This window comes from Peromyscus leucopus, chromosome 3 (genome assembly GCF_004664715.2).
Source record: "Peromyscus leucopus breed LL Stock chromosome 3, UCI_PerLeu_2.1, whole genome shotgun sequence".
In the NCBI taxonomy this organism is placed as follows: Eukaryota; Metazoa; Chordata; class Mammalia; order Rodentia; family Cricetidae; genus Peromyscus; species Peromyscus leucopus.
In genome coordinates this window covers 61332632-61394344 of record NC_051065.1, presented here as the reverse complement: position 1 = coordinate 61394344, position 61713 = coordinate 61332632, and the positions used below count along the sequence as shown (strand labels likewise).

Below are 61713 nucleotides of genomic sequence, written 5' to 3'. Positions count from 1 at the left end.
GTATCTTTCCCCCTCCCATCTCAATTTCCTGAAACCCCCACACCCCATGACTCAAATGGGGGACACAAAAGGGCAGGAAGCTGCCATCCAGGGCCTCCACCCCCAATCCTGTCATCAAGTGACGCATGTTTCCCTGGGTCAGCAGGTCAGTGGGGAGACCTAACCATCAGAGCAGAGGCAGATGGGCCATAGGGGAGAGTTGGGGGAGGGGGGCACTGGGTGTGGGCTAGGCAAACTACAATTCCCAGAATGCAAGGGAGACATATACCAGCACCTTTTGGGCATCTTAAGCAGAAATGCATGCTGGAGTTTGTAGTTCTGTGCTATCCGAGCACTGGAAGAAAACTAGGAGCTAGATACTTGGGCTTACAGGAGTGGGAGCCTTGTGAGTTTGAGACCTCAGAGGCCAAAAAAGAAACTATGAGAAAGAAACAAAACAGAAGCTTAGAGACAGGGAGAGGCAGAGACTGGGAGAGGCAGACAGGCAGACAAACAAACATGTGGGTTTGTGTTGGCTGGACTCTTGAAAAACAGAGGAGGATAAGATTGTGGGGGGCTGGCAGGATCGGCAGGAAGGAATGGGCTGTGCTGGTCTCTGGGGTCACCAAGAAGGTGGGACCCACCAATTTGGGGTGGGGCAGGTGGAGGTGAAGGGACCTCAGATAGGGAGAGGCCTGTCCCTGGATGTGAGTGCTCTGATCTCCCGGGGTGACTGGTGGGAGGTGGGAGCCGAGGATCCGCAGGCAGGCCCTACTCGTCCCAGCTTGCTTTCAGGTCCCTGGCCTTGAGGCCCCTGCCCATCCCTACTGACTTGCATCCTCAGAGAGGCAGGCAATGGAATCAGGCCCCTCCTCCTGGGTATTTCATCGTCTCATACTCTTGGCTAGACCTGACCCACCTGGCTCCTGTGTCCAGCTATGACTTTGACTCCTCGACAACCAAGAACTCTTCTTTTTGAGCGTCTGTTAAGGAAGACGCGACTGGCCTCAGTGTCAAGGTTATGACCACCATCACGAATGGACACCTTCCGGACTTCGTGCCTGTGCTGCTGGCCCTAGCCCTTGATACAGGTCTTCTGACCCCAGGTCTCCCATCCCATCTTTCCCACCACTGCCAGGTTCTTGTCGGGGTTGGCCTCATTCTTTGTCTTCACTTGAAACCTTCGACTGAACCTACAGCTACTCTAACATGCTGGCCCAGCCCATCTCCCAGTTTACTCTCCACGATCATTCTTGATAAGTTGGCTTTCTCGAACACTCCATGCTTTTGTGCCTTCAGGCCTCTGTTCATACCATCCCTCATTCTTGCTTTTCCTCTCAGACCGGAGAAAATCTTCCCAACTGCCCCGGGGCCAGCCTTGGACTTGGAGATGTCATCCCATCTTGCCTTGTAGAGAGGCAAGCAAGGAAAGTGGCTGACATCTTCTAGATGTGTTGATGTGGAGATCTGTCTGGTGCTCAGTCCAAGCTTCTGTGTTTTCCCAGAAGCTCCAGATAGTCCATCCGCCTGGGAAGGTATGTGGATTCATTCCTGCCCAACTAGTCCCCTGTGTGGCTGCCTTGATGCCAGGGTTCCCTGATGGGCAGGGTGAGATCCTCAGAACTCATTGTCTGATGCCCTTCTCAGCTGCTGTGACTTTTCTGTTCCCACATGTCACACTCGTATCTTATTTAGATCCTTCCCCTGGACCCTGTTGTTTCTTTTCCTGGTCTCTCTGAGGCATCATCCCCAGTAATTCTCCTAAACTTCCAGTGCCCTGAGATCTGCTTCCTAGAGGGTGCTATACAGTGCCAAGGGGCTCCTGGCTTCTCCAGCACTTCTCTTCTATATGCTCCAAAGCTCTTTGTCACCCTGACCCAGAGTCTGGGAACATCTCTTACTGCAGTTCCTTGGGGTTGTGATTTCTATTTTTTATCTATCTATCTATCTATCTATCTATCTATCTATCTATCTATCATCTATTTATCTACCTATCTGTCATCATTTATTTATATACTTTTATTTCATGTGTAAGAATGTTTGCCTACATTTATATGTATGTGCATCGTATATGTTCAGTACCTAGAAGGAGGCCAGAAGAAGGTATTGGGTCTCCTAGACCTGGTTGTGATCTACTCTGTAGGTGGCAGGACCTGATCCTGGGTTCTCTGAAGAGCAGCAAACTCTTTTAACTCCTGGGCCATCTCTCCAGCCCTTGGGTTGTGGAGTCTAAGCAGCCTGCTCTGTGTGAGAGTACCTTCTGCTCCTTGGGGTCCCCTGCTGGCTTTGGACCCTCTGCAGAGTAAGTGCCCCCTAAATTAGCTCTGCTGCAAATGTGCTTAGCCACCAGGCCCCAGGGCTGTGTTTTGGAGGCCGAGGGGAGAGGCTCTTAGGATGGGTGTGGCTGAGGTAACAGGGCTGGGTGAAGGGACAGGGTCAGGAGGGAGCCTTGTTCAGCCACAGGAGGAGATGTGGAGTAGATAGATATGTGGGGCAGAACGCACCAGGCTAGAGAAAAGGAAAATAAATCCCAGAAGAGTCAGAGGCAGAACCTCTCACGATAGGCGAGGAGGCACTTCTGGTCTGTCTGACTTCGCCACTGAGGCACTTTTGGTGGGATTGGTGTGGTGGCAGCAGGAGGAGAGAGGAGGAGAGGCTGGCCAAGATTCAGTGTTCTTTCCTGAGAATCCCTGACTTTCTGATGCACAGCAGGGGACTGTGGAGGTTGATAATGACAGTGTACCCCAAATGCCAACAACTCAAGTAGAAAGGGTTCCAAATGTTTTTGTTTGTTTGTTTACCATGAACGATGGCAAATGTTTGGGAAGCCCTGGCTGGTCTCAAACTGGCTATGCAGCCAAGAGCCTTGAGCTCCAGGGCTTTCTGCTTCTACTCTCCAAATGCTGGGATTACAGGCGTGTGCTCCTATGTCTGGCTCACCTGAATTTCAGCATGGCACAGGAGATATATATATATATATCTCCAAACATCACATAGCAGTATCTTGTATGTATGTGTATAGTTTTGCTTGTCAATTAAAAACCAAACCAAGGCTGGGTGCTGGGGTAGGTGTGGTGGTGCAGGCCCTTAATTACAGTACTAGGAAGGCAGGCAGAGCTCCGTGAGTTCGAGGCCAGCCTGGTCTACATAGAAAGTTCCAGACCAGCTAGAGCTACCCCGGGACACTGTCCTGAAACCAAAAAAACTCACACCAAGCCAAAGACCAGTGACTATGCCCCAGCCCTCACCAGCTGCTGACTCTTCCATTTCTAAGATGAGGTTCCTCCCTGTCTCCTAGGGCGTCAGAGGTTTGCTTCTGCTGTTTGCCGGCAGCCCTGCTGGACCTCACTAATGTTGTACATCTTAGTGACTGATTTCTCATACCGGCAACTCTATTGTATTTATTTAATAACTGCTTTTTAAAAAAGTTATAGCTGGGATTTTTTTTTAAAGTTTCAGGGGTGCATCTCCATTGAAAGGAAATCACAGATTTAGTGTAAGGTATCGAACTGGACGGGGCTTGGTTGATGGGCTGGTTAGGAGCCCAGCCCCTCCATCCCCGATGGTGGGCGGTGTTGCAGCTCGTGGGAAGGTTAACACAGACCTCAGTCATCACTGGTTGACAGGGTGACAGGCTCCCGTGGGTGAGGAGGGGCCCCTTCCTGGCAGGGCCAGCTCTCTGGTGCCTCCTGTACCCCCTGCACCCTCCTAGACCCCAATCTTGCCTTTTAGCTCAGACCAGAGGTCTGTGTAAGCCTGGGAGCGGAGTGATTGCTCTGATCTTGGGGTGCCTGTGTTGGGAAAAGAAGGCCCCAGGTCCGGGGTGTGCGTGGAGGGGCCCTCGGGGCTAAGAAGGTGGTGGGCGGCAGGAGCAGAAGGCCCTGGCTCCTCCTGGTCCAATCCTAAGTTGTTCAGTGTGAGCTGGAAGTGCCCCACCCTCCCCACTATGAGCAACTTCCTTCCCGCTTGCTGGCAAGGACTGGGTGGGGAACCGAGGGGAACGGAGGGAAGGGAGGAGGGTCTGCCAGCCTGGAGGCCTCCCTCGTACTCAGGATGTAACTCATGCTGTGTGTGGGGAGAGGTCTGCTGGGCTTCCAGGTTGCAAGATGGGGCTGGGTCTTTAGGAGGACTTTGGCTAAGAGCCAGGGAAGTGCAGGTGCCGCCCGCAGGCAAAGGAAGGGTTTTTGCTCGGCTCAAAAGGACTGCTTTGTTGGCCTTGGGCGCCCTCTAGCTGCTGTTGCGATTCCCGAGATAGCCACATGAGGGAAGCAGAGAGCCAGAGAGAAATGATCTGTGCTAACAAGTCTTGGGGTCAGACCCCAAACAGACAGCGACACACAGGGAACTAGCCAACTGTCTTGGGTTTCTGACTTAATGGTGTCTCCACAGTGGCCCTCTGGGGCCCCTAAAGCTCCCGATGGTGATTCCATCTGCAGCTCTTTCCCAGAGGAAGGAAGCCTTCTGGGAGTAAGCCTCTTTCTGCCCTCCTTTTTGCACAAACCCTCATAGGGCCTGCCAAGCCAGAAGCACAGGAGCGCTGTCTACCACATAGGAGAGTGAAGCATCAGACGTCATGACTCCTGTAAGAAGAGGCAGTTTCTGTATCCCAGGGAGCCAGGGAATGGACCGTTGGGGCTATTCCATGCTGCTGATGGGCTCCCTAGGGCAGGGCCTGTTGAATTTCCTGTTCTCACCCAATGATCTGGAACCACACCTGTCTACCGGCTTTCAGCCTCACGGGAAAGCCTTGTGGTACAGAGGCTTTTGGAAGCCTTCCTACTTGTTCTGGCAGGAACTACCAGCTTGGGGGCTCTTAGGTCTGTTTCATAGAGACAGTAATTATGCTCAGAAGGGCTCCCCCATCATGGCCCAATCACTGGCCAAAAAACCCACTTCCTTTTTGGGGGACAGAGTTTAATTTTGTAGCTACAGGTTAGCTGTAGCACAGGCTGGCCTTGGGCTTTTCTGCCTCAATTTCCTGACTGCCATGGTTACAGGTGTGTGCCACCAGTCCCAGCTAAGATTCTACCGCTAAGATTCCACAGTAGGAACCGGGATCTCAGAACAGAAATTTGGTTGTGGTGGTGGAGGATAAAAGTGTGTGTGTGTGTGTGTGTGTGTGTGTGTGTGTGTGTGTGTGTGAGAGAGAGAGAGAGAGAGAGAGAGAGAGAGAGAGAGATAGAGATATGCAAGCACATATATGTGCCTGTGACCACGTGACCAGTATGTCCTGGGGCACTCACACTGACCAATCTCATCATCTGGTTCTCGTGCTTCCGAAATTTATTTGGAACAAAAACATGGCTGTGGAGGTGAATGTGAATGTGTTAACATCCACCTGAAAATGCTCTTCATTCTTGGTATCTGGTGTGAGGATGAGTGTTTAGGGTCAGGCTGAGATCTCCTGAATGGTGATGGTCAGGATTTCTGTCTCAGGCCTTGGGGACCCTGCATGGAACTCTATCACTTATCAGTGCAAGGCTCTGGGATGAACCCAGACTTCAGATAGACAGCTGTCGGGGATCTGTCCAACAAACAGCCTCCCACTTCCTCCCCTCCCCTCTCGGCTCCAGTCCCTCAGGCTGGCCCAGTTTCCTGGTGTGGTTGCTGTGGTGCTGGGTCCCTTGGGAACCAGGGTTTAAGCATCAAGTATGCCAAGCATGGAAATTCCGTAGCAACCAGCCCCGGAGATCAGCTGGGAGGGTGTGCTTCCTTGGCCTCCTGGGTACCCCAGGGAGGGGCTGGACCCTCTCTCCACACAAGAAGGGAGGAGCAGCCCTTAGAGGCTCTGCAGATGTGGAGACAGGGGCATTGTGACACCTGAAGGAATTTGGATCACCGTGAAGTTGCTGTCTTTTAGTTTTTAGGAGAGAAGTCTGTTTTGGCACATGGTTTTGGAGGTTCCAGCCCACTATTAGTTGCCTTGTCGCTTTATGATAGTGACCAGCAGCAAGTCACAGATATGATGGAGCAAAGCTGCTCATTCATGTGGCTGGGAAACAAAGCACTGTGGGCTTTTCTTTCTGTCCTTCCAAGTAGACTCCCGGTTACCAGCCTAGGACCAACGAGTAAGGCAGCTCTGATGAATTTGCAGCTGATAGGCTGAGGTCGTCTTGGGATTCCCATTTTGAGTTCTGGTTTCCTAAACCCTAGCTTAGGCTGCTTCAGGTAATGCTGGCTCCTGTTCCCAGTGGAGTCTGAAATAAATGGGGTTGTGCCTCATAGATCCAGAAGGCGGAGTGCCCTGCCTGGGCCCTTTCTTTTTCAGGGTGGGAGGACTTAGTCCCCATCTGTGATGGGTTTCTACTGTCACCTTCCCATACTCACTGGCTGTGTTCGCTGGTGATTTCCAAAAGGAAAGGGATGGGGTCCTGACCCCAGCTCTCAGCCCCACCAGGTGGTTATACCTTCCCTCCCCTACTCCCCTACATGAAGCCGGAGCATCCATGGAAGGTATCGATTTTGGGGTTTTGAACGCAGGACTATGTAACTTCTCTTGTCAGATGGTATTTGTATTTGGCTCCTACAATATTGTCTTCATATAGCATCTTTTCTTCTTAATTGACTGCAACCCTTTGAGGTCAAGGGACAGACTTCAGACCTCGTGTTTCACTGGGTGACCTGCACAGTATGGCACACCCAGAAAGCTATGGGTGGCCCGGTGAGACGGCTCAGCAGGTGAAGGTGCTTGCTGCCAAGCCTGGTGACCTGAGCCTGATCCCTGGGACCCACATGCCAGTGCAAAGGACTCCTGCAGATTGTTTTCTAACCTGTATATGTGGGCTGTCACATGCAAGTCTACACACGTAAGTAAATAAGTGAATATAACAGTATTTGGGGAAGTGGTAGGTAATTGTGAGTAGGTCAGGGGATGACAGGGTCAGAGGTTATCAAATTGGATCTTAAATCTCTTCTGTGGTCCCTAGCATTTGCTACTTAGTGATATACGGAGAAGGCAAGGACCTAGAGCTAGGGGTGGGTTCCCATTCTCACTCTCATGATCCTCGCACCCCAAACTGACTCTGATTTCTGCCTGATTTCAGCCGCCTCTGACACGCCATCTCTGTAGTTCATATTCTCATTCCTGACCCCCATCTCCATCTTTCCTTCAATTCCGTGTTTTTCTAGCTCTTGATGTATGTGGTGTATGAGCCACAATCTGTCCTGTTATAGTGGTTAAGTCACTTGATTTAGGACCAGGAGACCCAGCTCCATTTCTAACTTGTATAATCTCCAGGAAGTCTTCGCTACTTTGTGTCCCTGTCACCTAGAATAAGAAAGTGTTTACTTCCTGCTTTGATGTTTCCTAAAGTGTCAGCCCTCACCCCCAGTGGAATCCAGAGAATTTCTCGTATAAAATCCAGGGCAGAGTCACAGTGTTCTGTAGTGTTGGTTGGGGAGGGTGAGAGAGGTAGAAAGCTCTGGGTACACATGAGACCCAGGTTTTCAGTGCCCACGGAAAACCAGGTCTCACTGTGTCAAATGCTGCTAGGTGGAGCCACTGCATAGTTCCAGGATTTTTATGGTTTGGGGAAGCTGCTTACTTCACAGTGTCCAGAAGAGGGCCCTCATCCTGGTCACCTGGGCTGCCCCTCTGGCTTCCTGCAGAGCCTGTCATGAAGGACTTTCAGCACCTTGGACAGAGGCAGAGTTCCCCTCCTGCTGAAGTTTCAGCCGCCAAGAAGGCTTGGAATCTTCTCTCCGGCAGTTTCCCTAGCAGGGCAGTTTGAGCATGGTGCATTCTTTAATATTTTTCAGTCTTTTAACGTCACTCCTGTATAAACCCCAAGTCAATGTCAGAGTAGCGCTTGTTTGCCAGACAAATTATTATTTAAATAATAACAAAAGCCAGGTGACTTGAGGCAGACCCATCATCCCAGCGCTTGGGAGGCTGTGGCAGGAGGCTAGCAATTTCAAGGCTAGTGTGGACTACACAGTGAGACCCGACACAGCAACCAGACCAAACCAAACCGAACCAAGCAACAAATATCTCAAATTACCAAACCAAAGCCGACAACAAAAACCAACCTGTTTTCTAAAACAGTGTAAGGTAGGCCTTAGATACTTTGTAAATATGATGTTACAGGAATGCATTCAAACGTAGTCTACAGGCTCCCTCCCTCCATCCTGAGAGCCCCCACCCACCCATGGACCAGTCGGTCACCCTCATGTGGTCATTCTAGCTTAGTTCTATAACTCACTGAGCTCCAGAGCCCTCTTGAAACCCCTTCTGTGTGTGGGAAACCCAGCCCCTAACTCAAAGGGACAGATGGCTGTCAGGTTCTCAGCCAGAAGAATCACACTAGCAGTTGGCTTCCTCATCTGGAACAAGGATAAACTGGTGAGAAGACCCACACCTGAGTCCCGGTGACATCTGGCTTTATGAAGCTGTCAGCCATCTTTCTATGTGCCTGGGAGAATCCTTACCAACTGGCAGGGCCCGGCTCTTCCAGGAAGCCCTCTCGGCTGCCCAACCATCCAGAGCAGCCCCTGCATTGAGCTTCTTCTCCTATAATATACCCAGAAGCACCAGATTCCTTCATGACATCTATGCCCCTGTCGGATGAGGGGCCATCTCCTAGGTTTACTTGTTACAGACCCCGCCGGGATACTCCCCTAGCAAGGTGGGGGACTGGTGCGTTTCAGAGGCTTCTTACCTCTCCTACCAGGTGTCCTCCTCCACTTCCTTTTAATCTGAAACAGTACTATAAACTGGCTCATGGTGCTGTCTGTGGAGTAGCCATTGACTTCAGGGGTGCTCAGGACAAGAGAGTGGAGGCAAGAGGTGCAGTGGGGGCGGTTACCAAGAGAAACGAAGGGCTGTTCGGGAGTGGGGATTGCAGGATGGCTGTGGGTCTAGAGCCATCCAGGGCTATAGGTTGTGTGGAACCAAGGAAGCACTCATGACCAGGGTTGGAAAGGGTCCCAGAGACCAGCTTGGTTAGTCTCATTTTACAGGTAAGGAAAGTGATATTTAGTGATGCTTCTAAAGGCACACAACAAATGGGCTCCTTGCCATCACTTCTGACCTGTGCCAAGTCTCTCCCTTGGGCTATTGTGTAGCTCCACTTGGCAGCCTATGTTTTTTTCCAAGGTGGTCACGCCAATATGTCTCATTGCACATGCCTTTCTTCCTACATGGCAGCGGTATGCTTTCATGGAGAATTGGGGTCTGTCCTCCTTCCCCCAATTTGATGGGCCATGCTGATGGCCGGAGTTGTTTGTGTGGCTTTCAAAACGTAGTCATTACAGTTCATTCAGCTCTGGCTGCTCCTTTCTTGAGAGATTTGTCCCTGTAACCTTGCAGCTATGCTGTGAGGAATCCAGTTAGCCATGTGGAAAGGCTTCATGGGATATCTGACCTCAGCCTGACCTGAGGTCCTGATGGCAGCCAGCTTCCAGCATCAAACATGGTCGCCTCTGGTCCCCTGTCTTAGGTGTGTGAAGCAGTCATTAGGTCCTGGCTGAGCCTGTAGGTCCCGAGCAAAACCAATGCTATCTTTGATTTGGGGCTGACCGTTAGGCAGCAGCAGGTAGTGGAATTTCCTTGTATCTACCTTAGTTTCTCCAAGCTGTTATACGTGCTTATTACTTCAACACACCTTTATTGGATACATAGAATGTGCATTTCAGCTGCTACTTTAGTTCCTTTAGTGCATACAGACTAAAGGGCAATCCCCGAGCTCTGCAAATGGTGCCAGCCCCCACATGGTTTTGTCCCTAGACCTGATCCCCATGATCCAAGTCTCTACATCTTGGTTCATGTCCCCTCCACCTGCAACTCTTCTTCCTTGCTCACATCAACCTTCAAGGACTTGCTCCAAAGCCTCTTCCCCTCCCCAGACCCTCCTCGTCTCCTCCAGGAGACATGAACTGGCACCTCCCTGTAATCCCACAGCACTCATTACAGACTACAGTTTTGTCTGCCCACCGCCTCTCTCAGACACCACTAGACTGTGAATCCCTGGAGGAGGGAGACTGGCTTAGTCCTCCTGTTCCCCAACCCCCCAGCATCTGGCACAAGGCCTAGAACATAGGAGGTCCCCAGGAAGCATTTGTTGACATGACTGGTAGCAGAAGTAGAATCGGAAGCTAGGTGTCCTGAATCCCAGCCTCCAGCACTTTGCTCATTTCCTATGCCACCAAATCAGGAACATGTGCCTGCAAAGGTAAGTTTCTGGTGGGTAGGGAAAGACCTTGGAATGGGCTGGGGCTTGGCAGATTTGCTTCATGTGGAACTGCAGGTGGCGGTGAGTCAGGGAGCCCTGGCTTCGGGTGTAGGGCTGAGGTGTGTCCCTCCTCTGTTGATTCAGCTCCCCTTTCCCCTCTCTCTCAGTAGGCCCTGAGCACCTGCTCCTGGGGGGAAGACATGCTGCCCCTTGCCTGTCTTCTGCAACTCCAGTTCACATCTGAAGAACACTGCTATTCCGAGAACCCAGCTGTACAGGAAAAGGTCCCGGTGCCCCCCAAAAGTCAAGTTTGCCCTTGATACCAGGGGATTGCTGTTGCTGCCCTCCCTCCCCTGGGGCTTCGAAAGAGTCCATCCCTGTCAGCTGTCTCTCTTATGTCTGCTCCACTGGAAATGCTTGTCAGTCCCCTGTGAGTGTCACTGTCTCTCCTGGCCTGGTCCTTGGGGGACTGCCAGCAAGGGCAGCTTCCATTTCCTTCTCCCTCAGGCTGAGCAGGAGCAGAGAGTGGGGTGGGTAGGATGTTTTCTGCAGACTTTTCTCCCTAAATTGTCTCTTTCTGGGAGCTGGGTGGAGCCTACATGTGTCTCTCTATAAATACAGCCTCTCCCTTCCCTCAGCCACAGGCAGGGTGGGGGAGAGCTCTTCCCATGAATGACCCTTGGGGCCTGTTGTGGGGGTGGGGCAGAGTGTAGATGCTCTGGGTATTAGGTTTGTCTGCGTCTGGAAGTGGGAGGTTGGTGCATGATAGACCAGAGGGACTTCTGTATGAAGTGGTCTCTTGATGCCTGGCACCAGCAACTCCAGAAATGATGCCTTGAGGAAAGCATGTCTAGCTCAGGGTTTCTCCATCCTCAACTTTATCCCTGACTGGGGGTGGCTCTGTGGCCTGCCTTAGGGAACCCCTGAGCTTCCTAGGAAGTTAGAAATCTGCCATTGGCTTTGACATATACCTTTCTCTGTATGTTGTTTGGTGGTGGTGGTGGTGGTGGTGGTGGTGTGTGTGTGTGTGTGTGTATGTGTGTGTGTGCGTGTGGAGAGAGAGAGAGAGAGAGAGAGAGAGAGAGAGAGAGAGAGAGAGAGAGATTTGGCTTTCTTTAGCCTGAGGCAGAAGCTCTCATCCTCAGGAGAGCTTCTCTATGTCTGATCCTCTCTTATTGGCATGACAAAGGTCTCGGTGACCCTTATGTTTTTCCTCAGTGATAAGACCCAAAGGCTTTCTCAGCAAGTGACTCCCTATCCTAAGGATGGCTGGCCAGGTCAGATGAGGAGTTCCATCCGTTCGGGGCCTGGCTCTCCTGGCCTTGGTCTGGACGGAAGGGGTTCTTCCCTCACGTCTTCCTCTCCATGCCGTTTTCCAGCCTCTTCTCACTTTCAGTCCCCAGGACCTTCTGTTCACACAGGCCAGGAGTGTGTGTGTGTGTGTGTGTGTGTGTGTGTGTGTGTGTGTGTGTGTGTGTGTGTGTGTGTGAAGAGCCAGACCCAGATGTGCTGATGCCTCTGATGGCCATTACATGTTGGGGAAGGCCCTGGGCATCCTGGGTGTGAGTGAGGAAACCACTGGAGGTGGGAAGGAAGGGTCTGAAGGATGACTGTGCAGGCAGGAGCCTCTGGACTTTTTTAGCATCAGCTGGTGGAGCCACCTCCTTCTCTCCCACCGGCTGCCTCCCTGAGTCACTGCCCACCCACTAGCAAATAAAAAAGAGTGTCATCTTCTGGCCAGTGGCCCTGTGTGGCCTTAGTGTTTGCAGGCTTTCACTCCTGGACGGAAGGTGAGAGTTTTATTCCTGGCTGGGGTGGTCTCCTGGCGACCTGTCTTTCCCCAGCTTCCCTCCTTCCAGCCGGTTTCCGTCTTCACCCTTTGTTCCTCCCTTCCCCCCTACATCCCATGACAGTTCTCGCTGGTGACAAGACCCAGCCCCTTGCTCCAAGGACAGAGGCAGCTGCAAGCCCTCAGGAGCCCCCACATGGCCCCATCCATCTAGACAGGCCTCTGATCCGGGTTGCAGGCAGGGGAGGGGATTCAAGGCCTCCTCAACTCCAGCTGCCGGCTCCTCCCCACAGCAGGCCTGCTCAGCTGTCAACACTCGCCTCTCGGCCTTGTCCTGCCCCAGGCGTTGCTTAGATGCTCAAACCAGGGGCACCCCGGCCGCCCGAAGACCCCTCCTCAGGCCCCAGCAGTTGGTGGGCAGGCAGTGGGCAGGCGGCGGGCAGACACCCTGCCTACCCTTGAGCATCCTCAGACCTCCTTGCCTAAATAAGGGAGCTGCAGCTGGAGAGAGCCAGCTGGCAGGGGGAGGGGCCTGCGGATAGGCCAGGGTTTTCCGAGGGGCTGGTCCGCCCCGGCCGCCTCAGGGCCCCAAGCCCTCCCATTGGGCCTACGATTAGGTTGGTTCCGCACTACAGAGGGCGGGCAGGCCTCTAGCACACGGGGATCCCTTGGCTGGGACCTCACGCTCAGGAACCTTTCTTTGATCTCTCAGCTAGGAGGCCACAACTCTTGTCAGTGTCCCTCTGTGTGCGTGCCACCCATGAAGAGATTCGACTAACCCCTGAGAGGGCCTTGTCTGTCTGTCTGCTGGAGATTGGGGCGATCGGGGAGGCTGTGCCTCTCCTCCGGCTCACCCACCCTTGTCTCAAAATTCTACAGCTCCCACGTTCCCTGTTCTCCCCACTCCCCGGGTCTCCCCTGGTCCTGGGGCTCATCTTCTCAGAGCCTAGGCCTCACTCAGCCAAGTCACCCACAGCAGATTCTGAGAGTAAGCTGTGTGTACTCAGCCTGCCCTAGGCGCAGGAGGGAAGCCGGGGATAAAGGGTTGGCCCTGTCCCATCAAATCAGGTTTCTCGGCCCCGAGGCTGGCAGGGGGGCGATATCCCGGTGCCCCTCTCCCTGGCCACCTCCAAAACCGGCCGTCGCACCTGTCCTCACGGCTCCCCTACCTAAGGGTCCCTTCCCCCTCTCGGTGGAGCGCGAGTCCCGGGGGCTCGGTAGCAGAGCGAGGGGTTGGGGCCCGGGGAGCGCTCGGCGCGGCTCAGCCAATGAGAAGGGCGGGCGCTCGGGGTGGCGGGGAGAGGGCGGCGCTGCAGGCGCGCGGCGGCAGGAGGGGGCCGGGAGGCGGGGGCCGGAGCCGGAGCCGGAGGGGCGCGCGCCGCATTAACCCTTCAGCCGCCGGACCAAGCCGCAGGCGCTGCCCGAGCCGCGGGCGCTGGAGCGGCTGTCGGCACGGCGGCGGCGGGCAGGCGCGAGCCGGGAGCCGGGCGCTCGAGCGGGCGGAGCGCAGCGCGGGGACGAGGCGGAGCGGGGCCCGTGGCACCGGCGGCCCGGGTCGACAGACAGGTGTGCCGGCGCCGCAGCTCCAGCCGCTTCAGGCCCGGCCCGCGGTCCGGAGCCCGCAGCCGCTAGCCGAGCGGGGACCCCGCGCCCTCAGTCCAGTTCCGGCCCCGCCCGCACTCAGCTTGGCAGCGGGGTGCGGAGACCACGGCCCGGCCGGGCCACCCGAAGCCTAGTGCTGGGCCGGGCCGGGCCAGGGTGGGTGGGGGCCCGCCCGGCCCGCCCATGGGCTCAGGATGCCGGTGCGGAGGGGCCACGTCGCGCCGCAGAACACCTTCCTCGACACCATCATCCGCAAGTTTGAGGGCCAGAGTGAGTGGGGGAGGGGGCAAGACGGGGAGGGGGCTTGAGGAGGTTTGGGGGGGTGGGTCCAGTCCTGCCGAGTGTGGATGGGGGGCGTGCCCGGGCCGTGTGCAGTGCAAAATGTGAGTCAGTAGGGGATGGTGGGCCCTGAGACTTGTGCCAGGAGTCGAGGGGCCAAGGCTTGGTGCCAGGGGATCATTGGCATGGGACTAAAGGGCCTAGTGTTGCAGCTTGGGGTCGGAGAGTGTGTGTGACACCTGGAATGTGCAGGAAAGGGAGGTGGGATGAGATATGCAGGTGTTTCTACCTCTAAATACCCAGAGTTTATGGGATTTGTGTGTGTGTGTGTGTGTGTGTGTGTGTGTGTGTGTGTGTGGCCATTGAGAATGTATATGACCCAAGCTGTTGGATCCTAAAAGTACAGTGCATGTTCCAATCTCGACTGTGTTCTATGTGAGAGAAGCTAAGGATATAGGATCAGTAACCAATCTGCTCTTGAGTGTGTCGCTTGTATACAACCAAGTCCCTGTGTCACTTATGAATTTGAGTCTGCATGAGCAGTCAAGAGGTGTCACCTGCAAGTCCCCAAGATTGTGGGTCCAGTGGTGAGAGGGTGTGCAGACCTGAAGCTGGCTTTGGGGTTAACAGGCTGGCTCTGGAGCTCTGGTGTGGTGGGTTTTCCTGCTCTGGACAGCACCCCAAACCCCATTTGGGGGATTACAGCACCCCTTATGCTGACCTAGCAAGAGAGACTTCCAGAAGTGTCCTAGGCTAGGTGAATGTTTTGGTGTTGGTGTGCCTGTCCTCAAAAGCTGCATGTGCCACAGAGGGTGTGACTGTCAGGGGCCCTGGGAGCCGGAGAGTGACATTCCTTGCCCGTGACCCTGTGCACACAGGACAATGTGTGCCTGTACTGTGGTGGGAGGGAGGGGTCAGTCGGATGGGCGGCATTGTCCCTAGACTAAGAACAAGATGATCCTGAGGGGTTGGATCGGTGACACTGGTGTAGGCCTAGGGGCTGGGGGCAGGCTTTCTTTTCCTACCAGCTGGGTAGGCACAGGCAGCATCTGAGAAGACCTTGGACTGGATCCTAAAGACTTGGCTTCTGGCCCCACCTCTGCCACTGACTGCCAGATGACCTTGAATGACTCTTCCCCTCTAAGCCTCAGTTTCCACATCTGTGAACAAGGGGATGAGCCACCGGACTTTAGAGCTTTCTTCTCTATCTGTATTCTAGGATTTCAGTCAAGGGGGTGGGGTGGGGTGGGGCTTGCCTTCAGAGGAACTTGCTCCGCTCTCCTCGTCTGGGAGTCTGGGGGTCCATATTCTTCCATGGGTGGTTGGTACTCTGGACTGTCTTAGGCTGAAGTGGGGATGGAGGCAGAGTCAGAAGGTCTTTTCATATGACAATAAGCTCTGACCTGGGTTGATGCTTGCTTGGGAGTTCCAGTAGGCCTTGGGAACTGACCTAAAGATGACCCAGCTCTCAAAAGTAACTTCCTCGAGGGCAGGGCAAAGATGGCAGCAGCCAGGAGGCCAGGTCCTGATAGGCTGGCCTTGCTGCAGGGAGTCTCTGCTGCGCAGCCTGGGGTTTGCCCTCCGGACTGTGCAGAGCCGCAGTCCGAAGATGCGGAGGGAAGGAGACAGTCCAACTTCAACTGCACATCCCGGCACTAAAGACCAAAGGGGCCAGAATTTCTGTTTATAGAAGACTCCTGTCCTTGAACATCTCACTTGGGCACAAACTGAGGCTGCCACTGACTTGCTGCTCATCCACCTGCCTGGCCCGTGGGGCAGGTGTGGGTGGGTGAGTCAAGTCTAGATGAAATGGGTCTATCAGACTTCCTTTTTTTTTTTTTTTTTTTTTTTTTCTTTTTGGCCAGGGTGGCAGAGGAAGGCTTCATATCTCTAGAGGAGGTCATCTTTCCCAAGATTGTTTTCTCCCAGTGGGCCAGTGTCTTGGGCCCACCTCTGGACTCTAGGGAGCGGCAGGCTCTAGGGTGTGAAGCTGCAGGTTGCTTTCCTTGCTCGGTATGACCTTGGACGTCTGCCTGTGACCCCAAGCTGTCCTGCCAGACAAGATTCAAAAGCTAGTTTCACTATGAATGAGCTGCTAGACTTGGGCATTGGGTTGAACTTCTCTTGAGTTCATCCATAAAATGACGACTCCTTAACAGCCACCTTGCTGGGTTGTCCAGGTCTACTAGTTCACTCCCCCATTCTTTGGTTCACCCACTCCTCAGCTTCTGACAGCCTGCGGATAGGGTGTGAAAGTCATAGTAGGCACTGATCAAAAGGAGCCTGGGGGTACTTGAGGGACTAGTTTTCTAGGGAGCGTCCTCTATCAAGAGGAAGAAGCCAGAGGAGCTGGTGCAAAGGGGAGGCTGGCCGCCATCTCCTGCCCTTCCCATGCTCCCTTTCCAGGCTGTGTTTATCCCTCCGCCGCGGCTGCTGACACGCGTTGCTGACACCCGCCCAGGCCGGCCTTGGCCGCTGGCTTTTTGCCCGGGGGAAGCCACGCAGCCAGCCGGCGGGCCGGGGGTTGGGGGGGGGGCGTGTCGCCAGGCCGCGCCCGGTTGAGGCACCTGTGTCAGGGCACAGCTGCGTTCGGCCGGAGTTGGGCGCCCCCCCTCCCTGATGCGGAGGAGTGTGGGACGGCAGTATGTGACGAGCGAATGTGGGGAAGGGCCGGGAGCCCCCGAGACTGGTGTCCCCGCTCACGTGCGCCTTCATCCCCGCCTCTCTCGCCCCCCCCCGCCCCCCCCCCCAGGCCGCAAGTTCATCATCGCTAACGCCCGCGTAGAGAACTGCGCCGTCATCTACTGCAACGACGGCTTCTGCGAGCTGTGCGGATATTCGCGGGCCGAGGTGATGCAGCGGCCCTGCACCTGCGACTTCCTGCACGGGCCGCGCACGCAGCGCCGTGCCGCCGCGCAGATCGCGCAGGCCCTGCTGGGCGCCGAGGAGCGCAAAGTGGAGATCGCCTTCTACCGGAAAGATGGTAGGCGGGGCCGGGGCGTGGCTATGGCAAGGGGCCGGGCCTCGAGAGAACGAACAGGGGTGTGTGGGGGGAACAGAGGGGTGGAATCTGTGGTTGCGGGAGGCTGGTGAACTGTGCGGGTTCCGTGGGGGCGGGACCCGGGCGGGGGCGTGGCCCTATGTCTCGGGGCGGGTGTGGCCTAGGGCTCAACTCTGGTGGGTTTGGTTTTCCAGATGGACTTGGAGCTGCTAAGGGCGAGGGGCCCTGGCACCTTCCGTACTTTCCTCTTTGGCAGATGTCATTATGTTGAGTTAGGCAGGCTGGCATTTGACCAGGCAGGGATAGTAGTTGCGTGCGTGGATGGCGGTAATAGAGCAAGCTGGAGGCTGGCGCTGACTTCCAGCCACAGGATTCTAGCTAGCTACCTCTAGGTCAGCCTGTGCCAGGTGACTTCCTGGAAGATGTCAGGGAGGGTGCGGCAGAAGGCCTGTGTCTGCTGTCACTCCCCTTCCTTCCTTTCTCTTCTGCACTTCAACTACACTTCTTCCCACAACCTCGGTTCCCTTGGTTCCCTTTGTCTGGTCCGCAGAATACCCTGCCCCGCCCTCAGTTCCCTCTTGGCCAGGTGTCTCTGCTCAGCCACCACCTCCCCACCCAGCTGCTCTGTGCATCCGGAGAGCGAAGGAGAGAGCGGATAAACACAGTGGGTGGAGCTGCTCTCGATTAGGCCTGTGCTGCTGGGTGGGCTCTGCTCGGGGAGGTCAGTGAGGTGGTGGGCTAGTGGGTAGAGGAGGGCTGGGAGGGGGTTCTAGAATTCTGTCTTTCACCAGTGAATATTTCATACGTTTCACTGCAATCCTGGGAACCCAGCTCAGAGCTGCCTACAGGAAAGTTCCTGCACGCCCCAGGCCTTTGCTGAGCCAGGGTGGAGAGGCTGCCTGTGAAGGTTGGCGTCCTTAGGGGGGGCTTCCTTTTCGGGTGTGTAGCCTGTGATGTCCTTGGACAGCACTCGGGTAGGGTGGGGCATACACAGTGGCCCTTTGCCGGAGAGTTTGCTTGTGCAAATTGGGGTTCTGGCTGGCAGGCAGGGAGGGGATGAAGTAGCGGAAGCTTACAGACACTGGGCTGTATGTTCTCTTGTGTAATCCTCACAGCATCCTTGAGATGCAGATACCACTTTTTATGTCCTAAGGATGATGAAACTGAAGTTCAGAGAAATTAAGCCTGTTTGTTCCCTGGCTGAGCGGTGGGTGGCGTGAGCCTTTAATCCCAGCACTCAGGAAGCAGAGGCAGGCAGATCTCTGAGTTGGAGGCCAGCCTGGTCTACAGAGCAAGATCCAGGACACCAAAACTACACAGAGAAACCCTTTGGGGTGGGGGTGGGGGATACTGTTCCCTGAGTCACACAGGTCGAAAGCACCAGCACTTGGAGTGGAGTTCGCGCCTGTCTGACCAGGGCCATGTCACGCTGGTCTACCGTGTGCCATGGATTGACAATGACAGCACAGGACTAGAAGGTTCCACACACTGAAAACTGAAGTTTCCAAATCACAGGTGTATGCATATGAACCCATAAGTCCTGGGGTCAGGTGTAATGTGGGAAGTCTCCCACCAGCCAAACTGATTGATTTCCACAAATTTGTTTCAATGCTTACTTGGGATGCTGGGGTTTCTTTTTCTTCAGAATTGGGGGGGGGGGTCAAAGCCAGATCCCTGTGTGTGTGTGTGTGTGTGTGTGTGTGTGTGTGTGTGTAGTCAGAGGACAATTTCATGGAGTTGGTTCTCTCCTTGAACCTTTATAGGAGTTCCAGGGATCAAACTCAGGTTGTCAGCTTGTGTGGGAAGCACCTGGACCTGCTGCTCCGTCTTGCCAGAGCTACCTCCCCCTCCTCTCCCTTTGTTTTTTGGCAGGGGCTCACCATGTGGATACAGCTAGCATTGCCTCAACATTGTCATCTGTCTGCCTCCCAAGTGCTGGGATTAAAGGTGTGCACTACCACACCTGGCCCTACATTTATTTGTTTTGAGGTGGCATCTCACTAAATTGTCCAGTCTAGCCTTGAACTCACCCTGTAGCCTAGGTGGGTCTTGAACTTCTTCAGCCTCCAAAGTAGCTGGGATGATAGCCTTGCCTCACTAGACCTGGCATGGGTGCTGAACTTTTGAGAAAACGCTCATGATACAGGGTCTTCCGCTGTGAGTCACACTCCAGTCCCATGGCGGACATGGCTGTGTTTGTGGATTTGACCCCTTGGCAGCAGAGAGGTGGGACCGATTTTGCCTTTGGCTGTGGCATGGATGTTGCCTTCTCAGGTAGCATGGACCCTTTTGGCCCATGCTGACTTCTTTGAGAGACTCCCGAAGAGGAGCTGCCATGGAATCTTAAGGCCACCTAATCCAGCCATTCGGGTAGCAGGTGGAGAAGTCTCATGGTGGAGGTCCCATGACCAGTGTATCCCTGGAGGGGAGGGGCCTAGAATCCAAGTCTCTGTGCAAGCCCACGCTCTTGCCTTCTCCAGGTTGCTTCTCCAAATGGGGGCAGTGACCCAGGAAACCCTATGCCAGCTGCTACTTCCACCCCTTCTTCGTTCTCACCTAGTTTCCGTGGGGATCAGATAACTCCCAGTGGCCAACAGGTTGGCCTAGGCCCTCAGCTACCTGGGGCCCCACTTACCTTGGCATTCTAGGCTGAGGGTAATGCAGACAGATTCTTCAGCCTCTCTGTCCTCTGCCTTGTGATAGATACAAAGTCCCTCATGCCATCCTTCCTGCCTGACCTGGGCTTCCTCTGTGTGTGTGTGTGTGTGTGTGTGTGTGTGTGTGTGTGTGTGTGTGTGCATGCGCAAGCGCGAGTGCATATTGATGCATGGGCATGCACAAAATCAGAGGAGAAATGTGCCAATGCCACCCTGCTTTTGTCCAAGCCTTTCCCAGGGTGTCTGCCTGGGCCAGCCCTGGGGGAGTAGGTCCTCAGACCGCAGCCCCAGGGAGGGGGAATGGCTGGGGGAGGAGGCAGGGCCTCTTGCTGGCAGGCGCCGCTAAGGACAGCTGTGCTGTGTCGGAGCCTCTAACTCAGCTCTGTGCAGTCTCAGGGTCTGGAGCCAGACAGCCCCATTATTTAGTTGCTGGGGCTGCTGGGAGGTGGGGAAGCTAGACTGGGGGAGGATGGGTGGAGGAGGAGACATAGTGTGCCCGGTTCACTGGCCTTAGGCTGGTGCCCCTTAAGTCAGGCCCAGGATCAGAGTGGAACTGTGAACCGAACCCTGTGGTGCAGGTCCGGCAGGATGTGGCATTTCTGTGGAGGCACCTCAGACAGCAGGTGCTGGCTGGGGACACACCTTGCCCTACACTGCCATAGCGGGTGTGTGTGGGGGAGATGTGGCTCTTCCTCTCCCTGTCCCTTCTATTGTCTCTGCTCTTTGTTCCCCCTCTCCGCTGCCTCCTCCCCACTGCTGTGCCCGCCCCCGCTGCTGTGCCCCGCCCCCCGCTCCTGTGCCCCGCCCCCGCCGTGCCCCGCCCCCCGCCGCTGTGCCCCGCCCCCCGCTGCTGTGCCCGCCCCCCGCTGCTGTGCCCCGCCCCCCGCTGTGCCCCATCCTCTTGGCACGTCTCCCTCCCGACGCTCAGGCCTCCCTGCCTTTGTCTCCGACCTGCCTGTCTGGCCTGCCCCTTTGCCTCCTTCCCCCTTTGTCTGTTTCTTCTGTACCTTCAGCACCCTGGAGCCTTCTTCTTGCTTCTTTCCCTGTCTCCCGTGTCCTGTTTACTCACCCACAGTTCCCAAGGCCTTAGTCTGAAAGGCTTTATCCGTCTCACCATACCTCTGACTGTCCTGTCCCTCTCTCTATGTCCCTGTGTCCCCAGGAGCCTGTGTGTGGGTGGAGATGGGGGGTGTCTCTGGAGAAGAGTCTATTGGCTTCTTCACTCCAGCTGCAGGCCAGTTGCTATGGCAACAAGGTCAGAGGGTCCCCACTGCTCCAGCTGATGCTGTGGCTGAGGGGGAGGGGTTGGGACCTTCGGTCCAGGCCGGCCCCCAGGGTGCTGCGGCTCCACATTTGCTACCCTGCTGTCCCCTGATTCACACCCTGCTTTCCCAGGTGTTCAGGTACCAGTCTCCAGCCTCTGGGCATTCCACCACCCGCTGGAACCCAGGCCTTCAGTCCTGGTTTTCTGTCTTCCCCACCTTCCCTGTTCACTTAAATCAGAGGTCCTGCTCTGCCACTGCTGTGGCCGTCTTCTGTCAGACACTGTCCCGACCCCCATCCCCAGTCATGTGGTGTCTGAGTTGGTGAAAAGATGCTTTCTGTGAAGAGGGAGGTTTTTGAGGGGAAGGCAGAGTTCAGAGGTCAGTGTCTGGCTGTTTCTGTGCTCTGTGCATGAGACTCAGCCTGGAGCCTTCCTAGAAGTCAAGGCCTTAAACTTAGGGCTTTCCCATAGGGCCAGGGCCATTGGAGTGTTTACCCCCACTCTTTTTTGTTTTTGTTTTACTCTGTACCCCTGGCTGTCCTGGAACTTGCTATGTAAATCAGGATGTCCTTGAATTCCAAAGAGACCCACCTGCCTCTGCTAGGATTAAAGGTGTGCTCTGTCTCGGGAGCACAGATATTCCTGTCATCCTGGTCGGGATGGTTGTGTGGAGCCTGGGGCAGGTGACAGTCTCTGACTGGGCCTGCCTCCAGCTGCCTCTGCTGAGCACTTTTCTCCCAGATGCCCTGTGCTGGGCTGCCTTAGGTTGCTGGGGGCTTCCGGTCTATGAGGATAGAGGGGTGCTGGCTTCTCAGAGCCCCTGGGCCTGGACAATATCCCAGCCTCCTGCTCCTGTGTGTGGTGTCTCCAGAGCCCCAGAGGAACTATGTAAATATTTGTGCAGAGCTGTCTAGGTGGAAGCAGAGTTGACAGTGGCCTTGGGCTCTGGGGAGGGGGACTGGAGCAGCAGGAGAGCCAGCTCAGTGGTGTGAGATGGGGTGAGCCCGGGTGGCTTCCTGGGCCGTGTGATCTGAGAGTTCTAGGGAAGCCCTTTCCTACTCAGCGTCCCTGAGGGGGCCTGACCACCTCTCCTAGAGAACATTTGCTGGCCTAAGAATTGCCCCTCTCCTCCAAACCTGCCTTCCCACTTTGTGTCCGGTCAGGAGAACAGTGGTATTTGGCCCCCTGGGTGAGGAGGGAGTGACAGACTTCTCCGTCTGACATGCAGGGAGATCTGGGGTCAGGGTCAGAGAAGAGCTGGGAGGGATGCTGGAATCAGGATGCTGAACTCGATACCAGCTCAGGAGGGGCCCAGTGACTGGTGATGCCCCTTATTGTCCATAAAGACCTCTGGGCTGTGTGCTGGGGTTGGGCACTTGTAGGCGGGTCTAGAATTACCCAGCAGGCTGGGTAATATCTTGCCTTTATTTGTATTTACCTCAGTCTGGTCCTGGATAAATTTGTGGTGCCCATCATCCCAACTAGGCTGAACGATATTTTTATCTACATGCCTAGCACGTTGTAGGAGCTCAATATCGGCATATTTTTGCTAAATGAATGAGCAAACCGGGCAGTCCTGTGTGGCAGAAGCCTTATTCTTGGCGTTAGATGACTGGGGGGGGGGCAGTTTCTAACTTGATTATGAACTGTATGGCCTTGGGAAAATTACTTCTTATCTCTGGGCCTTAGTGTCCCATTCTGTGAAAAACCTTGGGATGACAGAGTGCTAGGGTGGGAGAGGTGGGGGGGAGGGGAGCCAGAGGAATATCTGGGTGCCCTCCTGCTTTGCTGAGTGTGGGAGGTCATACCGTGCACGGAGGTCATGTGGGCCTCATAGCCTCTTCACTCAGAAGGAATGAGAGGAGGCCTGAGAGGGGAACAAAGCTTTGGCCAAGTCAGCTGGAGCTCGTGGCTCTTGGTAGCACTTAGGTACTCCCAGGTGACTTCACTTCACAGTGTGTAAATGGTGGTCCCTGCAGCCGCCTTCTGGTAAAATTTCTCGGTCATTTTCCAGGAGGGGAAACTCTTGCTTGCAGAGGCTAAGGGCCGTACCGTGCAGGTGGGGGCCTGAAGGGGACCTCTGGCCCAGTTTCTCTCTGCTCTAGAGCCCCATGTGGACTACCTTGCATAAACTTCTCCTGGGGTCTGATGAGCCCAGGGCCTCAGGAGGCCTGAGCTCGGCTGGAATCTGAGAGCTTCGGTGGCTTTTGTTTCTAAAGTGGATCAAAGCACTTGTCCCCTGCCTGGTGGGTTGAGGGCATTTCCCAAACAAGTACCAACACAGCAGCATGCCATGCCAGGGCTGTCGGCTTGTCACTCAGCGGGCATCACCTCGTGGTCACAGGTGATACCGTGGGAGTAAGGTTGTCTGCTGTGTGGTCCTCACAGCACCTCTGCCTGTCCTTCCTCTCCCTGTCTAGATCCCTGTAGGCTCAGCTCTTCAAATTAGTGAGGCCCCAGTACTTGTGTTACTGTTTTTCTCTTTTTCTTTCCTTTCCTTTTCGACTTTTTTTTTTTTTTTTTTAATCTCACTTCTCAGTTCGGTGACACTCCTCACAGGCGGCTGTTCAAATACACTCCTAGGAATGTGCTGCTTGCATATGTTCTTGCAAATGTGTGTTTTGCCTGGATAGATGCATATGGATTTAATTTATGCAAATGGTATTGTGCTGCGTACCGTATTCTAGCACACTCCCTTTTCTTATCCAGGAGCATGACTTTATATTATACAGGTGGGCCGCCACTGGGTGTCCAGTCGGTGCTTTCCCATGCTGGAGCATGTTTTCCTTGCTCACTGTCCCAGCGAAGGACCCCAGATAGTCTTCACCTCTCCGCCACCGGCGGCAGGGCCACATTGAACACTCTCTTACACCGTCCCTTCTGGACTCGTGTGAGGCTGTCTGTGGGCTGCATGCCTAGACATGAAGTTGCTGGAATGCAGGCCATGGGGCTTCTGAGCCAACTGTTGCCCCACTGAGCACCTGAACAGCCAACCCTGTTGTCTGCCTCCTGCGTGGAGACTCCCATACTCTCCCACCTCTGCCAGATTTCGGCGTCATCTCCCTTTCTAATTTTTGCCAGTCTTGTGGGCTTGTTGGTTTAGTTTGAGTTCCTTTGACTTTTTTGTAGGTCAGAGTATCTCTTTTAGGCTTGATAGCTGTTGGAGCTTTCATTCCTGTCCATTGCTTGATTTGTATCCTTTGCTTATTATCTTTCCATGAGACTGTTCTCTTTTGTTCCTGTGGATTTCCAGGGGATGCTTGGGTGTTCTAGAAATGCAGACAAACACAGTGTGTATTTCCCATGTCAGTTTCTTGTTTGAATTGTGAATGCCTTCTCCCTCTTGGTCTCTGCTCAGCTAATACAACAAAGACTCTTAGTTTGGATACAAACGAACCATCGACTTTTAGTTTTGTCTGTGCTTCTGAAGTTCTACTGAAGACCCGTTCCTATGCAAAGGCTGAGGTCCCCACAGGTCCTCTTCTCTCCTCTGGCTCCTTGGTCTCACCTTCCTCAGCTGGGTGTTGGATCCACCCTGAGCCCCCCCTGGATGTAGTGACAAGTAAGGATCAGGTTGTACTTTTTTCCATGTAAGGAGCCAACTTTCCCAACACATCTAGTCTGTTTTTTTCCATTGCTTTGTGGGGCACCTTTAGCATAGGTTACTTTGCTGTGTAACCATGGATCTGCCTCAGAACATTGCATTCTGCCCCAAATACCCATCAGTTTGTTCGTCAGAACACATAAAACATCGACAGAGCGCAACACTGTGGTGTTTACTGTGTCTCAGGAATCAAAAAGGCGAAGTCTCCCACTTTTTAAATTAAAAAAGTAGTTTATTTATTTATTTATTAGATAAGATCTTATACTGTTCTTGGGACTCACTATGTGTGTAGTAGCCCAGGCTTGTCTTGAACTGTAACAATCCCACTGCCCCAGCCTCCCATGGGTTTGGATAATGGCAAGCCATACTTGGATTTTTTCCTTCTTCTTTTTAACTTCCATTTGTTTATTTTAATTGATTAATTAATTAATTTTTGAGTCAGTATCTTTCCATACATCCTAGGCTGGCTTGGAACTCACTATCCTGCTTCTGCCCTCTGCATGTTCAGATAACAAGTGTGCCCCACATGCTGGCTTCACTAGAGCCTCGATCAGAATTGGGTTTGGTCTTGTAGGTTAGTTAGAAGAATTGACAGCTTTATAAGTTCCAGGAAGATCCTGGACCATCTCTCTATGGGCCAGCTCATTTCCATACACTTTATTGATCTAAAGTTTTGTTTTCTTACCACTGCATTTTTGGCTACCCATTCCTGCTCCATAGTCATTGTTATTGAAAAAGAGACTATGTGGCTAGGGGCATGGCTCAGTGGATCAAGTGCTTGTTGGAAAAGTGTGAGGACCTGAGTTTGCATCCCCAGGACCCGTGTGAAAGCTGGGCGTGGTAGCACATGACTGTAACCCCGTGCTTCTAGGTAAAACGGAAAGTGGAGACAGAAGGATCCTGGGAAGCTCGTGAGCCAGTTAGGCTGGAGTGTGTAGTGGTAAAACAATACCCAAGGATGTCTTCTGACTTCCACATGCGTATCATGGCACATGTGCATCCACTTACACAGATATGCACACACACACGGGCACAGAAGGATAAGGACAAAAGAAAAAGACCTTTAAAGACTTACTTGACGTGTGTGTGTGTGTGTGTGTGTGTGTGTGTGTGTGTGTGTGATTGTGCACATCATGGTGCTTGTGTAGAGAGAGGCCAGAAGACAACTTTGGGGGTTGGCTCTCTCTTTCCGTCGTTGGCTCTGGGGGTCAGACTCAGGTCATCGTGCTTGCACAGCAGGTGCTTTTCCCCTGAGCCCCTCTGCTGGCCCCTCCCTGTTTTCTGAGGCCTCAGACTCACTATGAAGCCAAGGCCAGCTTTGAGTGCTGGGGTTTCAGGTGTGGACGACCGCGCCAGTACCATCTTGTTTCCTGACCCTGCTTTCTGATTGTTTGAAGCTGTGTGTTTCGTGGCTGGTCTACCTGGTGTAGCTCTTTTCTTAGTTCTTGGTGTTCATCTGTTAACTTGGTTGGTTCTCTGGCGAGATGACTCTGAGCCCCACAAATAATGCCAGTTTTCAAGTTTGTTTGGGTCATGGTCCTATGTTTCTATTTTTGAATGGGCTACCTGACTTTTCAGGAGACCTTTACCGACAAGGGTATTTGCTATGGGTGTTTCACAGTGTCCTATGGGAGGGCCAGCCAGTAGGAATCGTCCTCTTAATGATCAAACAGCTGTGCCTGCTCCAAGACCAACGGCAGAGCCTTAGTACAGCTCTTTGGGTCCTCACCGGTGTTGGGGAGCCAAGATGGAGGGCAGTTGTAGGAGCTTACAGAACCCCAGAAGAGGGCAGAGACCCCAGGATTGTCCCTCGGATGAACAGTGACAGATCTGTGCCCCTGATGCCCATTGACAGCTGCAAATATGGGGGTCAGAGTCACCGTGAAGGGGCCAGAAAGCAGAAAGGAGCAAGGCTCAGAAATTGAACAGCTGACATGGTTCACTTAGGTTCCAAGTGATATCTTGTTTGATAGTAACTGGTGACCAAATGTCGTGTTGCTTTGGGGAAAACACCTGAATCCCCTTGGTGGCTCAGTCTGTCCACACTAAGAATGGGGGGTAATCATATATTGAAAGAGTGGTCAATGCCCTTGGATCTAGAGGGGAGGTGAGAGGTAGGGACACATTGTGTTCACACTGGCTCAAACTGCAGGTCATTGGGAGACGCCCCAAAGCCATGCACTCAACACTTGCTGTGAAGGCAGTCTCTCTGGTGCAGGTTTGGATGCTGGAGTTGAGGTTACTCACCCCACAAGCCAGCTTGTGGACGTATCTTCTTCAAAGGGTGTGGTATGGGATGAGTTCCCAGAGAGAAGCATCCATGTGGGCTGATTCAGTAAGCCCTCTGCAGAGCGGCCTGGGAGGGATGAGGATGGGAGGAAGCGGGAGGGCCAGCAGCATGAGGGGTGTTGCTGGGGCTGTGGGTATAGTGGTGGAGGCAGCTTTCCCCACCACCTTTCTAGAAAAATATTACACACACACAGATACGTATATATGAATGTATAAGTGTGTGTGTGTGTGTGTGTGTGTGTGTGTGTGTGTGTGTGTGTGTGTGTGATGGTATGTTTGAGTAGGTCAGAGGACAACGTGCAGGAGTCAGTTCTCTCCTTCTATCATGATGTTGGGTCCCAGGGATCAAGCTCAGGTTGTCAGACTTGGTGGCAGGCACCTCTGCTGACTGGGTTCTCTCTCAGGGACTTTACCTTCTTAAGGCAGAGAGCATGGCTCTCACTTATAATCCAAGAGGTGGCATGGCCCCAGGACCCTGGAGCGCAGCCATCTTGAGCTTTCCTGGATGAAGGTTGTCTTTTGAGGAGTTGCAGTCTGAAGAGATGACTGAAGCATGCCATAGGCTGTTGGTTTTAGCAGGAAATTAGATGCCCACAGTGGCCCTGGCCCTACCCCGAGATTGTTGGCAGGTTCTGGTGGCAAGGGTGGTGGAGGAGCGCATCTGGAGGTGATTTGGAGTCTGGCTTGTGGCTTCCCAAACCTGCCTGTCAGGGAGTACCCCTAGGATCCCCTACAGCTCAGTTCCTGGGTTCAGGAGCATAGGATTGGTCTCTTAATCTGATACACACATGCACATGCTATCACATGGGGACACACACTCATTGACTGGCTGGCCCCTCAGACTCCCCCATCCCGTCCCCTAAGCCTGCAATGTCCCTGGCCGTCCCTAGCCCCCCTGGCTGTCCATGAGAGTGTGTTAGCGACACGGTGGCCCTTGGCCAGAAGCGGCTCCCGCTGCATCTTCCTGTCGCCGCCACCAGGCTAAATATAACCTGACACTGCACAGCCCTGGGCTGCTCCTCCGGAGACAGCCTCTGCCTGGGGGGCGGACAGGGCCAACTGCAGCCTCAGCCTTCCTGCCCTCGGTGTGACTTTGGGCCCATTTTGGCACAGCTCCTTCTGCTTGGAGTGGGGCAAGGGAGGAGACCGGGATGAGGGTGCTAGAGGTCACCTTCCCTGCAGGGACCTGCTACTCTGCCTCATGACAGCTCCAGATGCTGCTATAAGGCCATCTGTCACCTCATCTGGCACCCAGAGCAGGAATCACTTGTCCCCGTGGTACCCATAGAGAGCCTGAGTTCAGAGGGGTGGGTTTGTCTGCAGCCACACAGCAGACGTGAGGGAGGGCAAGGGTCCAGGTCTCCTGATTGTTCGGGCTGAACATCTTAGTTTCCCAGGGCACATCCACTGCTGTGTTGGTTTTATCTTGCCCTTTCTTGTCCAGATGCCAAATTAGGGTCCCACTGAACACCTGGCTCCGTCAGGGTAGGCACCAGGGATCTCTTCTTGGTCACGTTGTCCCAAATGCGTCACTTGTGCTGGTATGTGCAGTGAGACCATGGGGTGGTGGGGAAGCCATGAAGCGCACTACTGTACAGGTGTGCCAGGTGAGATTCCGACCTCACCAACTTGCCCAAGGCTGCTCAGGTCATCTGCAGGCCTCCTCTTCCCAACCTGCCATAGCTTCTGCTAAAGCAGGCCTGGGCCAGTGGGACCCATAGGTGGGAAACTAGGTTTTGGAGCACTGGATGGGTATCTGACCTAGGTGAGTGAGGATACCAGGCAGGGTAATGTCACTCCAAAGTGGTCCCCTTAGTGTGACTTGGCACCAAATGCAAGGAAACCAGGGTTTGTAGTCTGAATGGGACATTTTCTGCTGTGAGAATGAGCTGAACCTGCTGGGCCAGGGTTCCTCCCATGCCTCCTCTCTTAGTGACCTATAGTGAACAGCATGACTCTGAAGGCTGCTGGGAGACTGGCTGTCCTGGGGGGTCAAGACAAAGGCTCTACCACTTTCTATAGGTAGGTAGTGTCTAGCCTGCCTGCCAGCCCTGTCCTTATTTCTATCCTGGGGTGTCAAGGACAGGCCTAGACTGGGCAGGGAGGCCTTGTCACCCAGAATGGGGGCAGCTGGAGCTGCGGCGGGGAAGGGTATGTTTTGGGATTAGTCACTTAAATCAGACTGTCCCAGGGGCCAGTTGCTAGGTTCATTTTTCTGAGTATGCAGAGCTCTCTTTAGGCCAGGCTCCAAGCCTGTCGTATCCTGTGTCATTTCATGCAGATTTTGGCCCCGTGGAGTAGGTGTGACCAACCTTGTGGGACAGACAGGCACTCTCTAAGGTGACTGGCCCACAGCTTGCGCCACCTCCTCTTCGAGAAAGAGGATGAGGCTCCCTGCTTGTCCCCTTTCAGCATCCCCCAGTCCCATCCTTTCTGGAGTGCTCCTAGAGCTTCCTGCCTCTCGAATGTGGGCAGTGCCTGCCACAGTGTGGTGCTGGGTGGAACTGCAGCCTGGCCGAGCTCTGGCCCCAGGGCCCCTTGAGGCTGCCTCGTCCTTGGATGAGCTGGATCCCTGGTGGGATCTCAAGCAGAGTGGGAGCCGGGGAGGAACAGAGTAGTTGTCTGGGGTCCTGAGGCTGCGTAGAAGCTAGGTAGATAGGCAGTGTCCTAGGCTCCCTGGGCACAGCCCAGCCACTGGGAAGCTGTGACTGCCTAGGCTGACCACAGGCTATCTGTTCTGTGCTAGTACCTAGCATCAACCACCTGTGGGCCCTGCCCTGAGACCGGCTATCCTTCTTTTACCCTCAGGAACCTCATTCATACTTTTAGCCAACTACAGGGTGGGGTCCTATGGGCAGGCCTGGTGAAAGAGCTGGGATTGGAGACATGTTAGGTCACATAAGACTCGGCCAACTTGGCAAGTGAGATGGCACCTCAAGGGCCCAGGCATGTCTCCATGCACGGTGCCCCCGATTTCTGTTTCCCTCAGTGATCAGAGAGGGCTGAGGGTGGGAGGTGTCACATTTTTGGAACAACCAGGCCTTTGACAGGATATTTGAAAAGAAAAATGCCTTGAATATCAACAAAGGAGGAGTGTCTGGAAGTGGGAAGCCGGCTGGTGCCGGGAGAGGGGCATATCTTGACGGTTCCCGGGAGAATTAAAAACAATTCTTTTGAGATTCAGGGACCTGTGATCACCATGTGAGATGCAAGTCTGAAGTAGCCATCTGAGAAGCAGGCTCTTTAGTTTCTCTTGCTGAATAGTTTGGGCTGAAGCGGGGACAGAGTGCTGAAGACTCCAGGTCAGAATTTCGTGGCCTCTTTTAGGGACAGAGCCCCTAAGTCATCTGGAAGAGCCAGAGACATCTAGGTTCTCGACTCCAGGCTTCTTTGATACATGTCCTGGTGAGCTCAGTGGCTTGGGGCCTAGATCTCTGGGGCTCTTGAGGGTAGGTGCTGGGGTCTCCCAGGCTGTGGTCTCTTGGTCTCCTCCCTCCCCATAGTCCTGAGGAGGCCAGATCCTGCTCAGGCCGCTGCCGGCCATCACCATATTAGGGCATAAACTCCAGGCTGTCTGTCTGGGTGCCAAACGGCCTCCAGCTGGGGCCAGGCCACCCCCTCTCCCATGCAGCTTCAACACCACAGCTGTGTGTCAGAGGCCGGAGGTCAGGGGACAAGAGCAGCTGCTAAAGGGACACCCAGGCAGAGCTCCTGAGCTTAGGGCCCTCGGGTAGGGGCAGGAGGGCCCTGGCTATGGTGAGTGCAGGGTTCTTGGGTGGGGCAGAGAGCTCTTGACTGGCTCCTCCTGGGTCTTGCCCTCACCGCTGTACTGGTTTGTTTGAGTGGGTTTTGGAGGCTGTCACATCACTGGAGAAGCCACAGCTGCTAGAACCACTCGTCTGCTGTGGTCTCAGTCACCTGCCCAGCGTGTCTGCCCTGTGGTTGGCCAGTGTCTCCCAAAGCCAGTCCCTTCACAGCTGGCTGGCCTAGCCACAGCTTGCACAGTTCTGCATCTTGAGTACCCACCTCTCAGGCTTGGCTGACAGGCATCAAATGAGTTCCAGGTTCCGTTCTTCCCACGACTCCAGTCACCGCCCCTCCTGCACACCTGGGCCAGGGATCAGGGTAAAACGGGGAGGGACAGACTGCAGATGGACCGGCCTAGGGAGGTTCTGGGATATCGAGGTAAGGGAGGCAGAGGCTGGGTTGATAGGGTTCTCCTGAGACCACGTGACTCTTCACTTCTTCCCCAACCTCCTCCTTCCTGATTTCCTCTTCCATGTCACCATTGCTGACACCACGGTCCATCTCTGGCTTCCAGTGCACATTAGTTATTCTAGGTGTTGGGCCCTTCAGAAGGGATGTGACCACTGGGAGGCAGAGAAGCCAGATGAGCCGAGGGAAGCCTGGATGATGACGGACAGGAGATGATGACCTGTCTGGGTCCCTGTGAGAAGACCAGGATGTCATTGTGCCTTTCCGATTCATCAAGGAGGGCTTCCTGCAGGTGGGGCTTTTAGCTTGACCCTGGCAGGGGTACTCACTCTGAGTCCACCTCAGTTCAGAAATCAGCATGGAGGGCATTGGACTGTGTGTTCCTCAGTGAGCCCAAGGGAACTGGCAGGTGCATTTGGCCTGCTCCAGGGGCTCTGGGGGAAGGAGAGGAGTCGTCAAGAACAAGAAGGTGAAGAGAGATACCAGTGTTTCTCAGACTCTGGTGAGGGATCAGTGTTCTCGGTTTCTGCATGTCTTAGTTCAGAACTTTCATGGCTCGGAAGAAGACTGTATACTTGGAAACTGTGGCGGTCCCAAAGTTTTTGAAACTTTTGATTTCAAGTTGCATACTTATCTTGTGGATCTACACAATGTCTGGGAACTAATCTAAAGAGAACAGAGGCAAGGCAGATATTGTAATCAACCATCTATAGTGTTCACATGTCAGGACTTGCTCATACACTTTTGAGTGACTACCATTCCATTCTATAGGCCAGGAAAATGAGGCACAGGGATGTTGAATAGTTTTTCTTAAAAATGTGTATATCATTTAGCAGCAGAGCTGGGCCTGGAGCTCAGAGATTCTGGACTCAAGCATGGGGTCCTGCCCCTTGAAAGAGGGAAAAGCAAAGGCACATTGAAAAGGTGAGGATACAGATGAAAACATGGAGGAAGAAAGGATGACAGGCCAGAGAGAGGAGGTGAAAATAGGAAAGAGGGCTGAGAAGTGAGATAGGCGGTGAGTTGAACAGACGGAGCAAGGGAAGAAATGCAGACTGGCTGGCACTCCAGCACAGCCAGGTGCAGGGTCAGGCTGGGCTCTAGGGGTGCGGTAGAAGTGGGTTCAGAGGTCCTTCCTGGTCACTTCGTGTCATACCCGTGTGGGGAGGAGGTTCTGGTGTCACCGCGGCTCCTGCCCTCCCTCCCTCCTCTGCAGGGAGCTGCTTCCTGTGCCTGGTGGATGTGGTGCCCGTGAAGAACGAGGATGGAGCCGTCATCATGTTCATCCTCAACTTTGAAGTGGTGATGGAAAAGGACATGGTAGGGTCCCCAGCTCGTGACACCAATCACAGGGGGGCCCCCACCGGCTGGCTAGCCTCTGGTAAGTGCAGCCCAGCTACTGAGCCAGCTCAGGAATATGTGGTCTTGTTTCCCTGAGCCGCCCAGGACCTTGGTTCTGTGGGAAGGGAAGTAGTATGTATGTGTGAGGGTGCAAGGAACAAGGAATCACCTGGTCTGCCCCACCTGGACCAGGACGGACCGGCCCCACGCAGCAGCAGCGCCTAACGTCACAGCCCCTTCAGGCAGAACACACACGTTTTCTAGCCTTGCCTCCTGGTTCCCCACCTCGCACCCTGGAGGGATGATGGGTGCTTGCGGAAGCAGCACTAGCCATCGGCTCATTAGAAAGCTCCGTCTCATAGACTCAGCTCTTCTGTGGTCTGGCCAAGTCCCAGGAGAGGAGGTTAATGGAGGAGAGGATGGGAAGGCATGCTGGCCTTGGCTGTAAACATCTCCCCTGGTTGGCCCAAAGGTTCAGATCCTCTGCTTTACCCAGGTGACGTTTTTTTGGGTTTAATTAAAACAACCAAGCTCACCTCTTGGGTTTGAATGACACTAGTCCTATGGATGCCAGCTGCTAGGTGGCAGGGTGTGGGAGAGAGCTTTTGGCATCACTCCCCATTCACTGTGTGGCCTTTAGCTACCCACCCAAGGCATGGCTCAGTCTCTGAATGTGTTACTGTCCGTCCCAACCAGTGCAATTGTGGAATCATGGAATCTGCCCTAAGGGTGGTGGGAAAGGGCAGCTGACCACTGGTTTTAGATAGAATTGTCTGGGTTTGGAGAATCAGGTACTGTGTATGGAGGGGAGGGCGGGCCTTCCACTGTCAGGGTCCCCAGTTCTTTTTGGTCAACCCTCACTCCACAGGCCTCCTTTTCCCCACAGGTCGGGCCAAGACCTTCCGCCTGAAGTTGCCTGCCTTGTTGGCGCTGACTGCCAGGGACTCATCGGTGCGGACGGGAAGCATGGGCAGTGCTGGAGCCCCCGGGGCAGTGGTGGTGGATGTGGACCTCACGCCCGCAGCACCCAGCAGTGAGTCCCTGGCCCTGGATGAGGTGTCTGCCATGGACAACCATGTGGCAGGGCTTGGGCCTGCGGAAGAGAGGCGTGCTCTGGTGGGCCCGGGATCTGCCTCACCCGTGGCCAGTGTCCGAGGCCCTCACCCATCACCCAGAGCTCAAAGTCTCAACCCTGATGCCTCAGGTTCCAGCTGCAGCCTGGCCCGGACACGCTCCCGAGAGAGTTGCGCCAGTGTGCGCCGGGCATCCTCGGCGGATGACATTGAGGCCATGCGGGCCGGGGCACTGCCCCCTCCACCCCGTCATGCCAGCACCGGTGAGGGCCCAGGCCTGGGAGGCCCTGCTCCAGCCCCTTGCTTCCAGCTTGTCTGCCAAGCCTCCCCTGTCCCAGGCCCACCATTTCCTCTCTCTGCTGCCTCTTAGGGGCCTGAGAATCTGGGAGATGGAAATCCCATTAAGTACTTATTTAATCTCATTAAGTGGCCTTTTAGTCTATTAAATGTCCATTCATCTCATTACATTCTTACACTCACAGAGCCCTTGCTGGCCCAAGGGGCTGGCTGTCCCAGGACATCCTGGAACAGGGATGGCCATGGAACTGGAAAGAGGCAAGCGAGATTCAGAGGCTCCTGACACGATCTGATCCTTTCTACTCCTCTCTCCTGCCTTCCCCCTCATGGTGGCATGCTTCCTTAAAATGCAGAGGGGCTGACCGGTCCTTGCTTGTTTCCATGGCTCTCCTAAGCTACCCACTGCTTACCATCCCACTCCCTTGGCCCTGGCCAGGCAGAGTTTGGTCTCATTGTAGTCTTTGTGTCAGTGGCCTGCCTTCCCATCAGCCCCTGGCCTGGGCATCTGACCAAGCCTTGTCTCTCCATCCCAGGGGCCATGCACCCCCTGCGCAGTGGCCTGCTTAACTCCACCTCAGACTCGGACCTCGTGCGCTACCGCACCATTAGCAAGATCCCCCAAATCACCCTCAACTTCGTGGACCTCAAAGGCGACCCTTTCCTGGCTTCACCCACCAGTGACAGGGAAATTATCGCTCCCAAGATAAAAGAGCGGACCCACAATGTCACTGAGAAGGTCACCCAGGTAGGTGTCCAAGCGCATGGTTCTCTGCTCACCCTGGAGGAGTTGGAATTGGTGAGGAGCGCCAAGGCTGTGGTCCAAGTGGGAGTGGAAGGGCTAGTCAGTAAGGGAAGCTGTTCTGGGGGATGGTGGGGAAGACGCCGGAACTGGGACACAGGAAGGAAGAGTTGAGATGAGGAGGCTTGTAGAGAAAGACCGGTGGAGAGGGAAGGGGAGAGCTTTAAAAAGGAGCAGGTGTGGATGACCAGTAGATGGGTGGGTGACTCCAGGTACTAGAAACTGGGACACCGGGGAAGGCCATGGTGGCTGAGAGAAGGCAGCCAGAGGGATGGGACAGATGTGTCTGAGGCCATTACTGGGGCAGCAGGAGAAGGCCTCAGTTAGAAGGGACCGCACAAGTCAAGGTCAGGAAGTCCTTGATTCTTGTAGGTCAAGGTGGTGTACCAGGTGGCCTAGGGGTGCCTGCCATGTCCCCCCTAGTGGGGGAGAGTAGGATTTCTTTCCCTTGATGGGTGGGGAGGGAGTGCTGGTGATGTAAAGAAAGCTGTCGGGGGACATGTCGGAGTCCCTGTCTCCCTGTCCAGAGAAGAGCCCGGGCATTTCAGTTCTGTGCTGTAGGGCTTCTCTGGTCTCCTTGTCCCTCCTGGCAGTGAGGTGGGTTACAGCACTAAACCACCCACAGCCCTTCCTTCTAAGATGGAAAGTGGTGGTGAGGTCTTAGCAGCGAGAATCCCGGGAGAGGAGGACACTGTTGTTCTAGGCTGTGCTTGCCCGTAGCTGCTGCCCTGTGAGGGAGCTGCCCGGCCCTGGGCTCCCTCGGCCAGCCTTCTGGCCGTACTCCCATGCCTCTGGCTCTCTGGGTTCTTGCCAGGTCTCCAGCCCCTTTGCCTTGCCTCCAGAACATGCCCCTCACCCCATACATAGCCTTTCTCTGGTTCACTCTTCTCCCTCTCGGGTTCCTACCTCTCTCTCTTCCCACCTGGGTGCCTGGCATCTGCCCTGCTCCTGGACCCAAAGTGCGAGAGCCTACGGTGTGTGGGTCTCTGCCTCTCCGTCTGTGTGACTGCGTGTGGTGCCCCTGCCAGTCACCTGGCGTCTCTCCATCTCTGGGTGTCTCTGCCTGACTCTGGCTGGCTTGGCACTGGACTGGCGGGGCGGGGGTGTTGGGGAGACCATTAATCTGCGGTGACAGGCCAGGCTGCCGGGTGGAGGGGGAGGGGCTAGGGCTGCGGGAGCGGCTGCAGCAGGAGCCTAGAGCGGGCTGCGAGGGAGGGGGCCCGCTGGCTGGGCACGGGGCAGAGGGCGGGCACGGGCCGGGCGGGGGTGGGGGGGCAGGGTGGCGGAGTGGGGGTGGGAACCTGGGAGGAGGAGGGGCCGGCCGGCAGAGGAGCTGCGGTTCCCACCGCGGCGGCTGCTGGGCTGGCGGCAGGCGGGCAGAGCACAGCACCCTGGTAGCAGGGGGCCCACACCAAGGGGCCATGTGCAGCAAGAGCCAAGCAGGCAGCTGTCCATACTCACTGCTCAGGTGACCCCAGCCCCAGGGCCTAGCCCAGTCATTCTGGCTTCATGCCAGAGGCGGTCCTGGCTGCCAGTCGGCCAGCCTTGGGCTGGCAGCCTGGGCTGGGACTGCTGCTGGGGCACAAGAGAGGCACTGGCCCGGCCCTGGGGCCCTAGAGCAGTCAGGCTGGGGGGAGCCAAATCCTCCATGGCGGTCCCAGCAGGGAAGGAGAGCAGGACAGGGGCTCTGCAGCCCAGGGCCCAGAAAGGCCGGGTGAGGCGGGCAGTGCGCATCTCCAGCCTGGTGGCCCAGGAGGTAGGTGATCCCCTCAGCACCCTATCCTTTTCTTGGGCTGGGACACTGAGGCAGGTGGGGGTGTGGCCCAGAGGGATCTGGCTGCAGTTGGGGAGAGGGCTTCCGAGAAGCAGGACAGATTGGGAGCCCTGTGTTCTTCAGTTGTGGCCCATCACTGAGCTCTCCTCCTTGGCGGCTGGCTAGGTTCCCGGGGTTTCCCTTGCCTTGGCAACCCCTTTCCTATGGCTTCTGTGGCCCACAGTCTTCTAGTTCATAATATAAAGGGAAGAGAGAGACACCAGGAAGCAGATAGGTATCCAGAGTGGATGGTGGGAGATGGAGGGAGACAAGGAACCATGGGGCCTCAGGTAGACCTGACACGGTGCTGGGCTCCCTCACTCTGGGACTTCGTGGAGAGCATTGGGGGCTTGGCTTACTCCTGGAGTTCTGGAGGCTGGAGTCTCCGGAGAGCAGGGGCCAGAGGCTGCTTGATGGGCAGTGAGGGCAGACTGAACCGAGGCATGGCTCACCTCTTAAGGGCATCCTGGGCCCTTGTCCCTTCGGCTGGGGATTGCCTCCTAGAAGCCACCTCTCTGCCCCACTGGCTCTCCTGCTTTAGAACCTGGAGGTGGCTCTGGGTGGCTCCGAGACTCCCACCCCTGCCACCATCACTGCTGTCCCTGACTCCCTCTGTCTGGGCTCGTGTGCTCCTCCCCACTGGGGAACAGGCCCAGGTGAGAGTTTTCCTGCCCAAGGTGAAGAGCCAAGGTTGAGTCAGTCTTCCATAGGAGAGCAGATCACAGGGATTATAGACCTGGCCTGAGGCCATGCGGTACGCCAGTGGTTTCTGAGCTAGGACTGGGTAGATTGAGTTAGCAGGTTTGGACCTTGTACCCCAGACTGGCTGTATATATGAATACAAATGTGCACTGGGACTGTGGCAGACCTGGGGGACGGGGTCACTGCTGCCTGGGGTGGTCCAGCATAGTTCCCCAGGCCTGACCACTCAGGCACAGAGAGGGGTCCTATGGAGTGACAGCTACCTCCTTTTGTCCCTTGTCTGTGGGGTCCTAGCCTGTTCTTTTTTGATGCCTGAAAGATCACCAACCTCATGTGCATTAACTCTCTATTTTAATGAACAAGCCTCCAGGCTGAAGACAGGACAGACCTAGGGTCCTCCTCTGACCAGACCCTGGTGCTCATTCCCACCCCATCTGGTTTCTCTAAAGTCTTTGTCCACCCCGGGTGGCCAAACTCCCCCCCAAGACCCACCTTTCTTTCTGGTTCCTTTCCCAAAGATCTTCTCTAAACAGCCCACCTATGCAGGCGGGCTTAGGGGCTCCCCACTTGAGCTTGATTGAGAGTCTTTGGGACTTCGTTGAGCTCGGGGGGGGGGGGGCTGAGGCTGTGGGATTCCGTGCTTCTGGGACAGAGCTAAAAAACTCTGGGTTGGGGAAGGCCTAGGGCCTGGTTTCAGGATGGCAGGGTCCAGGCTAGAGGGACTGGGAGGGAATTCTGGCCGGGTCAGATGTCTACCAGAGGATTCTAAGGGATGGGTAGGCATGGGGGCTTCTGACACCTGGGAAAGGAGTTCTCCGGGAGAGTGCTGGACATGCTTGTTGTCCCTTGTCCCTGTGGTGGCCCCTCTGCCTGACTGTCGAGGAGCACGAGCCTTCCCCTTGTCTGAGAGTGGGTTCAGGCCAAGCGTGCACTTCTGGGCCAGCCTGGGTGTACATCTCTCTGTATACTTGAGGTGCAAGGTTCTCAGGGTTGGGCTCTGTCCCCTGGGTCCCTGTGGAAGAGCGTGGGAGGCTTCTCTGGGATGGGGTGGAGAGCGACTTGAGCAAGAAAGAGCAGCAGCAGGGAGAAGTTTTCTCCGCTCAGGGAGGCCAAGGGACCCGAGAATGGCGGCTGGTGTCCTTGGACAGTGCTATGAAGTGAGGCTGTGAGGGAGCTGCAATGACTATTTCATGTGTTGGGACTCTGGCTCCTGGGCTCACTGCCCAGCTGGGAACTGCAGTCCTTGGAACACATTCTGGACTGAGACAGGGGCGTGTACGTGTTGGTTTGGGGGCTGTGGGGCAAGATTGTATGGTGCAAGGTGCATGGTCTGAGGATCTGGCCTGCTTTGCTGGTGGGAAACAATATTGGGACTTCCTGCTTGATGACCTAAGTCCAAGTATTTTGGGTGTTGTCAGAACTGTGTGGAGCCTGCCAGGATGTCCCCCTGCTGGGTGGCATTCTGGGAACTGTAGTGCCTCGGTCTGAGGGTAGTCAGTTGCCATGGCTACTTGGCCGAAGGATGAGCATTCTGATGGAAATGTGCTCTACTTGGCCACAGTAAGGCTGGCACCAGCTTCTGCTCTGAAGTTCCATGACCTTCCCTCATCATCCACCCCTTGCCTCTCTGTCTAGGTCCTGTCCTTGGGAGCCGATGTGCTGCCCGAGTATAAGCTGCAGGCCCCAAGAATCCACCGCTGGACCATTCTGCACTACAGTCCCTTCAAGGCTGTGTGGGACTGGCTCATTCTGCTGCTGGTCATCTACACGGCCGTCTTCACACCCTACTCAGCTGCCTTCCTGCTGAAGGAGACTGAGGACGGGTCCCAAGCCCCTGACTGTGGCTATGCCTGCCAGCCCCTGGCCGTGGTGGACCTCATCGTGGACATCATGTTCATCGTGGACATCCTCATCAATTTCCGCACTACCTATGTCAACGCCAACGAAGAGGTGGTCAGTCACCCTGGCCGCATCGCTGTCCACTACTTCAAGGGCTGGTTCCTCATTGACATGGTGGCTGCCATCCCTTTCGACCTGCTCATCTTTGGCTCTGGCTCTGAGGAGGTGGGCTTGGAGGCGGCCAGGAGAAAAGAGCCAGGAGGGGGTAGGGTGAAGAAGGGTGCTAGAGAGGCATATGCACAGGAAAGGAGGGTCCCTAGCAAGTCCATGCTTGTTTACCTTCAGGGTCATAAAGAGCTGGAAGGGGCTCTTTTTTCTAATTTGTCTACCAGAGTGGGGGCTATAATTTCTAACGTACACAAAAGTGCCCTCAAAAGCTAGTTAGAATTCTGGCCTAGCACCTAGAGGTGACTCTTGGCCCTTTTGGTGCCCCTGTTTCCTGGTTCTCACCATGGAGAGAGACCCTTACTACTTCGTCTTAAAGCTGGCACAGTTTTAAGCTGGGAGCAGCGTGGGAAGCACTTTATTCCAGGTGGCTTTCGTTATCAGGGAGAGCTTCCAGGAAGAAGTCTTTTATGGTGTCACCTCTGTACCCTCTGCTACAGTGCGCCTTACTCATGTGCCCTCACACTGAACATGCCCCCTCCTCTAGCTGATCGGGCTGCTGAAAACCGCGAGGCTGCTGCGGCTGGTACGCGTGGCTCGGAAGCTGGACCGCTACTCGGAGTATGGGGCAGCGGTGCTCTTCCTGCTCATGTGCACCTTCGCGCTCATTGCGCACTGGTTGGCCTGCATCTGGTACGCCATTGGCAACATGGAACAGCCTCACATGGACTCGCGCATTGGCTGGCTGCACAACCTGGGCGACCAGATCGGCAAGCCCTACAACAGCAGCGGCCTGGGCGGCCCCTCTATCAAGGACAAGTATGTTACAGCACTCTACTTCACCTTCAGCAGCCTCACCAGCGTGGGGTTCGGCAATGTCTCCCCCAACACCAACTCAGAGAAGATCTTCTCCATCTGCGTCATGCTCATTGGCTGTGAGTGCGCCCTGGAGGCGGGTGGGGGGCGGAGCCATGACTGGGTGGTAACGGTAGTGATGGAGCAAAGTGGCCATCAGAGCTCCCTGCCCCGCCCCCTCCTCTTCCCCTCCTAGAGTCCTGGGCTCACAATATAGTGTGGAGGCTGGGACACCAGGGCAGGAAATGCTGAAGGTTGGCGTGTGTTTGAGCATGTGTATGTCCACTCTCAGACTGAGACGTGACCGGACCGCGAGTGTCGTTGACCTGGTGCGGGGCCTGAGCAGAGGGTCCCCGTGGGCGGGCGGGGTCCCTGCGGATGCTGACGGCCCCACTCACCCACGCCCTCAGCCCTCATGTATGCCAGCATCTTCGGCAACGTGTCCGCCATCATCCAGCGGCTGTACTCGGGCACGGCCCGCTACCACACACAGATGCTCCGGGTGCGGGAGTTTATCCGCTTCCACCAGATTCCTAATCCACTACGCCAGCGCCTCGAGGAGTACTTCCAGCACGCCTGGTCCTACACCAACGGCATCGACATGAATGCGGTGAGGCACGCTCGCGGTGCATCCAGCATGCCTCAGATGGTTGTAGTTAGTACTGAGGAACCGCAGAATTACATGGGCTACTGATCCGTGGAACTCCTTCACCTGGAGTTTTCCCACTGGGAGACGCCAGGCCCTTCACATACCCCACTACAGCTGGAGGTGGGGAATCAATTGCTGCACTTCCAGATAAGAATTTGTTCAGGGTGGGAACCCATGTACTGAGGGGGTTCTGGGCTCCCAAGGTTTTGCAAAGCATCCTCCGCAGAGGACGGAATTGGGAGCAGGTCTCCCCTGAGCCAGAGGTGTGAGGCAGTGGGCTGGTGTTTGGGCTGAGTCCCAAAAGAGCGAGCGTTCTGAACCATCCCTGTTTCTAGGTGCTGAAGGGCTTCCCCGAGTGCCTGCAGGCTGACATCTGCTTGCATCTCAACCGCTCCCTGCTGCAGCATTGCAAACCCTTCCGGGGGGCCACCAAAGGCTGCCTGCGGGCCCTGGCCATGAAGTTCAAGACCACACATGCACCACCGGGGGACACACTGGTGCACGCTGGGGACCTGCTTACTGCCCTCTACTTCATCTCCAGGGGCTCCATCGAGATCCTGCGGGGTGATGTCGTGGTGGCCATCTTGGGTATGGGGTGGGGACGCCCACTGAAACCCAGAGAGACCTGAACCCAATGAACACACTGGGGGTGTGGGAGTGCTGGCAGGATTCTTGGCTTCTTTTAACTCACCAGCGGCTGGGCCTTCAAGGCCGGCAACAGAGAGGAACCCTATAGGACATGGGGCTGTTGGGCTGAGAGGAAACTTTAGGATCCACCCACAGGCAGGCGCCTACTGTTTCCTTAAAGTGGAGGGCCGTCTGGTGGTGCAGTGGGAAATACGCAGCTGGAGACAGTGCATCCAGGTTCACTAAGGACACGGTTCCCTCAAGTTCCATGCAGCGTAACACGTTCCCGTCCTGTCCCCCACCTCTGGCCACTGTGTGTGTGGCCTGCACTCAGACACTGGAGATTTCAAGTGTCTTCATGCTCTTTCTGTGGTCCTGCAAGCATCGTAAACTCTTGGCCATGTCACAGCAGGACATTTTAGATTTTCATTTCACAGTTCAGCCCAACATGTCTACCACTCCACAAACCTACTCGCTTCCCAGATGAATGTAGCGTTCCTACACGTGTGTGTATATTTCGGTCTTCTGTGCTTGGCTGTGCTAAGCTATGCTGTCCGGTTTTCATTCAGTAAAACGATACTGGTTTTGATTAATTACCGTGTTGTCATTTGTAGTTTGGAGACCACTGTTAGAGGGCGCAGCAGTTGGTTAGGAGGGTATTTGAGGGTAGAAGTAGGGTTATCCCAAGGAAGTCCTGGCTGTAGAGCTGGAGCATTCTGGGTGGTTTCTTCTGGTTGAATAGTTGCTCAGAGACTCCAAATCCCTGGTCCCTCCTGCTGTCATCTTTGGCCACTGGTGCTGCCCTCATCTGCTCGGAGCCCTGGGGACATGGCTGGCTCATGTTTCCTTGGCTGTGTGGCTGGGAGCTGGATGATTGGAGATGCTTCTGTCCAGGGTGGAAATAACCCAAAGGAGGGTACCTGCTAGTGTCCATGCTGGTGCCATGGGCTGAAGTCTTTGTCTTCTCCATGGCCTCCAGGGAAGAATGACATCTTTGGGGAACCTCTGAACCTGTATGCACGTCCTGGAAAGTCCAATGGGGACGTGAGGGCCCTTACCTACTGTGACCTGCACAAGATCCACCGTGATGACCTGCTGGAGGTGTTGGACATGTACCCTGAGTTCTCAGATCATTTTTGGTCTAGCCTGGAGATCACCTTCAACCTTCGAGATGTGAGTGGGCCATCCTGAGCTGGCTTCATCCCCAGGAGAGCTGCTTCTTGTTGGGAGGCTTCCCCTTCACTATGAGACTTTGAATATACAGCTTCTTTGCCTGTGTCTCTGCCTGTCAAGTGGCATCACAGTCAAATCAGGCTCTGAAAGTCCCAACTTCAGCTTGTTCAGGGATATCGACAGAGGGGAAAGAGTCTTCCCTCCAGTCCCAAGACCCAGCCCTACTTTTCTGTGTTAGTGAAGGGGTGCAGCTGGCCACCCCGCCTCCCCTGCCAGCCAGGTAGGATGCACCAAAGGGCCCTGACCCTGCTCTTGGTTACAGACCAACATGATTCCCGGCTCCCCCGGCGGCAGCGCAGAACTAGAGAGCGGCTTTAACAGGCAACGCAAGCGCAAGCTGTCATTCCGCAGGCGCACGGACAAGGGTGAGGTGGCTAAGTGGAGGGCAGCGGGGAGCGAGGGCGGGGTCAGGCTGTGCAGGCTCCGCCCCTTGTCCCGCCGCCTGGTGTGCCGTCCTCCAGGGCACTCCCCCTCCACGCCTGCCTTCTGCTGTCCAAATGCTGCCATCTTTTCCTGACATGTCTGAACCATCCTCTCCTTTGGGAAGACCTTTCCTACTTTCTAGGACAAAGGCTGGGCTTTTGGTCTTCATTAGGCCTGAGTGTTGCTTGGCAGGCCTTGACCCATTTAAAGAGAGGAGGGAGGAGGTGGGAGGGGGCATGAGAACAAAGAAGCCCGAGAGCAGGCTACAGAGACCCAGAACTCCAGAACTCAGCAGAGCCCCTGCGGGTGCTGATCAGCCAGCTCCGCGGGGGCGGGCTCAGGCAGGTTGAGGGCCGGAAGACGGAACAACTGCAGATATACCCTGCTTCTCTCCAGGCTAGCTCAGCTCCCCTGGTCCCTTCCCTGTTCTCCCCTCCCTCTGAGGAGTGTTCTCTGTTTCCCACAGACACAGAGCAGCCAGGGGAGGTGTCAGCCTTGGGGCAAGGCCCTGCCCGAGTTGGGGCAGGGCCGAGTTGCCGGGGGCAGCCAGGAGGGCCATGGGGGGAGAGCCCATCCAGCGGCCCCTCCAGCCCAGAGAGCAGTGAGGATGAGGGCCCAGGTCGCAGCTCCAGCCCCCTCCGCCTGGTGCCCTTCTCCAGCCCCAGGCCCCCCGGAGACCCCCCAGGTGGAGAGCCTTTGATGGAGGACGGGGAGAAAAGCAGTGACACCTGTAACCCCTTGTCAGGTAGGGCCTGGGCTGGGGGAGGGGCAGTGTGGGGGAGGGGGAGTGTGGGGGAAGGGAACTGTGGGGGAGGGGCTGGGGGGGAGGGGCAGGAGCTCGTCTGTCTTCCTGCATCTTACACATCCTCTCTGACTCCAGGTGCCTTCTCTGGGGTGTCCAATATTTTCAGCTTTTGGGGTGACAGTCGAGGGCGCCAGTACCAGGAGCTGCCTCGATGCCCCGCCCCAGCCCCTAGCCTCCTCAACATCCCCTTGTCTAGCCCTGGTCGGCGTTCCCGGGGCGATGTGGAGAGCCGGCTGGATGCACTCCAGAGGCAGCTGAACAGGTGAAGGGGATGGCCCAGGGAAGTGGGCACAGGGTAGGCCGCACTGTGGGAGAACTTGGCTCTTGTCTGGGTCTCTGGTAGTGTTTTAGGGATGCTCTGTCTAGGCCTCTTTGTGCCAGGCAGCTGGATCCTCCCTCGCCTTCCTCAGCTAGGTGAAGAGGAGCCTAGAGTGGACCAGCTGCCTCCACTCCCCTGAGGGGCTCTCCTTTCTTCTTGCCCCAGGCTGGAAACGCGCCTAAGTGCAGACATGGCCACTGTCCTGCAGCTGCTACAGAGGCAAATGACACTGGTCCCTCCCGCCTACAGTGCTGTGACCACCCCTGGGCCTGGCCCCACTTCCACGTCCCCTCTGTTGCCTGCTGGCCCCATCCCCACTCTCACCCTGGACTCGCTTTCTCAGGTACGTTCTGGGGCCCGGCACCACCCACCCTCTCAGCTGGGCAGGAAATGTGGTCTCTTCACCCTCCCCTATCCTCTTCTACCTGTTCCCTGCCTTCCTCCTACCCTTGTGCTCAGGAGCAAAGCACGAGAGGACTAGAGCCGGGAACCTAAGGGCCAGATGTACACACGGTGTCTTAGCCTGAGACTCTGGGTCTGGATGCTGCCTGCCAGTGCGCTCAGGATAGCATCCCGGGCCCTGCTGTGGTTACACTCCCTAGCCTTGCTGCCTCTCATCTTGGCTCTCACTCTAACCGTGGTCCAGCACTGTCCTGAAGGCTGCTGGCATTTCCAGGGTGCCAGAGTCAAGACTGAGATACAACCTCTTTGATCTACCATCTCTGAGGGAGAGCTGAAGCTCCAGCTCTGAAGGGTGCTGGGGTGTCGGATCCTGTGGCTCCCAGAGGTGGCCTGGGCTCTGCTCCCCGTCCCCGGGCACTGCCCCCCTCCCATATGCTGTTTGCTCCTGTTTGCAGACACCAGGGCCCACGTCAGCAAATGTGCCAGTCTTCCTTCACAGCCTCCCCCGCAGGGATCTCACCAGTAGACGCGTCAGCACCCACAAAGCCCCCCTGCCTGCCCTGGCGCCCGCTCTGCCTGGCCTCGGCCGCCTGGCTGCTGGCCCGCTGTTGTTTCCAGGGCCCCAGGTTCTTTGGAGAATTACAAGAAGGCACCTTGCCCCCTCTTTGTCCCAGCGCCCGTCCCAAAGCAGGGACTCTGTCTTCCATCGGGGTTATCGCCAGCTGCCCTGCCACATTCCCTAGGGAAGGGGAAGGGGCCTTGGACTCTTCCCTGGGTCCCGAGCAAGGCCCTCTGTCCGGGTGGCTCTACAGTGGTTCTCAGCTCGTTCCTTTGGCTCCTGCCCCAAAGGTGCATTTCTTTACTTCCAGCTGCAGCCTTCTTGTCCCCCGAGGTCCATGCTCAGCCCACCTCACCCTCTCTTTGACTTCAGCCGTCCTGTCTTTGATTTCTCCACCCTCTTCTCCTTCCCCACAGTTCTTCCTGCTGGCTTATGCTCTGTGGTGCTCTTTGTAGGTTTCCCAGTTCATGGCGTTCGAGGAGCTTCCTGCCGGAGCCCCGGAGCTCCCCCAAGACGGCCCCACCCGACGCCTCTCCCTGCCCGGCCAGCTGGGGGCCCTCACTTCCCAGCCCCTGCACAGACATGGCTCAGACCCAGGCAGTTAGTGATGCTGCCCAGTGTGGACACGTGGCTCACCCAGGGTTCAGGGCATTCCCTGACCTCTTGGAGACCCTGCGTTGGAGGGGAGAAGACGGCAGGGGCAGCTTCTCCCCTGCCCTTGGGACCGGCGTCTCCTCCTGCAATACCCTGGGCCCCACTGGGAGGGGCAGGGGCAGGGGCAGAGCTGGGCAGTGGACAGGGGGTCTGTGGTCCCCCCACTGCCCTGGGGGCATTAGCTGGTCTAACTGCCCGGAGGCACCCGGCCCTGGGCCTTAGGCACCTCAAGGACTTTTCTGCTATTTACTGCTCTTATTGTTAAGGATAATAATTAAGGATCATATGAATAATTAATGAAGATGCTGATGACTATGAATAATAAATAATTATCCTGAGGAGACTCCAGTGTGATGGTTTGCTTCAGCTATCGTCTGTTGTTTCTCATGTTTATGATCTGAATCATACTTGAAGGGGGAGTACAGGAGTTTCTGTGCAGGACAGGATCCTGGTCTGTCTACATCCAGGGCCTAAAGGGCTGACACCCCCCACCCCCCCCACCCCCACCCGCAACACACACACCATGTGTGTGTGTGTGTGTATGTGTGTGTGTGTGTGCATGTGCATGCACAAGTGCATACATGTACATGAAAGCTGGAGGGTACTCCCTGGGGTCAGACAATAGAGCCCTGGCTCTGGGACAGCAAAGCCGTGTGGACTACTAATACGACACTTCTACCCTGAGCTCAACCCTTCACAATCATGTTGATTTGCTTTGTGGCACTGGCTTCCACCATCAGCCTCACGTTGGTAAAGCCATATGCCTGACTCTCTCAAACAGTTCACAAGTCCAGCTTCGCACTCGTTCTCACCCGGGGTTCCCTTTGGTCTGAGGCTAGCCTCCCACCCCTAATTGGCTTTCCATCAACCCTGTATAATTGGGCCTCACATGGGTCTAGCTTTGGGTTGGATACACTGGCTTCTCCACTGTGACCAGCACATACCCGTGTCTGGCACCAGGTGGCTCATGCCTTGGTTACCTTTGTCCCCTGTGACTGTTGGGCACGGGGGAGTTGCTGAAGAAGGTGGGGGATGCAAGGTGGCTCGGATCCCTTGAGGACAGTGGAGGTCCCCCATGTTTATGTGTGCATGCTGTTGTGCACTTAACACCGGCTGGGCTTTGAACACATCCTCGAGATGCTGCCTGCTGTGCCAGCCCAAGTCGTGGCACTGGTGGGCTCTGGGCAGTCAGGCTGGCTCATAGGTGACAGTGCCACCAAAGGCTTCCAGAGCCCAGATGGCTTCTCAAGACCCCTCACCTCCCCTGTTCCTTTGAGGGGGGAATGCTAACTCTGAAGACAAGCATGGCTTTTTTCCTGGCCCAGGCATGATGGGTATTGGTCTCTGAGCAGCCTGGAGACTCCCTGTACCCAGATAGGGAAGAAGGGAGGGATGTTTCACCTTAACCAGAGCCTGGCAATGTTGGGAAGAGATAAAAGGGGGACACTTAGGATTTCAAGGTTGAGAGGGGTGACAGGTGGGCTAGGCCAAAAGGGAAGCTATGGGCATCATGTTGGATACCTGTACATGTCCAGACACTTATTGGGTGGACAGGCTTCTGATTGTAGGTAAGGATTCCATGTAGGCCTTCCTGGAGGATTGGTATGTGAGCTCAGGAGGGGGTCTTACTGCGGAAGGCCTGAATTGTGGGTCAGTGGGATGTTGCTCTATTTGGGGACTATGGAGGTGAGCTAGTGCCTTACCAAGGGCAGGGACGGGACAGTGAGGATGGGAATTACAGACTCACAGGAAGCCCTGTGCCCTTCGTTTGCTGGGCTTCCTGTGAATCACGCTCGGGACTGTTGGCCCCTGGAGAAGCGGGAAGGAGACTTTGTGGCCTGCCTCAGGGCTTTGTGACAAGCTGATGCTGGTTATTTCTTTGGGGGACAGCATCTGAGCAGGAGAGTCACTTGTCTGCCACTAGGTGAGGACACTGCCTGGGCTGTGGGACCTGGGATGGACTTCAGTGCCTGTGGGGAGTCACATGGGCACGTGTGCACACAGTGCCTGTGCTGAGGAGGGGACTGGGAGAGGGAACCATGACACTTGCCCGTTGATCCACGTGTTTTGTCTGATGGAAGAGCTGCAGGGCAGCCTGAGTCGGGTCTCTCCCAGGAACTGCCTGCTGGAGTTGAAGACTGAGTGGTGGGCAGCAGTTGCCGTGGCTCCATTTATTAGTTGGTCCCTCTCTATCTGCCACATTACACCTTTACTTTTATCCATCTACCTACCATCTACCTATCTATTAAAATTTATTCTCTCACAATTTTATAGTAATACATACATAACACATACATACTATACACACACACACACACACACATATACATATATATAATACTTTGGGCATATTCTCTTCCATTATCCTCTCTTAGCCCCTTCTTCCATGTTTTTGATTTGGAGGGGTGTGTCTCCCTGCATTTAATTAGGATTGCTTGTGTGAGTATCTGTGTTATTTACTTGAGCAAGCGTAAACTTATGGGTGGCTACATCTCTCGCAAATATGATGACCTCTTCTTGGGTGAATATTAATTGTCTATTGTTCCTCAGGGAGGGGTGGGTCTCAGAGGCCCCTCCCCCATCTGTGACGGAGTGTCGGTAGCCACAGTCTTGAACAGGCCTAGTGCGGGTAGCCGTTGCTGCTGTGAGTTCATGGGCACCAGCTGTGTCCAGAAGACAGCATTTCTCAGCACTCCTCTCTACTCTCTGGCTCCTACATTCGTTTCTTCCTCCTTTCTGCAACATTCTGAGCCTGGGAGAGGGTGACGTAGCTGCTGCAGTTAGGGCTGGGCCCTCAGCACTTTGACCACTTACGAGTCTCTACATTAATCTTTGTCCACTGCAAACAGAAACTGCTCAAGGCTGAGAGGAACACTAATCTATGGTATAAACCTATCTAGAAGGCACTTTGAGTCTGTTTAAGAGAACAACACTAGTAGGGGCCTATAACCTCCCCAGCCGTGGGCTTTTGGTTTGGTTTACAGCACTAAGTATGAATTCTCCCTGTGGAGCAGATTTAAAGTCAAATAAAAAAAGCAGTGCCGGGGGCGGTGGTGGCGCACGCCTTTAATCCCAGCACTCGGGAGGCAGAGGCAGGTGGATCTCTGTGAGTTCGAGGCCAGCCTGGGCTACCAAGTGAGTTCCAGGAAAAGGCGCAAAGCTACACAGAGAAATCCTCTCTCGAAAAACAAAACAAAACAAAACAAAACAAAACAAAAAAAAAAGCAGTTGAGCTGGGCGGTGGTGGCACACACCTTTAATCCCAGCACTCGGAAGGCAGAGGCAGGTGGATCTCTGTGAGTTTGAGGCCAGCCTGGGCTACAGAGTGAGTTCAGGACAGCCAAGACTACACAGAGGAACCCTGACTTGAAAAACCAAAACCAAACAAAAGAAGCAGTTAATTGCTCCCATCACATTCATGCCAAGATCCTTCAGTAGGCAGGCTTACCTGGTTTGTTGCTGTTGTATCTTGTAGGGTTCACAGTGAGTTAAGACTTGATGTCTTTTCTCCCCAGGAGCCTGCAGAGCATCTTATAGTATAGCAAAAGCATCCAGATCAGTTTTAACTTGATTTTTCTGGCTAAGATGTATGGTGTTTTTAACACCATGGTCTTATCATCTAGTTCTGGGGGTCGGCCAAGAGAAATGGCAATACCCTGCATAATTTTGGAATCTTCTAGGTCCTCCCTGACCAAAAACTCATAAGAAGGTGTTCCATACCCGGCACTGGGCTTTTTATTTAGAAACTCGTGGCTTCCAGGATTGGAGAAATGGCTCAGTGGTTAAGAGCACGGACTGCTCTTCCAGAGGACTCGAGTTCGATTCCCAGCACCCACACCAGGCTGCTTACAACCATCTGTAACTCCAGTTGCAGGGTATCTGATGACCTCTTCTGACTTCTGTGGGCACTAGGCATGCATGTGGTATACAGAAATACATGCAGGCACTTGAACTGACCGATAAAATAAATAAATGTTAAAGAAAAATAAAGTATGGCTTCTGAGAGCAGCATTGTCTATCCATTAGGACACTTCCCTTCAAACTCTTTTTTTTAAACTATGTATAAATTTATATTTACTATGTGTGTGTGTGCATGCATCATGGTGTATGGATAGAGATTAGAGGATAACTTGCAGGAGTCAGTTCTCTCCTGCCTGGTGGATCCCAGAGGCTCAACCCAGGTGAACAGGCCTGGCTGCAAGCACCTTTTCCTGCTTAGCCAAAATAATAGGTTTCCATATGACTTTTTTAAAATAATAAAACCAAAACACACGTTTATGTTTTATGTGTCTATGTGAGTGTATGCAGTGGTTCCCAGAGAGCTGTAGTTGACAGGTGGTTCTGAGCTGCCCGACTGGTGGCTGAGAACCACACTGTGGTCCTCTGGAAGTGCAGAACGCACTCTTACCTGTTGACCTATCCCACCAACCTCCATGTTGCTTTTTCATGCACCCCTATTTCAGTTAATGTCCACCCCCATGGTCTTGTTTCCCTCATTGCTCTACCCCCCTTTATAGTGCATGTGTTCTACTATTTCACCTGCCTTAAGGCCTTCTCCTCACCCCTTCTGGCAGCCCATTTCCAGCTTCTTGACCTCTACAAGCACCCCAAGTTAGAAATACAAATTAAATGGTATAGTACACGTGGAGTTTGTCTTTTTGGGTCTGGGTTCCCTCATTCAGTATAATATTTTCCAGTTCCATTCATTTCCCTGAAATTTAAAATTTCTTTTTTCCCTAAAGCTGAACAATTTCATTGTACATATGTCATTTTCATTATCCATCAGTTGATGGACATCTAGGGTGATTCCATTTCTTAGCTATCATGAACATAACAGCTGTTGTGGAATAATCCTTCTGGACACTGTAAATATGTATTACTTTCATTGGTTAATAAAAAGCTGACTGACAGGCTAGTAGCCAGACAGGAAGTATAGGCAGGACAGCCAGACACAGAGGACTCTGGGAAGAGAAAGGGCAGAGTCAGGGAGATGCCAGCTAGCCACTGAGCAAGCAGGGCATATAGAAAATGAGGTAACAAGCCGTGAGCTACCTGACTCACGGTAGATAAGAAATATGGATTGATTTAAGTGTAAGAGTTTTATAAATAATATCCAGCCTCTGTGTGGTAGTTTGGAAGTGGCTCCTGGGATGGGAAAACTCCACCTACAAACAGCAATGAATATGAATGAGCGAGTGTCTCTGTAGTATGATATGGAGTCCTTTGGGTATCTACCTAGGACGGGTATAACCAGGTAATGTTGTAGTTTTAGCTTTTTGAGAAACCTCTACACTAGTTTCCATAGTGGCTGCACCAGTTTACACTCCCAGGTGCTCCCAGCCCTCTGCCCTGACTGGAACTCACTATGTAGGTCAGACTGGGCTTGAACTCACGAAGATCTGCCTGCCTCTACCTGCCTCCTGATGTTGGGATTAAATGCTTGCGCCACCATGCCTGGCTCAGGTGCTTTGCTTCTGTAGAAGTAATACCTAGAATCTCCTGGGAAGTGACCATCCTCACTTAGATGGCTTGGTGACTAGCTGGCTGGTGGTCACACTGCTGGTAGCAGGCAGGTGTGTCTGATTCCTGTGTCCTCCCGCCAACCCCTTCTTATTCCCACATGGCTCAACACTCAAGCGACTGTCCTCTGGGTTGGATCTGGACCCTGGCCTTCCACTCAGTTCTGGGAATCTCAGGAACCTTGAGAGGTGCAACCCTTTCTCTCTGGCAGGGCTATGGAGCTGAACAGTCTTCCAGAGCTCAGAGTTCTCCCAAACCAAGAGAGCCGGAGGGTAGGGAGGGAGCTGCAGGACGCTGTGATGGCCACGGAAAGGGAGCAACATGGCTGCCCAGGCCTAGAAAGCCTGGAGCGTGGAGCTGAAGCACTGGCTTTGGGAGGTGAAGAGGCCGGGCAGCTTCCAGCTTCCAGCTCTGCACGTACAGTGCAGTGACTGAGTAAGACATAGCGATGTGTCTGATTGAGTCTCCTGACTCAGCAGCGCCCACTGTCCAGGCTCAAGCTCACTTCTGCACGGGTTCTTACCTGGTCCCCTGGCCCTCCACAGCCAGGCAGGGCAGCTCTCCTGTTTCATGAACAACGATCAGCAAGTGACAGTCATGCGTGCTCCCTCTGTGCCTGCTTTATTCTGTCTTCTGCCAACCAAAGCCTGGGGCTAAGGGCAGCACTTGAGAATGGAGCTGGCTTATGGTCTTAGTCTTAAGCTTATGGCTTAACCCTTAGGCACACTGCTGTCCTCAGGACAGGGATGGACACTGGAAGAGCTCAATACATTTCTGGAATGCCTAGGAACCTGTCTTGGGCTACTCTGCCCGGAGCACCCTGTGGCAATTTCCTACTGATGCCCAGGTCCTCTTGTGGAGCCACCTCTGTGCCAGTGCAGAACCTGTCCCTGCTCTGGATTGCCACACTTAACAGAATGCATTTCTCCATATCTCTGTGCCCCCATTACAAAGCACACCGGATCCCATAGAGCAGGCAGGTGGGAACTTACCAAGTGAGCAATCTGGAATTTGGTAGCAATGAAGCAGGAAAAAAATTGGCATCCAAAGGGCCCTATGTGCTTGTCTCCGGGATCAGATAGAACTCTCATAGCTGGTGGTTGGGTCTCCTTCTGGAGCCAGGCTTGGAATGTGAGGCTGGGGACAAGGCTCTGAGGTTTCCTGCACTTGAGTCTCTTCTGATGATGATTGGGTATGGAATTTGGTACCCCAGGGATGGCCATTAAGGACCCGGATTTAGTCAGCTCCAATGCTGTTGGAGCAGGTCAGTGCATAGAAATTGGTCATTAGTTACAGTTCTAGACCTTGTTTGGTGCCCTCTGGGCCTGGAATTCTCAGGTGAGCATCTTGAGGGACAACTGAGCACCTTCAATAGCTTCAGCTCAGCTCATCATCTTTAATGTGATGGCCACAACTCCAGGGGCCGACCACCTGCCTGTCCCTGTTGTGTGAACAGATGGCCCGTATTATGCTCAGGTTTTGATGAGACATGGGGCCATCTCCTTGCCCACAGGAGAAAGCCTCCCATGTCAGCCTGGCTCAGATGTCACCTGCTCATGAGGGACAACACCACCCTCTGGCTTTTCAGACCCTTTCAAGCATCTTATTCAGTTTTGGGATGAACCTTCATAACATTTTCTTGTCCATTGTCAATACAGGGAGAAGGCAGAGCACAGAGCATCTGTGCCTCTCTCTTCCCACCCTGGGCATCAGAGCAGTGCCCAGCACTTGTATGGCTACCAGAACATTCATCTCCAAAGCTCTAATGCTTGAGGATTTTGCCTTGAACTGAGATGTTTTCTGGGCAGAGCTGGTGGAGCTATCTTGCTTCTGTCCTTACAGCTTACTTTTCTCTTGGGATTGAGTCTCTAAATTGTGGTGGTGGTTGTGAAAATTCCTTCATGGAGACACAGGCAACATCTATCTCCTCCTTAAAAGGACCCAAAGACAAACTAAAGTGTTGTTTCAAGTCCCCAGACCTTATTAGGCCCCCCAGACCTCAGCACAGTTAGTGCCAAGATGGAAGTTCCATTCAGGCCTTGGATCTCAGCAGGCAGCAACATCTGTCAAAACAAGAACAAGGCCTAATCCATCAAAGTCCACAGTTCCGGGAGAGTCTCTGAACGTACTAACCTTGTTTTTTGGCTTCTGTAGTTCCTTGTCTGGCTAACAGTTCTTGTTAACTGAGGTGTGTCAACCCAGGATGTGGTTTTTGTCTTAAAAGCTCACCCTGAGAAGGATGCCATCCCGGTCTTGGCCATGGAGGCTGCTGCACTGTCCTTAACAGAGGAGGACCTGACCGGAGTGAAGAAGGATGCTTTAGAAAATTTATGTGTTTACCTTGTGAGAAAAATCACAGCTGAGAGACATTTTGATCATCTATGTGCAAAAGACAACAACAACAACAAAACTCAGTAGAGAAGACACGGAAGAAATTTCTTGCTGAACTTCAAGTAGAGAAAGAGCTGGGAAGTTGCCAGACTACTTAGAGGAAAACCCCAAGGGACTGGACACCCTCACGGAATCCATTCACAGGGAGAAAACACAGAACTTCCTGATTCAGAAGGTAACGGATGAAGCGCTAAAGCTATGGAATATCAAACTGGAGCCGGTTTGATATCTCAGAGGCCGGAAGTGCAGCATCTGTGAGCCCTTTGCAGCTAGAGTGACCAACAACCTTGCTAGGTCCAGTTCAGATGAGAGTGACTTCTCTGAGAAAGAGTGTCCACTGTCGTGTACCACCCGGAAGGGGACCCAGCACCGATCCCTTCCTCTCCAGTCATCTCAAAGTCATCTCTGAATTTGCCAGTCCTGGAAGCTGGCAGAATGGAAAACAGCAGCTTCTCCTCAACCACACTTCCCTGAACTGGGGTCCCCTTTGCCCCCAGATCTGTGCTTGGAAGGAGGAACTTGTGGGAACTCAAGTGAAATGTTTCTCCCCTTATGATCACGTGCTCTTTCATGCCACTGACACTTCACTGCCTAGTTTTTTTTAATAGTGATGAAAAATCTTGTAAGTGATATAATCTTCTTATAAAAATGACTATAACAATTCACTCACATTTGATGTGTGTCTTTTAAGTCACAGTGTACACATTCTCTGTAAAAAGGATTTGTTAGAGTAAAGGGGCACACTCGGAGTAGCTGGATGTAAATCATAGTCATGTACTTTTCTGTATTGTCTTTTTTAAAATTTTCAGCTGTTTAGTATTTTGAACTTTTTATGTTATAAAACTAATCTTATCAGACTATTTCTCAATTTGAGAAATCAACTCATGGGCTGAGAATAATGTTTCTTAGCACATTTATGCTACACATTTTCAGTCTGATCATTTCTCCACTGATCTGACAGTACATTTCAGCAGGAAGCTGTTCTGACCTGCAGTAAAGCCAGGCCCCGGGAAAGCTGCCCAAACGCTAAGGAGGATCTCCCACTCCTTGGTTCGGAGAAGCCTTTGGGTTTTAAAGAAACACCTGATGGCACTGAGCCACCTCTGACCTCAGTTGGCCAAAATTCATTTTGTACTGCTTTTGCCAATTGATGTGACTGTCTTTGGATTTCATAGTCTTTGTGTCATTGTTCTTATCCCTAAGGAATATTGTCCTAAGCCAGGTGGTGGTGGTGCACGCCTTTAATCCCAGCACTTGAGAGGCAGAGGCAGGTGGATCTCTGAGTTCAAGGCCAGCCTGGTCTACAGAGTGAGTTCCAGAACAGCCAGGGCTACACAGAGAAGAAAAAAAAAAAAGAATATTATCCCAGTAGGATATCACTTGTAATTAATTGATATTACTTGTAATTGATTAAAAATACTTCCTCTGAGGGTTGGGGATTTAGCTCAGTGGTAGAGCACTTGCCTAGCAAGCGCAAGGCCCTGGGTTCAATCCTCAGCTCCAAAAAACAAACAAATAAACAAACAAAAAAAACTTCCTCTGAACCTTTCATTCTTTTTCAATGAACACTGCTACATGGATAAAGTAACTAGAATAATTGATTTTGGAATGTGTGACAGTTTTGTTTTTAATATTTTCATCAAGCAGCCACCAGCTACATTTATGTTTTTATTGTATTACAAAGTTTGACTAACTTTACACATTTAAAAAAATGCTGATTATTTTCATTTAAATTATAATTTTACATATTTCCTGACATCTACCTCCTATATATTTATATTATTTAAAAATTAAGAAATGGAAAGTTGCTATTAATGATAAAATTTTTTTTAAGGTAGTGATGTTCAGAGTCAAAAACTCAAAAAAAAAAAAAAAAAAAAAAAGCTCACCCTGAGAAAAGTTCAGTGTGGTACTCTGGTGATAAACACCCAGTGCTGTCACCAGCTAACTAATAAAGACTTCCTATTGGCTCGAACCCATGTCTGAATAGTCTTCTCTGGTGGATACCTCACAACATTTCTGGAGGCCCAGTGAGATCCCCAGAGACCAGACCTCAAGACACTGGAGGTCTTGGAGCCCCTTGGAGTGGGGCAGAATACATGGTCAAGGGACTCCTAGAGAGTGCAATATATTCCAGTGCCCTGAGACTCCCTCGGTTCAATCACTGCCTGATGTCTTGATGGAATCTGACAGCTGTACTTCAAAAGAAAACAAAATCAAAGTTTGCTTGGTCCGTCACTTCTGGAGGTAAGTCTGACTAAGGCACCTTCTGTTTAGGACACAAATGAGAGGCTGGTCATGGACCTGTGTCCAGAATCCATGTGAGATGTCACCAGACTCCCCCTGCATCTGTGCAGGCGTATGGGTATGTGATGGCCGCCCTGGCTGTCTTTACTATGTGTCTCTGTGTGTTTCCATTGTGTGGGAGTCTCTGAGACTACCATGGCCAGCAGAGTGACAACACACAAGAGGCAAGAATGCAGTTTGGTCCAACGCAACTCAGTAGCCAGGGTTGGGAGTCTGACATTGAGTGTTTTAGGCATATTTAAACACAGCCAAATTTGGTGAAAAATTTTCTGGTGATAAATAACTCAATCTTATATGTACAATAAAGCTTAAGACATGATTACATTGAACCTCTTTATAAAGTGCATGTGCTATCGTCTCTAATGATAGGTTTTATAGATTGACAAGTTCATTATAAGGGTCTGGGGGTGGATCCAGTGCGGCGTGGTCTCTGCCACAAAGATAATGGAGAGGTCACCAGGCTATTAACCACTTCCCCTCCTAGCCTTTTGGGCAGAGAACAGGTTATGCCTCCCTCCCTTTGAAGGGACAACCCTTTGTGTTTAAACATTCCTGGTTCCCCTAATGCTTATCTGTGAGTGTAAGAACCTGTGTGCTTCCCACACTGTTGGTTGGAGAAACAGATCTAAAATGGAAGGGGGAGTGAGCTGTGCTGGGACTCAGGAGGCTGCTACCCCCAGGACGACTTTCTGTAGGATCACAGTCATGCTGGGACACCTGCCTGGTCACGCTCCCACTTCTGGCAGTGGCTGTGGCTGTGGTAGTCATCCCTGGCCCCAAGGGGATTTTGTGGACCAGGAAAGATAAGATGTCTGTTTCTCACATGGAAAACTCTGGAGCTTCTGTGAATTGGTTGGCCTTCTTTTGGAGCAGTGTGGCCCAGTGACAGTTCTGGCTGTCTGGAGCTTGGTGACTGGGAGACTCAGGCTACCTCAGCCAGTTTTCTGTAGCTTTCTGTGATGTGAGACCCACCCTAACTTAAGACCCGTGCCCTCTTACTGGGGACTCAAATACTTTTGGCTCAGCCACATTACCCAGAGAAACCCCAAACCTTCACCTGTTCTCTCAGCCCCTTGGGGGAGCCTGACCTCCCGCTTCCTGCTCCTGGGCATGCAAGTCCAGCACCAATTGCTTAGATGCTTGTTTTGATGCTGGACTCCTGCAGTCCCGGGGTCCTGGTCCCATTCCCTGCACCGGGGTTTGTGCACTGGGAGGAGGAAACAGTTTCCTGAGCCTCACACTCCCTCTGCTTCCTCCCCACCTGCTCTAAGCAACTGGTTGCCCCAGGGAACCGGGGAAGTAGTTCCCTAGTCCTGTCAGAGTGAGAAGAGAACGTTCAATTCCTTCCTCTTTCATGGGTTATGTTACCTTTTCCACCAATGATCTGTATAATTGGAAAACTTGGAACCCACCATTCTCTGAAAAGAGTAGAAAATCTGCCCCCCGGCTGGTGGTGGGGGTCACTGTCAGACAGTGTAGCCTAGATAGAATGGATTTTCCCTTCTGTCCAAACTGACTGGGACTCCAACACTGACCAAGGGAGGGAGTCTCTGGGAAATTTTCATCAGGCGTTTTAGGATTAATTAAAGACAGCTGCTAGGAAATATTGCTTTTTGGGGTAGTTGCTGCTACAGCCATGCTAAACTTCCGACCAGAAACTGTCCCTAATCACCCCAAACTCTGAAATGACCCTACTGAGGGGAACCCCAGAGAGGTGGATGTGCAATGCCCAAAAAATGAGTTATCAAGCACTGACCCAACCCCTTATCTGATTCTGTAAAACTTCAGCCATCAGCCCAGCCAACTTGCTGCTGGATAACAACCCAACAGAGCCTCTCCAAGACAAGACAAGTTAGGTCATCAGACTCCACCGGCCGGATGGGGGGGGGGGGCACAGCAGTGTATGATTCCATGAAGTTGCAATGGACGAAGACCAGGTCTCCTGCCATCAACCTCCCTGAGGGCTGAAAGGATCTGGGTGTTAAGGAGTTCTCGGCTCAGCTCGTCCAGGTGGGCACTGGCGATTCAGAAGCTCCCATGGCTGCGGTGATGCTTAAATCTTGATTGTCAGTTTGATCAGATTTGGGATCAACTGACAGGCATGCCTTTGCGCAGGTCTGTGAGGGTATTTCCAGAAGGATTAACTGCGTGGGGGAGATCCTCCCCCGCAGTGGGCAGTGCCTTCCTGCAGCTGGAGGAAAAGAGGTCTGAGGGAAGCCCTGCTTGCTTGTTTCCTTTTCCTTCTCCCCCCCCTCTCTTTCTTCCTTTCTTTTTCCTGCTTGCCCACCTTCTCCCCTCTGAGGTGAGTGCACCCACCTCGCTGTTGCGGCGGCAGCTGCCATCCCTAACAGACATTGGAATCCAGCTCCTTTGTCTTTCTAGTGTATACTAACAGCTCTCTGGGGTCCTTCAGACGCCTCCTGGACTGAGCAGCCACCAGTTCTTAGCCTCTCCAGCAAGCAGACAGACCGCCATTTTGGACTGCTCAGTGCAAATCACGTAAGCCCACCTCACAATGCCCCTTGTAATATACACGAATCCTATAGGTTCTCTTCTAACCACTTCACTAACGAATGTAGATACGAACTCCTTAACACAACTGTACTGCAAGGGAAGCAGGGCGGCGTTTTGAGAAGGCCTTGATTAACCCTTTGAAAGAGACTAGTAGAAGACCTGGAGATCCAGAGCTCTAGAGATGATTCGTTTTGGAAACAGAACCCTTGGGTCTGTCTGCGGTGCCTCAGAACAAGGTCTGGGCTCCATCTGACTCCCGGGGTGGGAGGCACCCCCATGGTGGGGGTGGGGGAGACTCCGTAGGCTCTGTCTCCCAGGTGGCTTTGGTGTGGTGCGGGGAGCTTACTTTGTGTGTGGATGGTCGTGGGGGGGTGGGGAGTGGGGGCAGCAGTGCCCAGGGCTTTGCAGTGCCAGCTTCGGGGATAGGGGACCCACTTTGCTCCCCAGGTGGCAGAGAGCCTTATGGACAATGAAACTCTGTCAGCCTGGCCTTTTGGTGAGATGTGGTGCTAGAGCAGTAGCTGAGAGCTCACACGATGTGTGTGTGTGTGTGTGTGTGTGTGTGTGTGTGTGTGTGAGAGAGAGAGAGAGAGAGAGAGACAGAGAGACAGAGAGACAGAGAGACAGAGAGACAGAGACTGGGCCTGGTGTGGGCTTTTGAACCCTCAGAGTCCACCCCCAGTGACACCCCTCCTCCACCAAGGTCACACCTTCTAATCCTTCCCAACCAGTTCTACGGTTTATTCAAATATATGATCCTATGGGAGCCATTCTGGTTCAAACCACCACTTCATTTTTAGAATTTCTTTTAGAACATGTGTATATGTGTGTCTGAGTGTGGGTTTGTGCATGAGTGCAGTGCCCACAGAGAGCAGTAGACCCAGGAGCTGGAGTTACCGTCTCTAGTGAGCTTCTGATGTGGGTGCCAGGAAAGGAACTCCAGTCCAGGAAGTGTTCCATGCTCTTAACTGCTGAGCCCTCTCTCCAGCCGCTCTAGTTACTTTTTTTTTTTTTTTTTTTTTGACACAGGGTTTCTCTGTGTAGCGCTGGCTATCCTGGAACTTGCTCTGTAGACCAGGCTAGCCTTGAACTCACAGAGATCCACCTGCCTCTGCCTGCCGAGTGTTGGGATTAAAGGTGTGCGCCACCACCGCCTGGCCTACTTACCTTTCTTACATATATACACACTATTAAGGAATAAAAACTATGTTTTCTTGTCTTTTTGAAGTAGCACTAAAAATAAAGTAATGTTTTTGATACTTCCTACTCTGAAGGTCTAGGTACAGAGAGCAAGGTCTTGTTAACTTGTTAACTTGTATCTTAAACAAAAACCATTAAGAGAACATATTCTGAGACATGTTGGAATAATCCGCTTTCTTATTTTATGGTCCCACCCTGCAGGTGAGGTGGAAGCCTGCAGGAGCCACTGCCGGGGAGCGGGCGCGGGTAGAGCACCGCTGTTACTGGGCATGGCTGTCTGACTAGTCCTTTAAAATGAGCAGCAGCCCGAGGCCTGGCTGCAAAAGGCTCAGCGCTAACCGGCAGGGAAGGCCCTCCCTGGGGAGGCAGTCTGGAGCGAGTTCCCGAGCCGCTGCCATATGTGACACTGTGCTTCCCTCTCTCCCGGTTCCCTCAGGTGACGGCAGGCGGAGCCGTCCTGGTGCTCACCGAGCAGGGAGGGCATCCTTCCACACGAGGCTGCTCTGGTGGGCTTGTCAGCTCAGCGGGGCGGAAGTCTTAGGTGGGCAATGGCCATGGAGTGCTTGGTCAGTTTGCTCTGGGTGCTTGGACTGTGACTGTTTGCAGGGAATTTTTTCTCCATGTAGGTTTCTGAATGACTGTAAATGGGGTCACTGTTAGGGCTGAAAGCGGAAGTATGGGGGGGGGAGGCAAGGATTAGGCATAAAACAAGTAAGTGATGGGGCTCAGCTGTCTTTTACCCTACTGTAGCTGTCCCCGTGGATATTAGAAAATGGGCTGAACCCCATCCCATGTGGAGTAGGGGTGTCTAGGGCTGCCCCCTGCCCTGGACTGCTGGAGGAGTGAGGCCTGTCCTCTGTCCCCATCATTTACGGCTTACGTCTCTGTAGACCCCAGGCCTCGCGGTCATCTTTCTTCCCTGCCTCTCTAGTTCCTCCTCCATTACTCCAAAGTGCCACCAGCCAAAGGCTTGTTGCATGCCGAGGGTGACCAATGACCTCTTTGGAGGTTATAATGACCCCTGAAGATACCATCTCCCTGGACAGCCAGAAAACAACCTAAGAGGCTGTCTTAGACATTCCAGCCCCAGGGTTTTGGCCACTTTGCTATTGGTGACTTTCTGACTGGCTGATTTCCTTGCCAGCCCTCCAAAGGCCACTGAAATGGTATGCAGGCGTCTGATGCTTCATCTCAGAGGTGAACTATTCCATGCTATTTTGAGGGAGAAGGGCTATAGTGGTTTTAAATTTTTTTTCCTCTTTTTAAACTAGCAGTTTCCCAACAATGAAAATAATCCCCAGTGGATTATAAGGAAGCATCCATTTGTAGAACTGGGACATTAGAGAGGAGGCGAGTAAGACACGGGGGGTGGGGGGGTGGGGGGGTGGAGCAGAATGGGGGGTGGAGGGTTCACCAGAGCCAGGCCTACGGTGGGCCTGAGGGGAGACTAGGTTTGGCTCCATGGCGCCTGTCTTCTGAGGTCCCAAGGCCTCAAGCAGTAGCATAACAAAGCTGGGGTCTTAAGAAGGTACACTCCCCCTGTCCCCCCCCCCCCATGGAGGCCAGTAGATCCCTCTCCTGCAGGGGCACGGGCTGCTGCCCAGGCTCAGGCACTTGCTGAAGGCCAGAGGGACGCTAACAGCTCTTGTGGGATCTTTGTCTCACCCGGCAAAGATGTGTTGCATTTGTTTATGCTGCATCTGTGTAAAGACGTGTTGCATTTGCACTAATTAAGTGAAATTAACCTGGGCCCAGAGAGGCGGGGTTAGCAACGAGTTGACAGCAAGTGGCCGGGAGGAGCGTAGGGTGGGTGTTTCATTGGAGGGGGTGGGGTGGAGTGGGGGTGGGGGGGTGGGGTGGGGGGGTGGGGGTGGGGGGGGAAGGAGAAAGGCTTCTGGGAACACCAGCTAGGAGAGAAAGTTAGCCAGTGACTGCTCAAACTCTCTGGGCTCGCAGGCTTCCACCCCAGCCTTTGAATCTCGAGTTTTGTTAGAACGATAGAGGTTTAGATAAAGCTACCTTTACCGGCAGCAACAAGGCCATTGTCTGGGGGAACAGAATCCCCCCCAGGCTACGGCCTCAGCAGCCTGGCTGCTAGTAGTTTCCAGCCACTGTGAGGAAGGTAAGACAGCAGATAGCCATTGCCAATGACAACCCCAGCTGGCAGCAGGGCCTTCCCAGGAAGGCTCCCAGTGCTGCTGGCTGAGCACAGGCGCCTTGAGGCTCGTTGCTAACTGACTTGTGAACATGTAATGTTTTGGGTAGCTATCTGCATGATTTGGAGACGAATCAAAGGCAGAAAAGCCGCAAGTCTCCTGACTAAACCACTTAGCCTGTCGGGATTAACCCAGAACTGTTGGACAGACACTTCTGTGCGT

General features: G+C 53.8%; 1 protein-coding gene and 1 pseudogene across 4 annotated transcripts; both read left to right on the top strand.

Moving 5' to 3' along the window:
• Positions 1–1417: 1417 nt before the first annotated feature.
• On the top strand, positions 1418–45746 carry Kcnh2 (potassium voltage-gated channel subfamily H member 2). 4 transcript variants are annotated; one of them, XM_037203722.1, is made up of 16 exons: positions 13395–13809; positions 16571–16801; positions 32065–32229; positions 33076–33222; positions 33394–33525; positions 34093–34304; positions 38509–38937; positions 39425–39812; positions 40143–40342; positions 40717–40969; positions 41988–42181; positions 42504–42606; positions 43131–43409; positions 43545–43731; positions 43954–44131; positions 45205–45746. In XM_037203722.1, the coding sequence occupies exons 1-16, from the start codon at positions 13734–13736 to the stop codon at positions 45352–45354; spliced, it is 3324 nt and encodes a 1107-aa protein (XP_037059617.1). In that variant the 5' UTR covers positions 13395–13733; the 3' UTR covers positions 45355–45746. The 4 variants fall into 4 exon arrangements, with proteins under 4 accessions (XP_028735402.1, XP_028735401.1, XP_037059617.1 ...); XM_028879569.2 differs by lacking the exon at positions 13395–13809 and adding an exon at positions 1418–1514 and having other exon boundaries at positions 33076–33525; XM_028879568.2 differs by having other exon boundaries at positions 13328–13809; positions 33076–33525.
• Positions 45747–53182: 7436 nt separating this feature from the next.
• Positions 53183–53894, top strand: LOC114700130 (annotated as a pseudogene).
• The last annotated feature ends 7819 nt before the right edge of the window (positions 53895–61713 follow it).

What these genes read in the sequence shown, in the direction of transcription:
- Kcnh2 (XM_028879568.2), top strand. Translation starts at nt 13,734, where the DNA reads ATGCCGGTGCGGAGGGGCCACGTCGCGCCGCAGAACACCTTCCTCGAC. An exon ending in CTGCGTCATGCTCATTGGCT is followed by an intron (nt 39,813 to 40,142) that starts GTGAGTGCGCCC and finishes CCACGCCCTCAG; the next exon opens with CCCTCATGTATGCCAGCATC. An exon ending in TCACCTTCAACCTTCGAGAT is followed by an intron (nt 42,182 to 42,503) that starts GTGAGTGGGCCA and finishes TCTTGGTTACAG; the next exon opens with ACCAACATGATTCCCGGCTC.